Raw genomic sequence first — 72089 nt, forward strand, 5'->3', positions numbered from 1 at the left:
AGTGCAATGAGGTATCACATTGCAAATATACAAATTCTTTTTCTGCTTTACGTCCTTTTGAAATCTCTTACTCAATTGTTCCCTTCTCCTGGGAACTACAGGGTTTTGAAAATGTAGCCAGCATTCTCTGAGGCCATTGAAAAAAGATGAACAATTATTGATATTTCACTTCATTTTTTGTAAATGAAATGCTATGCTACAACTCACAACAGCATGCTGAGTACACACTGGAGAGCAAAGAGGAAATGTTACCCTGTTTATTCTTCATAAATGATTGAATATGATATTTCTTTTATGTTACCATACATTTTTCTCTTTGAAAGACATTCTAGCTAGCCACGCTATAGTGCACATTGAAATGGTCACTATTGCCTCATTTTTACTGTACAGACCTACTGGCACCACATCATTTGCAGCCTACTGGGCTTAAGCTTGGCAGCCTAAGACATACTTAACATTGCTTAGAAGAGGACACAAAATTATGGAAGAATGCATTTAATAAAGTACATTTCTCTGAAGACCTGAAGCTAAACAAAATTCCTAATGTTTCCTAGGGAGGGCTGTAAACGTGACAGCACTGCTACTCTATTGTTCATACAAATTATAATTTTATGTCAATAACTTGTATTTCATTAATAATATTAATACAAGCTGGACTAAAGTTTCATGATGTTAGTCACTATACTGACATACATATAATAAAACTAAGTCCCTACTTGAGAGACTGTTAAAGAACTACGTGTATTTACAGAATGTAGTAATACATGTTTCAGCTAATGCCTGGCTTAAATTTGCCATTAAGAAAAATTCTGACTTGAGTTGTACAGGATCACACAAAAAACTATGAATCCATCAGTCTTGTTAGCTAGATTAGCAATATAGAAACTGACTGCTGCATTTCATGAGTTCTCTTTTGTTACATTGGGTCGAATGCATATACTCTGTGTTTACTGAAAGCACTTTGGGCTGTTTCAGAATGAATTTAATATCTTGCTGGCTCTAATTCAGCAAATTACATAAAGTTGTACAAAATTTAAGTAGGTGAATAATCCCCCTCAGCTTCAGTAGGATTTCCCACATGCTGAAAATTAAGCACATACTTAAACCTTTATCTGTTTGGAAGTCAACTGATACAGAACTAGCTTGTTGATGTGCTTACTACAATGCACAGTGCAGTTTTAAAAAGAGCAATGTATTTGAAGTTGGATAATTTTATTAGTGAAATCAACCAACTAAGGTAAAATATAGAGAATGATTGAAAGTTATTTTGAAGAAGAAAGTTTACCATATTTTTCTCATGTAACTTCATATTATCTTAAACCTTCTTCCCCAATTACCATTGCTAACAGGGAAAAGCTGTGCCTATTGCATGACATTCTCCATTTTGCTGTGGATTTGGATACTTTAAAGTTTCTTTTTTTCCCCTTTGTATTTTTTTGTAAAGCAAATCATAGACATAACACAATTCCTAATTCCCTTCATCAGGGTTTACTGAATTTTATCTGGGCCAAACTGATTACCTGTGCACACTTGCAGCTACAACACTCTCCGCAGGCTCATGTGCTTCCTTGCCTTTCACTTGTTTATCCTGCTGTTCACAGCTTGGTGTTATGCTGAGAAAAGTGTGCTGCTTATTTTATCTATCAAAGATAGGAAGGCTGGGCAGGACAGGTATAGGGAAGACCACAAGTACGTTAATGAAATTAGTGAAACTTGAAATCTTCAGATATTTCTGCGCAAACTCACCAAAAATTTCAGGGCACATCAGTAAAGAAAAGAAAGATGGGACATGCTGCAGTTCTGCCACTTTCTAGTGGTTCCTCTCTGACATAGAATCCAATTAACAATCAACTACAAATTCTGCTAATTATAACTGTCTGGAGGTAAGTGGTGCCAAGGTCATGGTCCAGCTTTCGAAAACAAGAAGTTCGCTGTCACTGATGAATCTATGTGAAAGAATTCAATTTGATGTCTGCAATTTCAGAATGTGATACTATGTTCATATATATCCTATAACCAATAAAATCCATTAATGGGTTAAGTTTCAAAACTGATATTACCAACTACAGCACAGGAAACTGCAAAGGGAATTTGATTATCATTTGCAAATGTTCTGTGAAAAAAAATGGCAAATAAAGAAAATTCTACCATTATTTAGGATTGCCTAAAGGATTGTGACTAGGGAACAAGATCTTGGAAAATAAAATGAAAAATAAAGAAGGCTACTGGGAAAGCTCAGTGACTGCCCAATCCACTATTTTGTAATTATGTTGCTACAGGAAATGTTTTAGATATGAAAAAGAGGTCTACAAAAAAGAATTTGGATTCTAAGGTAAGATGTGACAGCATGCCAGCAGAAGGAGAGCCAGTACGATCAATAGCCTTCAGTTTCTGTGATTCAGAATGAGTTCGTTTGCATTTTCTTATGCACTCAAGCACTGTGAAACACAGGGAGAGATACCATGGGAAGATAGCACTCTTTAGTGCAAATTTGACAGGGTTCTGCATATATTAAAATATTCCACTAGTCACCTAGATAACTGCATAATAGACTGTACGTGTTATGCTGGACATAAAGTACTGACTCTTTTAAGACAAAGCCTGGATTTCTGAAGGGTTTTTTGTTTTTTTTTTTTTGCTACAAGAACTATTATATACATAACCATGCTTCTTTATCTTTTTTCTCTTTCAGGAATGCTGACCTGACCAAATGGCTTTAAAGCAGACCAAAATACACTGTAATAATTCTCCATGAAAAGTTTGACTTCCAATTATCCCAGATAGATTTCTTTACAAGGTTCAGTGTCTCTTGTCTGGCAGCAAGCCTACAGCCATACTAGTTCACCTGAGGCTGAGAGACTGTTAAGGTTCTCCTGCGTTAAAAGAGGTCAAGCCAGGTCACTACTTAAACAAGAGTACAAGACAGATTTGAGTCACTGTTCTACTAACAGTGTCATCATCCTTTGGATGATGCAAAAAAGAGTTTCTTTGCCACTGACAATCCCATAGCAGTTGAGAAATTATGGTCTAATAGCCTCTGTGTTCTGGCCAGATTCCAGTGAAGAAGATTACCTCTTTGTTGTGTAAAAATCCTGGGGATTTTGATTGATATGGTTTCACTCACTTTCAGTTCATTCCAGTGGTGGGTGAAAATCCTGCATACAGATGTTAGACACATCTGTGCAAGTGGGGTTTATTAGGTTATTCTATTTATTTATTGAGTGTATTATTACGTTACTTCATTTTAATTTCTCGTGAGGTTTCTTTTTCTATTGCACAGCAGAATCCAGTCAAAAAGCTGCTGAAGCAAACTGGGTCTGTGGCATTAACTCTGGGAGGAGGATAACAATTCTAAATAAGCTTCTACACCCAGCTATAGAATTAGAAAATGTTAGGATTACACCTTCACATATTTCAGTAAAATTTCTGTTCTGCTTTTTCATCCTCTAAAAAACACATGCCATACAAGTACCATTCAATAGCTTTACTCCAGCTTTTTTCTTTTTTTTCTCAGTTCCTTTCTTGCAGACATATTTTGAACGTGATTTTGATACCTTGATTATGCTGAATACTCTTTCATTTTCTTCTACATACATCTCTGAGAAAATAGGCACACAGGATGGAACTTTCCGTGCATAAAGACTTTGAAGTAGGGACACAGAATTCTCTCATTAACAAGTAGTATTTAAACACTTTTTGAGAGAGTATACCCAGGACAAAAAATAGAGAAAGGGGGCACACCCCTTCTCAGTCATATTGTTCTCAGTCACTCATTTCTTGCCCTTTAGGTTGTAGTGAGACACCAATATGAGGTTATTGCAAATTATATCAATGGCCAGGTATCAGATGTTTTAGGATCAATGAGGAATAAAGGTTAATTCAGGTTGCCCTCAAGGACAACAGAGACTGACTTGAGTGTTTCAGCAGGAAGCAAAATACAACTTTCTGCTGAGGGTCTGCACTGAAATTTCGTTGGGTTTTCTCTTCCACGAATGTTCTGTTGTTTCAGTACATCACCCTCCCACTTCACCTTTTCCCTGATAAAAAATTAGTGGAAGCAGTGTGTCTCTGCTGCCTTTCCTTTGATACTTGGCTCTTTTGTCTTGTCAGTTTAGAATGCAAAACTTATGTAACTAAAGTCAATATTTCTCAATCTCCCTTAGTCTGACCTTGCCCCATGTAGCACTTTAATAAAGAAACTGATATATGGGTAATTACTCTTTGATATTACCTTAAATTTTGGAAGCTCTTTACCTCAGCTATTTCCCTACTTGTGTTTTTAATTTATTATTAGTCATGATGTTTACCTCATTTCATACCACGCAACCAAATGTTTTACTATCCTGATTGATGCAAAACACACCTAATGAACAGAAATGTGACCTTCTAGAGACTTGTGATTCTGCTGAAGATTTTTCTGTAGCTTTATTTTTGTCAATGTTATTAGCTGAGACATTTTTAACCAGCACCAAAAAGGATTAATTGTACTCTGGTGTTCAGCATTCAGATCCAGCTTTTGGTTCCAGTATGACTGGAGGATGTTTTCATGGTCTTACCAAGCTTAACTTGTGCTCGTAAAGACTTAGCACAACTGTACAATTTGAAAAATCTGAAATAATTTAGTGCAATCTTGGAATTTCTTTAGATCCTTTGTATATTTTTATGCCCTATTAACTGTAAGTGATTTCAGAAGTGCCTGTTTAAGTACTTACCCAGGCAAGGAACATTCAAAACCATGTAATGAGTACTTTCTTTAAAGGGAATATATGTATTAGAAAGAACAATAGGCAGTGATTGTATTGGAATAGAACAATGCTTATACCTAAGAGCAAAATGTAATCAAAGGGAACATTTGCTCTTGAGAGATTTAGTACATCCTCTGCTAGTGTAAATTAGCATAACTTCATTAACACCTGCAGAGCTATGTTGATTTAAACTCACCAAGACTCTGAGTACTTCAGCTCTTTGGGTATGTGAGAAAGAAAAATAGGCCTTGAACTCTCATGTCATTGTCTTGCATCTTAGAATGTTAGTATTTAGGAAGCATGAATGTAGAAAAATTATCAAATGTTTTATATTGAATAACATGTCCTTTACAGGAATGTCAGAAAGAAAAGAAATGCACAATTTTTTTATGCTGGCATTGAAAAATTTAAAAAGAAAAAGAAAAAAAATTCAAGCTTATTTCTGCACTACCTTAAAGGCAGATTCTAACAACTCAGAGAGTTTTCTGGTATTGTATTCTAGTAGCTTTAGCTAAGAATATGAATTTTTGTGGCTTTGTAAATGTATGTGACTTTATTTGCAGCAAGCAGTTATGGTAAAGCAGATTAATATGGTTTCGAGATATACAGTATATAGACTGAAGACTCAGACTACTGGGTGATCTCTGGACAGTTCATACAGTTACAAATAAAATGAATTTGAATATCAGTTATCTGTATAATTCCTCAAAAAGAGACAGCGTCTAAGACCAGGCATGATGCTTGATGGATTTATCTGATCTGCACTCTCCTTCACAGCTTCACTTCTTTATATATCAAACCTAACACAGTCCCAAGGACTACATGAGGGATGGAAAAGATTGGATTTATCCTTCCAGCTGATGCTGAAGAAATTACCCATGCAAAACAGCCACATAAGAACTTTAAAAGTTCAAAAGACCATCACACCACTTTGCTGATACAGGTAAGGTTAAAGATATTGAGAGAGAGAGATGCAGAAGGAACTTATGTATAAGCTGGCAAATTCCACCAAAAGCAATACTAAAGTTGTGATTTAACCCTGTCTATAATCTGACTTTTTTGCTTCCTTGTGATGAAAGCAACTTTATCATTAGCTCTGGCTGAAGGCTGTGCCTGAAGTCAGTATCTTGTTTTCAATATTTTTTTCTTTCAGTAATTTAAAGTTTGTTGAACAGAGATTTCAGAGATTTTATTAACTGCTTAACCACCATGTGAAAGTGTGCAAACTCTGCTTACAGAGCTGGACACTAGTTAGTAAAGTGCAGCAAGGACTTTCATGGAACAGGGTGGAGTTGTACACAACAAAGCTCTGTGAGTCAGATCAATCATAAGGGATAAAGTAAAATGAGATGATTAAATTAACATATTTGTAATAATTTGAGTGCCCTCAAATACTTGAGCCTGATTTTTAGCTCTTGAGACGCAAGGGAATAAAAAACTATCAGACTTTTTCCACTAGAACAACTTGTGAATTTCCCTTGCCAATGGGTCAAAGCAAAAGAGAAAAAATACCTCCACTTCTTAGCTGGGAAGAGTTTGTTCCTCAGTTTAACAGGTTCTCTTCCATTCCTATTCACTGCTCAGGGGAACTCTAAATCCAGCAGGCTTTATATACATCTTTGCAGTAGGGCTGATAATATCATATAGGTCCAGATTCTGTCTCAAGCTCCAGATGTTGTCTCAATCCTAAAGATTCTTAATTTTCTAAATTCCTCCTTCCAGAATTCTCCTTATTGATGTGGGAAGCACTCTACTTGAACATTTTGTAAAGATAGTTCCTTTTTCCCTAGATCCACTATCTGATTTCTGAAAGTTTTGACACATTGGATCCCATTGAGTAGAAAAAGTTGAACAATCAGTTCAGATTCCTTTTAAATTCTGCAAGCCATTTGTCTAAAAAACTGTGACTTAACTCTAGTTTTCCTTTTACATATAGAATCAAACTGTCCGTCTAGACACTATGGGCCATCTGGGAGCTGTTCTCTTTGACCATTCACTGATACCTGTTTGTGCTGTCACATTAGATGACAAGTTCTTATTAAAGTGAAATAAGATCAACTCCTTTATTTTATCACAACAGAAGATTACCAAAGAGCCGCGTAGCATTTTTTCTCATGCTCTTTGAGCACTGGGAAGTTTTATGTTTATAGACATAATAATTTTTTCACCAGAAACATGTAAATGTTTTTTAGGCCTTTGCAGAAACATACCCAAGTCCACTGAGCACTTAAAGAACCCCATGAAAAAGGACACAGTGGCATAACCACTGAGACTTGCAATTGATATAATAGGATTGGATTTGAATGGACTTGACTGCAGAGGTTTGGGAAGGATGAGATTAGCACTGGTAAGAAAATTACAGAGACCTTTATTTCATTGCTGATACCACAGTATTATAGGAATGGGAGAACTTTGAGAACCATGCCTGCAGCAGGTAACTTCCATTTTTTCAAGGGTTTGCCATAATTTTTAATAATACATTCGATGATGCTGTCCTATAAGATGTCACTGCCTTTGTCTTATCCAAAAAGAATGTCTCAATGTGATTTCTGCAGAGTTATGGAGAGGAGGATCCCATGAAAAACAGCTTACTCTGTGCATCAGACAGCACCAAAAAGACCCCAGCTGTAATACTGTGGTTGAATTGGGATACTGTAATTTAGAGACATGGATCAAAAGGCAAGTTCAGAAGACAGTCATGAGAAGTCACCAGCAGCCTAGAAATTTTTACTTATGAAGACTAAAAGCCACAAGACTTCTTAATATTGACAGTTATTTAAAAAAAAAAGAGATGGAATATATATCAACTGCTGCCGCTAAGAAAAAGCGGAATAATCTCTTCATAATATGTCGGGCAAGAAATAAAAGCATAGACTGCATTTTAGGAATCTGCCTTCTCTTATAAGGATATCTGAGCAGCAGAAAGAGATAGAAACCTTAATCATAGCAAATTTCAAATTACAAGTTAAACCTGTCAGTATTGTCATTGCTTGAATTAATTTGGGGAGGATTACATCATTGATTTCCTGAGCCTCTCAACCTTATTTTTGATAATATTTGCAGTATGGTATTGCTAATCATTCCAGCTCAGATTAATGACTTCAAGGAAGAGGATGCCTTTATTTCCTTGTTTGTTCTGAGAGCAAGATGGAGAAGGTGGAGACTACAGTAATTTGTAATTCTGTAGCAAAGCAACAGAGTACTCTTGCACTACACCAAATAATTACGATATAGACCTGCAAGTTGTGTTGCTTCTTTGCCCTTATGTCCTTGTCATTTAGTGGAAAAGCAGAGTGAAAAAATGAACTGAACCAAAGAGAGAAACAGAAAGATAGACTTAACAACAAAATTATCTAACATTTTGCTTAGGGTTTATTGGTTTCTTAACCTAGTGGAAGCTTTAGCAGCAGCACCAGCAGTGTATTTCCTGCTGAGTGAAGACTTCATAAAATTTGGGATTATGAAATTTCCAAGAACAAATGTAACTTTTTTCATGAAAATTTCTTTTCAGAAGACAGAATTAGGGCATTTCTACTTGCAGTTTTGAATCTGCTCTTTTCAATGACTATATTAGATTATTTCCTTTATGTGAGTATCAGTTTCCAGTGTATGTGTATTTATGGAATGCCACAATAAAAACCTCAAAGACTACAGGATGTCATGCCGAAAGGCAAAAAAGACAAACCATTGATAATAGATAACTCCAATTATTATTATCATCCTTTAGTTCTCAGAGTTGTCCTCCTCCCAAACTAGAAACAAGGCGGTCATTTAATATGGGATTTTCAAGAATGTTCAGAAGGCTTTACTTTCCTCTGACTGAAAGCACCACCGAAAAATGGAAAATGGAAAGTCTTCTGATAATACTGTCTTTAAAAAGCAACCTAGTTTGCCCACACTGCTCTTTGGGGTTCTGCATTCTCCTGGCACAGCAAGAGTGGGGCTGCACCACGAGCAGGGGACAAGCCAGGAGCCAAGGCTGCTACCAGCACTGTCTCTGTTCTCACCTACAGGATACAGTCCTGCAGGGTGTGACCACAGTGAGCACAGGAGGGACAGGTAAGGGGCACGTTACATGGGCATTGCCACAGTGCTGCTCAGGCAGGGATGAACCACCCCGGGCTGGGCTGAAATGGGTCTGTTGAGCCCAAGGAGGGGCTGGTAAGTGCACTCATGGCATTAAGATATGAAGAATTTAGAAAACCTGTAATAGTGTGTTGCTGCATATAACCCAAGTTTGCTCACATATTTCAGCAGTGATCTCTTCCTTTTTAAGAGAATGCTGTGCTCTGGGAAACTGCAAGGTTTCTCAAGGGCATGAGAAAACAAGCTTAGCTGAATGAAGAAATTCAGAAGAACTGTAATCTGGACCATTAACTATTTTTAATACATCAGCAATGTTTCACTGATGCATTTGGGTTTTTCATTATAAGAGTATCCTCCTCTTATCCCCCCTCCAGGATGTGAATCCAGTTTTATTAGAGCACGAAAAATATGTCCTCTTCTGCAGTGATGTGGCTGAGAGGAATAAAAGATGGCTCTGATGATATATGCCCTCAATTGCACTAATAATGTCTCATTTTTTCCCACTTTATCCTGTTGCCACTGATAGAAGTGTTTCTGTTACTGCTGTGAGGCGTCACTGTGATTATTACTGTTCCTTTAGTGTCTTTTATGCTCTGGGATTCAATCCAGAAAAGCATTCTGTTTCAGGAGATTTACGTGGCCAGATTGCACAAAGAAAAATGGTAGCATGAACAGCAGCCCTATTTTTTACAAGGACATATTTACAAGTAAGTCTAAGACATCATGCCAGAGATAGCTTTTTTTGTAACACACGGTTCACTGTTTAAAACCCAGCCTTTGGGTTTTCTTAACTCTGAAATCAAGAACTTCCAATTTAGTAATGTTTTGAATAACCTATTAGCTACGAATAAGCTCAAGAAAACAAAGCTTTCCAATAAAAACTCATTTATAAACATTTTGACACATTTAACCTCTCTGCCTCAGCTAACATAAAAGTGACCTACTAGACAAAGATGACTTTGCTGGAGCAATGGGTTTTGTGGAGTTACTGGTTTAGTTATTATTCTGTGCATTGTGGCCAGTATTTTGGTAATAAACTAAGAATTTTTAGCATCTTTTTTAAAACTTTTAAGATTTTTGAGATATTTTTAAATGTTCCCTGTCAGCCCTTGTGAGTCCAAAGCTGACAGTCTTAAGTGTACATATGGCATTCACATATATCTGTCACTTCACACCTGGCTTCCATTTCTGATCTGCATTTTAACTACTGCAGTCTGTTTTGGTAAATAAACAAGAGAGATCTCATTCCTTATAAAATGGAAAATGTTTCTTCCTTACACATACACATCACTATTCTTTTTCTAGTCATTCACTATTTTTAAGAGCTCCTCCTTCCAACAGGTTGCTACAAGATGCCCGTTTGTCCTTTAGAAACAATAAAACTCAACAGTCTTTTTCATGTTTTATTCTGAGACTATAATACTATCTTGGCCAGATTTAGTCTATGATCTATATTACAACCATCAGCAAACCATACTCATCTGAATAAATACACCTGTAAACCATTTACTTCTTGCAAATAGTATACCAACAACTATAAAATGTATTTCAAATTCTCATCCTAACTAAATTGGTCTAAATTAGAATGAACTGAACTGACTGCACCATTCATCACCATTGCAGGATTAATGCCTTTCACAATTGTCAAACCAAAGCAATGGTAAGAGTCCTTTAGCATTTTATACTTTTGGATAATAGAATGGAAAACAAAGAGAGAGCACATCTAGTTTAAATTATGTATTTTATACAATATTGCTTAATCAATACACCAATCATACTTTAACATGTTGCTGTCCCAGGAGACTCTAAACTGATACTGGAAAAATCTGGCTACAAAACAGCAGCAACAGCAGTTGGGGTAAAAGAAGCAACAGCTTGCTCATCTAATGCAGTCCTAGCAAACGTGACTGAAGCTGAGGAGCTTAGGAGAGCAGACCTATATTAAAACACATAACCATTTGTAGGACTGTTTTCTTCTTTGTGTTCTGCCCTAGTGATACTTCAGTTGTGCATCTGTATCCTGGCCTCAAGGAAGGATTTAAAGTGTTCTGATAAACATTTGATGACATACCATTTATATCATAAATTTCCATTCAGGAGCCTGAAAATGCCCATGATCCTTAACTTCCTTTAAGATCAAATAATGTATTTTCCACAGGTGTTAAGGGACTATGTGCTAAAGGACAACATGCCTCCTTAATTTGGAAGTAGTTTGCAAATAGTACAGTGGATTTTGTTTTTAATTACCTCCTAAGCAGGCAACTGTTGTTTAATTGTGGAAATGGCTGTTGGATTTAATGAATGTGTTTTGTTGGAAAAGAATGTGCAGAGCCTGCCAAATTGTTTGGGTGTGTTCTCCTGTGAGCCAGAGGTTTGGCCCAAGCTCTGCTCTGGGGCAGGGAGGGTCCTTCCCACAGCGAGGACCACAGGAGCAGTTGGACTCACCAGCCTCTCCATGATACTGACCAGTGGAAGGAGGTTTCAGGGGATGACAGTGACAGAACTCATAGAAGCAGCACCTCATTCCCTGGCAACTAATCTGCTTGTGCACTCATATGTCTTTGAAAAAGGAACTGTGTAAAGAAATATACTTTGAGAATAACGATTGCTCTATGTGGTTTCCTTGCAAGTTTCACTCTCAGCAGTTAGCATGACTTTGAATAAAAACACATGAAGACTGTTGGAACATGCACCAAATTAGTTCTGATTTATAATAAATTATCTAGGAATATACAGCATTTAACATTCCTTTGCATTCCTGGGAGTTGTTATTGCTAATACTGACAGAGTTGGAGAATGTATATTTTTACTATTCCTAAATACTTGCATTTAATAACTCCTATAGTGTCACTATAGGTGTATGCAGAATTAAATATAAAAAAATATCCATAGAAATCTCTGACTTCATTCTTCAGGAAAAATAAACAAAAACCCAACCAACCAAATAAAAAAGGAGCCTACATTAACCAATAGTTATTTTCCCTTTCCTTTTCCAGAACTAGTTCAAATGAAAGCTAATGTGACTAATAAAGTAATTGTAATTGAATGATGCATTTGAGGTGTGTCAGAGTCTTCCCAGAAACTGAAAATGAGTTCTCATTTATGCCTTTACATTTTGAATTTCTTCTTTAATCGGATGTGCTACAGCAGAGCCGATTTGCAGCGAATCATTCAGAATGTAATGGGGATGCAGAAACATGTGTGATGGCTTTTAAGAGAGCCCTAGAGAAGTGTTCTACAAAAGGTAGATCAGTGAAGCAGTACAGTCACAAATTTATTGCTGTCATACCAGACTGCTCCTCAGTCTACAGCTCAAAGATGCAGAGGGAGCTGGTTTTGAAAAGATAGTTCCACATAAGTGTTTCATTAGCAGTACATAACTCCTCAGTAGGTTGGCTAAAGGACAAATTAAACAGCAACAGGAAAGTCAAAATTTATTTGTCTCCTAAAAGACCAGTATCTATATCCTAAATAAAACAAGGCATCTTACCAAAGGGTAACTGAAATTTAGAGGTTGGAAACCCCCTTCATGGATTTCTGTATCCTGGGATGTTTGTTTATTTTATCTAGTGACTATGTGTGTCCAAAACACAGGAAACTGCCCAGAGAGTAGGAAGCAGAACTGGGACTTTCTCTTGCTCAGTGATCACTAGGCAATAAATTGAAGGTCTCTCACAAGGCCTCCATGAACTTTTCCTGAGACACCAGAATGCCCAGTAGACACAGCTCCTTTCCCCAGAACCTGGAGTTAGCTGGAGGTTAAAAGTGTTGCTACAGTTGAAGAACTGACTGTGATTCAAAGACAAGTGGTTATTATATTCCACACATCCTGAGGAAGTGCTTAGCCAAAGAGTTATTGTACAAAAATACTGCAACAGAAATACTTCCTCTGGCTGCAATTCAGAAGGGAAAAAGCAGCAACTTCCCACTTCTCTAGTGCTCCTCCCAGCTTTGTTCCCCAAATAAAATCTAATCCCATTGTTCCAAGAGTCCTAAAATTCCTGGATTAAATTTTATTTGGCACCTCAAAGTTTTATACTAAACAATGCAGTGATTATGTCTCTTAGGTCTAATCCTTCACATATCAGCCTGTGAAAAAAAATAAAATTACTATACAATATGCTACTAAAGACAAATGAAAAATCTTTTGTAAACAAAGGTCTAACTGGGCTAAGCATAACTGCCAACCTAGTCCAGAAAGGAAGATGGAACAAGTAGTCTTAATTAGTGCTCAGAACTAATTACATTTTACTGTTTAATCACATGTTTGATTATGGACCAATGTATGATATGGAATGATAAACTTCACTGAAGACACGAAAGAAAGAAGGGCATGAGAAACATTACCCTTGGACTAGAACAAAAGACTGACAAATGAAAGTGGCTATTTCAGAGTGATCTACTTAATGGAGTAGAACTACAGGAAATGAAGATGAAGCCTAAGGGTAAAAATTGAGTGATGTAGGAGAATGGAGATCAAGTGTGAGTTTGGCATGCACAGGATTAGGCACTAAATATTAAGGGATTCTCTGCTAATCCCTAATTATTCCATTATGTACATTGCCTGTTATGTTGCTATCATCTTTTTCATCTCAGTGATTATTTGGACTATCAAGATAACTATTAGAAACTACAGCATCAAATGAAATTTAGAAGTGAAGGGCTAAATGAGCAGGCGCTTCAAGTCTTTCCCTCACAATAACATCTGTGTTCCTTAACAAGAGGTTTAAAGGAATAAAGATTTTATTTTATTCTTGCTATGGTTTGATTTTAAGCATTTAGAGCAATTTCTCTGATGCAAATCAAATGCAACAAGGCACTAACATAATTTCTTCCACAGAATATGTTTGTACCAACGATCTTGTAAAATAGCTCAGTCTAGAAGATATCATTCACCTTGAAAAGCAACAAGCATTTACTACACACCAAGTAGATTCAAGTCACCAGACTATCTTCATTTTAAAAACCTTTAAGTATCCACCATTTTCTAGCTAAGAAAGCAAAAAAAAGTTCCCTCCTTCTACCTGAAAGCCTATTATTCAAATTCCTGAGATTCTAAGTAGTAATTTAATTTCATATTACCTTATTGTAAAAGAAAATGTATATCATTAGAAAACCTCTAAAAGCAGGCACTCATTCCTAGCCATTTATATATAGGTTGAAGTTAAATACTTTTGTGTTTGAAAACTAATTTTGGTCACTTGTAGACATTTCCAAAATGCATTACTTAAAGTGGTTTTGCTATATAAGCTTATGTTTAGTTACCTACTAAGCAGGTACCTACTAGTTAGGTAATTAAAAAAAATTGTTCACACTTTTTTATTAATGTCTAGTGAACAGAAAGAATAAGATATGGCAATAGTTATTAAAACTGTTTTCTGTATGGCTTCAGGAAACTACAATAGTCTAATTAAAGAATAAGCCCATATATTTTAATATATATATATATATATATATATATCTGTTCTGGTTAGAATCATGCCACTGTTCCTTTTATCACATGTATATATTTACTCAAATGCACAAAAATATCTACATTTCTATACACTTTGTTTGAAGTACCTTAGATATTATCTTGAGGAAAATATATTGCTTTAATTACTGCACCTTGGAAGGTCTAAATCCATACAAGTATTCCAAGTTCTGAAGAAATATACATTGAAGTTTTTTACAGTACTAAAGTTTGATAAGGTAGAACAAAAGAAATTTTGTTTCATTTGTGTTGCTGATCATTAGTAGTTATGCAGGTTAGAATGAAAGATACTTCAAGAAAAAGAGGAATAATAAGAGAAAGAGTATGATTGTGTAGTCGTTTCTGTTGGATAGGACTCAAACCCTGGGAAAAAGTAATTTGTGGCTCTTGTTTTTGCTCCCTGTATCTCACATCAAATAGTTCCTGGGCTATATGCAAAAACATGGGCTTTGCTGCAGAGGAAAACACTTTTGCATGCATTGAGTTTCTTCTATTTAAAAACACGGTTGATTCCATCCCCAATATTATCTATGAATATTAATTTTCTGTGTACAGGGGAAGAGAGAAACCAAAATAACAGAGTGAGAGAGATCCCTACATTGCTTTCTAGCATAATATCTCATGAATATTTTTCTCTCATACTATGCACATAGCCCCAAGCACACAGAGCAAGGGGTAGCTTCTTAAGAGCTCTGCTTTGAGCAGAAAAAAATGGATCCAGAGGCTTTAACACTGTGGAAAAGCTTGCTTAAGAATGCTAAGCTGGGCTTGGTGCAACAATCTATTATTTGTTGTGATCCCATCAGGCAAATTGCATGCAGTATGATTCCCATGCAAGCTATGAGGGTCTCTTATAAAGGCAAAGAAGAAGAAAAGACTGACCCCTTTTGTGGAATCAAAAGAAAGAAAAGTCAATAGGAAACTCTTGTTTACTCTTGAAAGACGAGGCTTTCCATTTGAATGCTACAAATTACCTATCCTTTTGAAGCTACTTTAAAAAGAAACCAATATTTTCTTGAAAAAGAATCAAAAGTTCCTAAGTGTTTGAGAGGTAGAATTGTTGGGAAGCTCTTTCTTCCATGATGTCAGCAACAGAAACTTATGTTGGTCTAGGTCTCCAACTTAGAGCTACAAAAGGGTACGCTCTCAGTGATATTATTCTGCAGTCAGAAATACCCTGAAGCAACATTTCTTGCTTCTTTTACCTTTTGAAAGGCTGAAGGGAATAGTTGGAATTATTTATACACTATAAAGCACAGTTCTGCTAAAATTATCTGTGCTATGAGTGTTTTGCCTAATTCAGCAACAGTGTCTGTAAGATATTAATCTAGTGTGGTAGTTTGGGTTTTAGTTTTAACTAGGCCTCAATTTAGTAGGCTCAGATAATCCACGTAGATTAGGAGAGAAAGGTATCACCTGACTTAAGCAACCAGAGAATATTTCATACCAGATGACGCAAACCTGAGATGTGAATACAGGAGTAGGAGGTGTTCTTTCAGTTCTATCATGGCCGAAGTAGAGGCAAGACACGCAGCTGCTGTCTTGTTGTCTGGGCCCTGCTGCTGCTACTTGCATTTTGAGTTTCAGGGAAGTAGAAACATTTTGTTGTTACACTTTATGTTTCTTGCTGGGTGTCTTTTGGGGTGCTTATGGATCTAGAGTGATGGACTCTGTTTTCGATGTGAGGTAAAACGTTGTTATATCTAACATATATCTATATGTAAGTGTGTGTTATATTGTAGTTTACTTTTAATTTTCTCTTTTCTGTATAAATATATATATATTTATAGTTAGTTTAAGTTTAAATCTAGTTTGACGGGGTTTTTTCCCCCCTTTCTCCCTTTTCTCAGCTGGGAAGGGGAGGAAGACAGACGCTGTACTGGGAAGTTGGCATGTTACCAACTCAACTCTAGACATCTAGTCTTAGGTTAAGCCAATTCAAGGTAATTCTTTAATTTGGTTCAAGGCTTTCAAGCACAGTGCTGTGTTAATACCACAGAAACCTTTGTTTATATATTTAGTTGTTTGTTGTTGTTGTTTGGTTGTTTGGGGTTTTTTTAATACCCCTTTTCTCACTTCCCCTTTGCTTTACATCTCACAAAAAATCTTTTTTTAGTTCCTTGTTGGAAATATGCAACAACTATTTGGAGCAGAGATTCTTACAACTTGATTTGTGCACTCCCACAGCAATAGCAGTAGAACTGGTACAAAGTGAGACAATGTCTGACAATTTCAAAGAGATATCATTTAGTAATTCAAATGAACCTTTACATACAAGATCATTTATGGATAACTGCATGTTGTGTCAGAGGGATGATGTGGATACAACTGTACTAGGAAATGGCTAAACAACAGTGGATTTGTTTAGGAATAATTAATTAGATCAGAAAGGAAGGTACTAGAAAAGGAAAAATTTTAAGTGTCTAAACCACAAGATTTCTCACAGATCTATTTCAGTGTATTTATATGTGTTGCTTTTCTGAGATCCTTCAAGTTTCTTCAAACCCTATGATTGAGAACTGTACATTTATCTTGCTAGAAAAGATAAACAAACCTGTATTTTATCACAGAATCATAGAGTGATTTGGGTTGGAAGAAACCCAAAGACCATCTCATTCCCTTCCCCCTGCCATGAGGGCAAGGACACTTTCCACTAGACCAAGATGCTCAGAGCCCTGTCCAACCTGATCTTGAGCACTACTGGGGGAAGCCTATGAAATACATTTTCTCAACATAGCTCAAGCTTCAACAAGGATCAGAAGAGGTCTAAGACATGTTAGATTATATGACAGGAGTAATTGGTGATTATTTTCAAGAAATGATATTGTATTTTTTTCTTTAGATTAGATTTGAATTGGGCTATCTTCTCTTTTGAGTTTGTAGTACGCCTCACCTAATGACACCTTGGTTACCAAGCAGGAACTGCAGCCACTGTCATAATACAAATACTAGCAATACTACTAATAATGAAAAAGGTGTTACTTCTGTTAATACATTCATAAAAGACTTCAAAGCATAAGTTGAAAGGTTTAAAGATGAAGGAAGAAGAAAAATTTGGTGTAATAGTTTGGAATTAGAGCTTCTAAGATTCATGCACCTTTGCCCGCCCTCTATGCTTTCACAGATGTGTATACACACAAAAAGAAAAAAAAATCCTATCTTCAAAATGTGAACAGAACAGAGATAGGCATCATCTATATTTGTATTCAGTTGTGATTGGTAGCCTATCTGCTTATCTAATCCAGTCCTAGATTACCATTGTCAGCATCAGGACACAAAACTGAATGCTGCAAGTTGTGTGCATGGGTGTACATATGTCTGCACTCTGCATGTAAATAAATGAACAGTGACTTACTTGGTAGATGAGCTCCTTAACTCACCCTAGGAGCATGAATCAGGAGCAAGGGGGTTTGATTCATAGTAAAGCACTTTTACCCAGACCCTTTACTTATAAGACTTCCTATCATGTTGCTGTCAAAAAGAAAGGCAGAGGAAGATGTGGAAGTCCAGAACCAAAGGTGGGATGCTAAGCAGCTGTGTAATCCATCAATTTCAAAATCTCTTCTTGTTAGACTCAATTGTAGATGTGTTCCTTTTGATTTGTGACCTCCATGACAGCAGTCCTGCAAACCAGTTTGACTCAGTAGAGGGGAGTCATCCCTAATGGATTACATTCTAGTTTCTTATGAAATAATTCTGCTCTATTCTTATGGCCCAGTGCTGCCCAGTGGATGCAATTGTTGCATCCCTTTGCCTATAATTCCATAGTAACATGTTCTGCAACCTGGAACTTATTTCATTTATGTTCATTTATCTGTAGTTGCAAGATTCTGAACTCACTGAACCAAACGTTGCACTGTATCACCAGGCAGGCCTGACACAGACCTACATTCAAGAAATAGACTGTTGGTACCTTATTTGAAACTTATGATGCTCAAATTCCCTGGTGAGCAGGTACACTAATAAAGGTATCTGCATTTTTATCTCTGAGGAAATGACAGAGAACAGCTTATTTTTCATGCCATTATGACACCTCTGAGAAATGAAAGAAGGATTAAATAACTGTGACCATTCTTAAGCAATGGTGGGCCTTCCGGAGCCAGGCTCCCGTTTTAATTTTCAATTGGAATGTAACACAAAAACTTTAATTACTTAACAGTGGTCTGGAAGGAATGATGAATGTTTTAAAGGGCAGAATCCACATAATCTGAATACTACATAGTTATTTTAGACTCAAACTGTCCAACCCTGTATGAAAATATGAAAACTTATTGAGGTCATATTTTTCTTAGTTTACATGTTTCTTAATTATATACTTTGTCCTCAGGAGATCCGCATATGCAACTTGCAGTGTTTTCTGTGCTTTGCAGACAGAAACCTAAGTTATGAACTACCTTATTTATTGCAGTGGTTGGATTGGCTTTTTTTCTTTTTTGGTTGGCTGAGTTTGTCACTGGGTGTTTTTATTAGGCTGAGAAGCATAACATACAATGAATGTGTTATAGAAATGTCAGTGCTTCATGTTTGTTTACGTCAAAGGGGAAAAAAGGAAAATAGCTCTGTTTTGTGATCTAGATCATCTTTCTCAACTTTCTATTACTTTAAATGCTATACATATTTATTCAGAAAAGGCAGTTTAAAAAAGACAAACTGCACTTTATTTCTGAATATGAACAAAGGTACTCAAGAGAGCTTGCAGCTGAATTAGGTCAAGCTTGACAGCTCATTATTGCCTTGAAATTCTGATCCTAGGCTTTTAGCCCATGGAGTCATCAAGGCCTTTAGAAGAAACTGAGTCATAAAGAAATGTAAAGCACTTCCAGGTTTAAAAAAGTATTAAATCAGCAGCAGTTGAAAAGGCAAAACCCTTAACTTGTAAAATAAATATACAGCTTGGAAATCTTTTACAATCAATTCTGAAAATTACTAATTGTTATCCTGCTTTGTTTGGTAATGATGAACAAAACTAAATGGCTTTGCTCTTACAGGATTTGAAGCTTCGTTTCTGAACTGTAAACAAGAGAAAATAATCCAAATCTGCATAAAGCCCTGTGCATCATGCATTACAAATTCAAAGACAGAAGGTGTTTCTCTTAGTTATCAAGCAAATCTTCCTAAGAAAAGATGAATAGCTGAATAGAAAATTCAGAGCCATTCCATTCCCAAGGGTAGATAGTGGTGGTTGGGAATGCTTCCTTTGCGCCTCCCCAGATCAGAGCATCTCACTGGATACTGGTATGGATTTATAACCCAAACCTACCTAAAATAGCCAGGTGAAGCCCATGTAATCTTGCCACTCAAACTCACAAGGTAGGTTTCTGTAGGGAATATTCTCTCTATCCTGTAATTAGAGAACTGGAACAGAAGTTGTAATAATTTGCAGCAACTTTAAGTTAAGAACAATATGACTTCTCTTTCTTATGTCTACTGTGATTACTTCTTAGATTTCTACTGTTTATAGTATAAAATAAAGAAATATCAGTCTAGACAGTGCTTAGTGACAATATATATAATTGTCTTGAGATCTGAGGATTTTTAATCTAATCTTTCACTGTTAAAAAGCTTGTGTGGAATTTATACCATCTGTTGTCATTATTGTTATTCAAAATAACATGGACTCCACCACACAGTTAAATTATCTCAGTTCTGCGAATGATACAGACAAAGTGCAATGAAGAGTTCCTAATGAATGCATTCATAGTCAAACAGTAAAATTAAATTGCAGGTTACCAGGGGAATTAATCTTGATTTGCAGCTATTTATGATAAATAGGATTCAGGATGCTGGTGTCAATGAACTGCTCCTTACTGAAGGGAGAGATAAACATCAGCAGCAGGACTTTAGGAAAATTAGCTACCAGACTTGTAAAAATAAATGAACGATGGGATGCACCAATTAAAAATCATTTAGCAATTTGCTTATAGGTAACTCACTAGAAGATCACAGATACTTCAGTTTAATATTTGCATTTTATCTCTTTGCAGCATATAATAATTAAAATGGCCATTAGTGATAACACAAATTATTCATATAAATCCCCTCATTCATTTATTTGACATAATAGAACTCACAGTCTATTTATGTTGTTTTTCCCCTTATTATAATCAACTCTCTAAATCTACAAACTATGAAAACAAAATGCCTTAAGTTCTTGAAAAGTCAGAGAAAGCTGTTATTTATGTATCATGCCATGGGGATGTGGATAGACATCTCTGTGTGTGTAACTGTACATGGCTCTCAAAGAATAGAAAGAGCATATGGAAGTTATACCTAGAATAGGCCTGAAACAGCCTGGAAACAGGTACCAAATTCCCTAATATCTATCCCTATTATGTAAGATAATTGAATGGCTTAATTAAGAAAGTCTTAAAGGAGACCAATTTATTATAAACCACAGAGCTGATGACTATCAGGAAGGTAATATACTATTTTTGAAGATCCTCAAAAGGAGGAAAAATTACCTTATGAACCAAATAATACAGTACCAAATGTATAGGCCAATTTTAGATAAAAAAATATTAAAGAAAATAATGTCTTAAAGCATGGAAAAATAACAATTAAAGAGATAGAAGTATTTTTAAAAGGTATTGATATAGAACATAGGCTTGAACCTTGAGCTATCTATCAGTTTCAAAACATGACAACTTTCATGCTTGAGCGAACAATAATTTTGCCTTTGCTTTATGCATTTCCTAGAATGCTTCTGCTGCAACTTATTTGCTTATGACAGTATCTGCTTATGACTAAGGACAGTATTTTACCAGAACACTAAAGGTCAGAAATTTAACAGCCCCCAAAAAATTCACCAGACTTTCTTCCATTTGAACAGTAAGTTAGCAGATGTTGATGCACATATCAATACTAAACAAGAATTTTTAATTTTAAAGAACAATTTTAAAGCAACACTTAAGGGCTAGATTAGCACACTGGCAGGACCTGGTCAATGACAGTCACTTGCAGTTCTTCCAGGATGGAGTTCTGTTGGTCAAATACTTGATAAATCAAGTTTGAATGAGACACGACTAGAGCTAAGACTTTCCACAGAAATCTACAATGAGGGAAGATCTAATTAATTGAGTTAAATCAGGTGTGTATTTAGATGGGGCTTAAAATACCACACCAAAATTACTGTTCATGTATGCGTTTGTGTTGTATATATGTCCAGGAATATTCCTTTAAGTCTGTAGTTTAAAACAGCCCATTATTGAAGTATTTACATGAGTTCCTAATTCAAAGCTATGACTATTCCCCTTGAAGTTGCATTTTTATTATTGTATCTCCTCTCTAATTTGAGTTCTTCTCTCTTAAGTAGACTGTTCGCAGGTATGTTTAGAAGAAAGAGAATTGTCTGTGCAGAGACTTCCATGCCAGAGCTCAGCCTGTGAATGCTGTGGCCTTTTGAACACTCACTAATTGCATGACAAAACTTGAAATCTTTCTTCACAGGTGAGCGGTTGACAGTTGCTTAAAGGCTACTTGAAAATTCTGGTGGAATGCTTGCAACTGAGTTAGGAAAGTAACAGTCTTTAGTTCCTCTACGATCAATAAGAAAATTCTTAATTTGCAGACTTTTCAAAATAAGCTTTGAAACACAGGTGAAATAGAAGTTAAAAATATGCAAACGGTAACAAAAGCCAATCTGTGTTTGTTTAAAATATGGAAGACTGAAGGGAGAGGAAATATGGGGCTATAGTCAAACCTTCTCCTCATAATAGAATAATATTTAATTTAAATTAATATTTATAGCTTACGTTAAACTTCAGAGACATTTTCTTTGAGTCTAAGTGCTCTCTGTATTAAAGCCAAAGTAGAGCTTATGTAATGCAGGATTCAGAATAACTTTCCTGTGAGAGAAATTATTGTCCCAAATTCTGCATGTACCTGAAAGACAAACCAAAATTTTTCAACTTGAATATTTGAAATATTTTTTGTATAAAACTTGCCATTGCTAAGCTCGCCACATAAACATAATGTTACAAACAACAAAGCCCAGCCCAACAATTTGCAAAAAATACATGTCAGCCTTTTGCAGATTTCTTCTGCAGATTTCTCCTCCTTGTTCTGAGCTCACGTAGGGTCAGCACAAGCAAAATTCAAGAAAAATTTGTACCAGTTATTTGACTCAAGTAAGACAGAACAAGGTTAAAGAGAATGACAATATCACTTATTAGCAGAGCTTGTGTATGTGCAAAGGTATTTGAGCACAAAGACCAGGTAAAGCTTTTTTAAAGGAAATCAATAGAATTGATGGTGATGAATCTTCAACAAACACAACTAATTGTTTTATATAAATATATGTATATGAATACTCAAACACATCATATACCCTTATTACAGAGAGTTCTAAGTGAAAGGTCTTGGAATGCAGGTGGTGCTATCCAGGTCTGTACTGACAAAGCTGTGACTCAAAGGCAAGTCTCTGTCCTATCATTACATTTGGACTTTGCAGTGCATATATAAAATTAGTCAAATGCCCTATACTTTCTTGCCAAAAAAATTTAAAGAGTTTACAGTGTAAACCTGTTTCTCCAAGTAGAGAATATTTATGCCTGATTTCACAAGTTGTACCCTCTCAGCACAAATTTGATCTTCCTTGAAAGGCTTGTACCCCAAGAAAGATTATTCATAAGACCAATATGCATCTCACATTATCAACAATGAGAACAACATACTCTCTTTGTTCCTTTTCCAAAAATTCAGAAAGTTCATGGGACTGTGTTGATTACAGGTCCCTATTAGATTTGTTTATGCTGGATTCCTTTCTGCAGTACTTTGCATGTTTAACAAGGCTGAAAAATGCCTTATAAAAACTCTATGTGGTTTACTTGTTTTGAGACTTACAACTATTTAAAACTGTCAGACTGATCGTTAACATGCCTTTGTGAACTTCAACTTCACCAGTAAAACTAAAGTTACTTGCAAAACTGCCCTAATTTTTCATTTGCACTAGCAAGCTCTCTGTTCCAAAGAAATTTGATGCTGTTGGATACCAGTACACAAAGGAGGATTCCAAACTATGAATTACCCAAGTGACCAATCCTGGTAATAGGCAGCATATGCAACAGATGATATAAAAGAACACAATAATCCTAGAAATATTTTTTTTAAAAAATGTATTCTTCATATGCCATGAAAATACTGCAAATATCATCAACCTTTTGCATAGTTGCTGCAAGGCTTTTGTGGCTCCCGTGTGTTTGCACATAGTGTATTTTCATAACTCAGCTTACCAAATCTCTGCCAATCCTTAGAAATGTTTGGTCAAGGTATTAACTCACAAAAAATGTTTCTGGTGACCAGAAACTCACACTGGCACAGCAGTAAAAACATGAAGAAAAACCTGTATTCAAAAAATTCAATATGTAAATACGACCTCTAAGAATACCAGAGGTTGTCTTGGACTGCTTTGATATTTCCCCTCTTCTGCAAATTATATTATTTTTATTCATTCCATGTGTATGAGTTAAGTTTTGCATCACAGCTCTCCATAAATCTATACAGGTATGGCACATGCACAGTTTTGACGTACAAAATTTAAATATTGTATCCATGTTTCCGTGAGCAATTGGCAGAAATATCAACTGTGCCAAGATGCCACACTTGTTATGGGAGTTTCATTTATATATCCAATGCCATGAGGACACCTGCATGGAGAGAGTCAAACAAATAATTAGCATAGGTGTCGTGTTAAAATTGAAGAGGAATTTGCTAAAAATGGTTCGAAAATCAGTATATTAGCTAATATACAAGATTAAGCACTATTTTTCTTTTCCTTAGCCAAGGGCTGATTAAAAGGGATGTCTCATCACTATCACCCATTAAAGGTTCAATTTTAACAGCAAGCAGTATCTTTGGTCAGGAATAGTTTGTCATCTGTTTTGCAAGAACAGCTGGGTTTGAAGACCAGTGAACAAAGAACCCTTCCAGACAAATGTTCTGTTTTTTTCAAAAGCTTTTGCATGGAGTTCACCTGGCAACATTACAGAAAACGCTTACAAGTGCTCCAGATCTACATAAGTATGTTATTTCTGCACACTCACATAAACCAGTTACTGCAAAATTATTTGTATTTCTGTTAAGTATCAAATTGAAAAATAGATCAGATTTACTTCCAGGAATAAGCTGAAGTGAATGTTAACATAAATACATAATGCAGATAACCACAGAATAGAAAAGGCAAAGTAAAGAATACATAAATGTATTAATTATTTTCTTTGATGTTATTTTATTGACATAAAATTAGACAAGAGAAAACAATTTGATATATGGACAGAGATTTGCATTTGAATGACTTCATCAATACTGTTATTTCAAGTCCCTAATGGGTATATACTTTAAATATACTAATCATCAGTTCTTCATCTCCAAGCAAGAAGATATAATTCCTTTTAAAATGAGGACAATACAGAGTCTAAAGAAACAACATGAAGAAACATGGCCATATTCCATGCTAGTTTATAGTGTCAAAGACGTGATAATATTTTACTGATGTCAAGTGCCTATAGTCACATAATGGAATTTGAATCTTTGTCAGAAAGACTAACAAGAACTTTATAGATACAGTGTATACACACATGTCTGTATACACACCTCTATACATATGTACACACATGAATACATAAAACTTTTGGGGGTGGTAAAGTCCTGTAAGGGGAATTGAAAAAATTTTTGGTCATGAATTGAAGGGATCTCCTTCCAGAAGAAACAAGCATGGCTAGGCAAGTCAGGAAACATTAAATTGGATAGTTATCATCAGGTTTTAGCAACTTCAATAGAAGCATATGGAAAATTTTAAACAAACCTGGATATAAATAAGCCAAAATCAAAATAGAATGCTACTCAGTGTTCAACCTTTAAAATTACATTTTAGTGGTTTTTTCTCAGGTGCACTCAAGAATCAGTTGTAGCTAATGGTCAGGTAGCATTCATTTTAGCTGTCTATTGTTATCCTGAATTTTCTCATTGAAATTTTGAAGGAAAGGGAAGGAAACACAATGTAACTTTCAGCTTTGGATGTGTCTCTATGACAAGACACTCAGTTGAGGTCAATTCAAAATGAACATTAATTCAGGAAGGATGGAAACAAAGGGGCTGCTAGTCCTTGTCGGTTTACTACAACAGCAAGAGGACCATCTTGAAAGGGAATTATCCTGTTGTTTGGATTAACTCATAACATGTCTTGTCTACTTAAATGTGATTTCTTTAGAGGGAAATTAAAAAAGACTTTATTTTGCTATTAGTAGGGAGGTATCTGAGAGGAACTTGCACAAAAGCCAGGGAACTGAGTAGTTTTTTTCCCTGGACTGAATTGTAAAGATGGGCTCATGCTCACAGCTGGGATGAATTGTTCTTCCCTGGTCAGCCCATGGCGATGGCTCTTTGCTGCTAACTGTGCCTGTTTGTTAAGTGTCCATCTCTCTGAGGGCTCCCTTCATCACAGATTAGATACAGGAATTAGTCAGCCTCTTTCACAGCAACAATACTGTTGGTCCTGCTCATGTGTATCAGGACTCAAGATCTTTTCATTTCCAAAGAGGAAGGCTCAAAAAACCATAATCCCATCAGCATATGATATGTAATCGCTCAACAGGGCTCAGAGAGGATCACGAATTACTCTGTGTGGAGGTAGGCTCTTAAGATGACCAGAACTTACAGCTTTAGTAAATACATGTTTGAATATATGATGGGTGGTAGGCTCTATGGGGTTCATCCCACTTTTAATATGTAAACTCACCAGATTAAATGGCCTGGTGCAGGTCATGGCACTAAAAAAATAAAAAGAGAAACAAAACAAAAAAAAAAACTGTGGGCAGTAGTGTAAGTAAAAGTCCACATTCATATTCTTACAAAGATCCTCAGAGGCAACTTGCATCAGTAATGGCAAAGCAACAGGTACAGAGTGCTGAAGTGGCACAGACAGGGTATTCAAACACAGACACTGTGCTTATATTTAATAAGCACGGCAGGTGAACAATTGGATTTGAAAGGGAAATTAAATGAGCTGACCTAAGAGCAGAGGCATTTATTGTCTAGCTCTGTACTTTCTATTCCATGATTACTGCCAAGCTCTTTTGTAAACCAATATGAAGGAACACTTTACTGTGATTGTCCATCAGCTAAGCACAGTAGCCACAGCAGGAAGCACAAAAACATTTTTAAAAGTCAAATTCAATCAGGTTTTACCTCCAAGCTTTTATATTCCCTTTTCTTTTAATCTCTTCTGCATGATGCCTGCTTTAACCCTAACTTTGTTTGCATTAATGCTATTTCTGGATGCCTGATAACACAGAAAGGTAGAAAAATTAGCAGAGACTAAGAGGGAGGCAAACTCTCATTCTTCCCCTCTCTAAACTAAACCAGAAATAACCATTTATCTGGAACCATAGACAGCCAACTAGTCTCAAACTGCAACATTAACTGAAAAGGAAATGTGAGGAACAAAAATCTTCAAGAGTGTTACATTTTTTTTCCTGATTACAGATAAAAAGCAGCTTTATGAGGTGGGATCATCATCATAACTTGAATATCAATATGAGATGTTTCAAGGAAAACAATTATGAAGTCTTTCCTATCTGATGAACAAACCCAGAAATGAAGCAAATAAAAAACTTGGGAAAATATATCAAAGTTCTTCTGGAATTACTAGTGAATAGTTTCATCTTCTCTCCTGAATAAATGATTTGTAGCATTTAGTCACTGACCACACACTTTACTGTCCTTAATGCAATGGTACAGACCTTCTAGAGAAGCTCCCCAGATGTAAGTCCGTATTTGCAAATGGAATGCAAATCATTGAAACCACAAGTAAAATAAAACAGATAATCTAAGTGAGAAACAGAGGATTTGAAAGCAGGACAATGGGTGTCACAGGTAATTATAAAGATGCATCTGGTCCCTAGTTACTTTTGACAAAGCTGGTTTTGTGATTTATGGCAGGTGCTTGTTTATAAACCTATTTCAGCACAGACACACTGAAGCACATTCATCATTCTGCCTGGTCTTCATTATTGGATAAATGTCATTTAAACAGAACCTGTATCCAGACTTCTGCTACCTTGACATAAAAATCAGGATCTCCTATTTGCCTGCATTTATTTATTTATTTCCATTGACCTACAAAGGTGGGTTGTGTTTGACAAAGTTTCTACATATACCCCACAATGAAAGCAAATGAAAGTGTGCTGAAGTTCAGGGAAACATGCTGGCAATCAGTACTCCTTTTAATATCAGTATCTAATTTTTGTGTCCTGCAGTTGTGCTTCGTGGAAACAAAGGATAACCTATATGCAAGTTTGAATTACGATAGCTCTTTTTTTTTCTTTTTTTCTTTTTTTTTTAAGTGCACTTTTCAATCTGTGAAGTTTGACAAAGTCCAAAAGTTTTGTTACCCTCTACCAGGAAAATCTGGACTGTGGCACAGAGTACTGCACTCATCTCATGTGAACACCACAATTTTAATTTCTTCATTTTCATCTCACTGAATATTTCTTGCTGGAAATGAAGCTAAACAAAAACAGTCCAGCAAAACCCAGTGAAAACAAAAGCCTTTGAATATTGTTACAATAAATACCTAGAGCCCACATTGCTAGAACAGGTAAAGTTGCATAAAGGTATGACCTGTTTTTTTTTTAAGTTTGAATTGTCAATAAACAGATAATATAGGAAAAGGAAGTTGAACAATTTAGAAATTGTGCAAAGCACGAAGTATATATTGAGGTTTTGGGGGAAAGGTGTGGTAGTAGAGAACATTTTTAGGTCTAATTGTAGGTTAACTGCAGACACTTTGAGGCAGCATGTTTTCATGCAATGAGGAATGAAAATGTAAGGGAACAAAAGTTGAATGGCTAAAACTCAACTGCATCATATTCTTCCTTCTGCTTAGTACATTATGTTTGAAGTCCAAGTACTTTCCCAACTCTTAACAAAAAAGCCTTTTGGTTACCATTAATTTTTCAGATTTTTTTCTTTGTGAAATTCAAACTAATATTATGATATTCTTCAAATCAGAACACTGTTTCAATAAGCTGAATGGAGATATGTTTTCTTAATGGAAACAAAACTTACCCCAAATATTATGAGTTATGGTAAAATTCTTGTTCATTAAGTGTTTAAAAATCAAAACATCAAGAGAATTTTCAGAAATAGACTCTTTATAGACTCTTCTAGGTATAGAATGAACCATATGAATTATTGATTGGCTCTGGAGCTATTTTGCTGGATGCTAACAGATCACCAGCATGACTACTGGAAACTTGTAGAAAATATAAAGAAACTTACAGAAAATATAAAGTATAAATGAAAGACTATTTCATTTTAATTTCAAAATAACTCCATTTATTGGACTAATGAAGAAAAACAACTCACTCTATAAAACTTTACAGAAAACCTTATTGCCAACAATGATACTAGATATTGTAAGATTAATTTTTGATCTAAGTTATTTCTTCACTTCCTATTAAAGACTATCCATAGAGGTTCAACTGTTACCTCCTTCCTGTAATCTGGTTGCTGAATGCAAGTCAGCTGGAATACTGCTTACCTTTAAATAAAGATATGTTATAACTTGTTTAAAAAGCACAACAGAGGTACTTCGACCATTTATTCGTCATGAAATTGTGTACTCAGCACATGTATGCACATTTCGTAACACTGATCTAATGACAATCCATGCATTTATCAATAATTTCAAGTCCATTTAACAGAACATTATTTGCTAGCAAATATCAACAATTTATCCTTTCTCTGTGAGTTGTTATGGTTCAACTTACAGTATATGTTCAGTATCTGAAATGTATATTGAATTGATACACTTTTGAAGGAACACAAGGCCTACTTTAGCATAGCACCACTGAAAAGAGAGTCACAGAAAGATTATGAAAAAGTCTTGCTGGCCCTTTCCCTGCTTTAGCACAGGATTAACTAGATGTATATTTTTCCAGATAGGTATTTATTCTACCTGCCTGTGAAGGCCTCTAGTGTTGATGTGAAATGGCCCCAAGTCAAAATTAGAGTCTTCAGATCAGGGTATCTTGCTTTTCATTAAAAAGAAAGCCTGTCATCTGGAAAATTAATTCCAACTTCCACTCTAAGGAGTTTTTGTTGTTACTATTATTGCCTGGAACAACATAACCCTCAAGATGGAGAAAACCTAAAAGAAGAGGTTTGAAACAAATCTGTCCTACGTCCTTTGTGTCTTTACAGGGTAGGTCTCTCCCTTCAGGCTTGCTTTTAATCCAACAACCCAGTCCTTTCCTGAACTCTACGGTCAGAAATTAAACTGAGCAGTACACAACCACTCCATCCTTTTCCTCCTATTCAGAGGCAGACATTAGACATGTATTTTTCATTTTTCTAAACCCTTGCCAATCCTCCAGATATTCCCAACAATAACAACTGCAGATCTGAAGTATCCACAGATGAAGTTCATCATGCTCACCTGGTTTAAGAGCAGTTAAGTGCTCTGCTTTCTGCTCTTTCCTTAATCAAGATTCAAAGGTTTTCAGGTAGTTGTTTTTTCCCCACTACTTCCTTCTGTTCAGTTTTACTTTATTTTGTAAAGGATGATGCAAAAAACCGGCACTAAACACTTTCACTTTCTTAGTGTGATCTGTCAACAGCCTTCATTCACTCAGTGGCGAGTGCACAGATTGCAAGTTGAGTTGGCCACTACACATGCTGTGCAAGGGAAAGGAGGGGTTCTTCACTTCCTTACACTGCTCTACATCCTTGAAAGTGCCAGGTATTCCAGCCAAGTTTTACTGACAAATTGTACATACCAACTTTCCTTTGGCTTTACTGGAAGCAATGATTTTTACACTGCTAACTAAAATCCTATGCCCTCTGTAACATTTCTAAATAAAGAATGGTAGCAAGATGACCTATTTTCTAACATACAGAAAGCCCCAGAACTATTCAGTCAAAGCTCTTACCAAAAATCCAGGTACACAGGCTATTTAGTCATATGTTAAGCATTTATAAATCCTTTTCCTCACATTTTTCAGAGAGAGTCTTTTTCAGTTATGAAAAAACTCTCTTCCAGCAGAATGCCTCGCTTCAAAGGACCACATGAGTAAGTGCAATAGACCATAGTCACTATATGTGATTACCACTTCTTTTCTTTTTTTTTAGGATATTTTTTCTGCTTATTTCACTGAATTTTTAAAATTCTCTTTCTTTTCAGGTCTTGCTGTAGTGGGTACTTCTTTAGGGATTTCAGTTTCTAGGTTACAGAATGAGCACTCCCCTTTTCTTGAGGTCTCATGTCTATTTTTAAACCTAACCTCTTTCCAAATCACATTTTTCTCTGTCTGATGTGGAAAGAACCCTTTTTTCTTTCAGCTTTAGCAATGAAAAACAACTCAAAAGAAAATTCCCTCATCTTTTAGTCATATTTCAGTCATCAGCAATAGTTATGTGCCATCATTGCTACAGTGAGGGACAAGAAAGGAGCTAATACGGATTGTCCTGCTGTTGCTTATTTGAATTCTGATATAAGGTGTTCCAGCACAGATATAGCCTGGATATACCACCATAAAAAGAATACAAAAAATGCATTCTCCTGTCAATGGTTTATATGTAAGAATTCTCCTAAGGATGAGTTTGCACATTTTCTATACTTAGAAGACCAGGGAAGGAATTGGGGAACCCTGCAGGGATGGGGACCTTGTTGTGGGTGTTTAAGCCTGGAAGCTCATGGCCTTGTATTTCTGTGATTTCCCCTTGGAAGTGCAAGGTGCATCAGTATGCTTACCTCCCAAAGGGGAGGACAAAGAATACCACACTTACAGCAAGGGGGCGAGGAGTATTACACTAGGAGATCTTAAACCTTTCTGATAAATTGCAAGAACTGTGAAGCAGAATATCTATTTTAAAATATTCAGGAATTCTTTCAGAAATATTCCCACTGATGTAACCAACCAAGAGCAGAGAACTACAGGCAAATGTAAAAAAGGGGACAAAAAAAATCCAATACAACAGTTCATTTATTCTGCTTAAGGACCTGATCCTCACCAGGGTCTTCATGAACCAAAAGTTAAAATGAAAACTTTCCCCATTAAGCATTTCAGGCTTGAGAGGAAAAGGTACATTCAGGCAATCTGACAGAAAAATGAAGCAAAAGAAATGAAGAGAAGGCAGAGAACACAACCTGCTACAGCACATGGGCAAAAGTTATTGTCAGGTCAGTAATGAGTCTTTGTACCAACCTCTCCCTGAGGGATTGGAGCCTCAGAAATACTCATAGAATTCACACACTTGTTCGTGAAGTAAGACTGAATAAAAAACAAATCCCCTTTCTGAATAAACAACAAATCCCCTTTTTTTTCCTTGATGACTTAAAACATACTATATGGCTTTTTAGTTATTGGGTTTATATGGCAATATTATGGAAATATTTTCAGTTCAAAAAGTGTTCTGTTGATATTTAAACTATAATAAATACAGGTTCTTTTTCTTTTCTTGTGACCTTTACTTTGAGGTGCAAACTGTCCTTTGTGTCTCCTGATTTTAATGATCTGCTCTCTGATAACAGTCCAAGAGAACAGTTGACAAGGTGAAGGATCAATGCATCAACTACCTGGTGTAATACATGTTATCCTTTGTCCTGGCCTTTCCACTTAAGATCACAATGACCAAATAACAAGGTAAATCTATAATTTATTAGCTTTATAGATTCGACTTAGTCCTTTTAAGATTGCCAAAGGAAATAATAGAAAATACAACTACGTTGTGAAATATGTATTTGTAAAATTGCAAACTTAAGTATACAAATCAGAGTAAATGTGCACAAAATATGACATATGAGAATATGCTACCAAAGTTAACACTCACTTTTGTAGAAGCAACTAAAACCTCTTACAGTTTTGTAACATAGAAATCATCTTCATTACAAGACTCAAACCTCTTATAAATCTTCAGGGAGAATGGAAATATTAACTCTAAATCTCAGATATTACTTGGTACAGAAATCTGGTTTCTGATGTAACTTTCATCTCAGAAATGAACATAAACATGTATTAATGGACAGATTTACTCAATAAATTAAAAGAGTATTATTTCTTTCAAATCTGTTCAAACACAAAGATTTTTTTTTTCAGGAAATGGTATTCATGAAACATCTCTAGATATTTGTAGAAGTTTGCTTCTCCTTCCCTTCCTCACACAAAAAACTACAACCCAACCAACCCCCCAAAAAAACCCCACAAAGAGGGAACGTGGAAATTAAAATAAGAATCCTCAGCTGCTTTGTTCATACTCAAGTTTTCATGAGGAATAATTGCAAAACTACAATTATCTGCTAAAAAAGAATAGAGAAATTACACAATTCTAACTATAGGAATACTATAAACATTCTGTAAGAAAAGTACTTTGCAGTCAGAATATCTCAAATCTTTTATATTTTTGTTTAATGACCCAAAGATAGTGTAATGACCTGATGCCATCCAATTATCAGCCCTGCTCATACCAGTATTGCCCCCAAAACTTGCAGCCATTCTAGTAAGCAGGACACACATATATTGTTCACTTTGTGGGGCACAACTCTGGTTTTTCTGAAGGGACTTGTGTCACATCCTGCTCTAAGACTGTTCCACGACCCATAGTACAGAGAATGGTAAGATAAAAGCCACAGCTGGCAAGTGTTTCAGCACTGCCCTTCTGGTTCAAAGGGATGAGGGGAGTGGGGAGTGAACATGGAAAGCAGCAGCTAAACTATTAGAAATCTTTGCCCTGGAACAAGCTGTCACTATCTATTCTCTTGTTTGTAGAGATTTACTTTGGAGACATATCTTAAATATTAGTTTAAAATGTTAATGGAAGTGAAATTAGGAGATAATCTCTGTTGGCCACAACAATTCTTCTCAGCCCTATTGACAGGATCAACAACTGAGAATCAAACTGTCTTAGAGGAATAGACATTTGATAAAAAATTTAATTTATTTTCAAAATTAGGCTGAATGAACCTTGTAAACTTCAGAATACAGTTAAAATCCTGACTCCTTTAACACGCTATCCTGAATGCGCAACCTTGAATCTAAATAGATATGCCTATAAGGGATGTTCAAGAGGAGGAGCCAGCTGATGGAAATCTGAATAAAATGTAGTGCAACTGTTTCTCAACATGCAGTATTGCAAGGGTGGATACTCAAACACACATTACTGAGGAAAACCTTCCATATTTGTAAGCCATAGCTTGTAATCAGACATTTTAAAGCTGCATGCATTAGGTAGTCTGCTAGCAAGCCTGATAGGAATTAACAGACTGTGTAGAGCCACAATGGCTCATGTGCTTCCCTTATAGTAAATTGTTTAAAAATACAGCCATCTCTCTTCATGTAAGCTTAGCCTCAAAGGCTTTAATAAATGCAGCTCCATGGCACCTTAAATAGCCTATTAACAGGAGTAGAAGATCAGAGAAAGCCTTCATGCCAAACAGCCTGTGTGACAGGCAACAATACCATGCACATGTTCTGAATACTCATCTGGCATTATCATAAACAGCTTCAGAAGGAAAGGCAAGGAAGGTGGGAGTGTGAAATCTGCTTGTTCCAAGCACCCAGACTACTAAAGGCACAGAAAACCTGCCTCAAGTAATGCATTTCATGGAAAACATCAGCTGCAAGACAGGGCACAGGATGGAATTAGTAAGAAATTCGTTTCATGTGTGCATACTTGTATTTTACATGGTACTGACAATCAATGTAATGTAAGAAATAGCTCCAAACTGGCTGTCTATATTACTGTCCTAAAAGCAACCATAATAAAATAAGATAATCTTAACTATTCTTGGGCTGCCATAGAGCTCTCTAATTGCTCTATTTAAATTGTTCCATTTCAATTAAATTGAGGAGGGGGAAAAAAAAGTAATAGAATTAAGTGCTTCACTATTTACAGTCCTTGTGTGAATACAATTCACATAATCTGTGTAGGATCCCTATTAGCAGGGTTCACAGGAAGAAACTAAAGTGATTAAATCATTAAATCATACCTAGGAAGAGTGAACATTCCCACTGATATAGGAAGTCTTAATGAGATTTCTAACAATTAGAATTATTAAGTGCTTTTATGAATAGCAAATATTCTGAAGGCAGAAAAGGTTTCAAAAATTGGGGGGTTCATGCTATTTTAACCTAATATGTTTCACTTTCTCTTTGCTTCGTCAACGTTGATACAATTTGCATCCACTTTCAGTCATTAAATGGTAGTTCAGCTCTTCAGTATTTCAAGCCCTAGTCATTAATGGGAATTCATATTATCTATTTCCTCTGCCCCTCCTATCTTTTCCTCAAAAAGAGCACCCTTTTCAATAAATGACTTTCAAATTGGTGTTAGGATAGTAATTTCCAATTTCCATGGTTACACTTCCCAAAAGAGCTGCTGCTGATAAGAAAAACACATTGGAGAACTGGAATAGTATAGCTGTCTCTTAGCTTTCATTCGTGGGAGGAGGGGTGAGGGTACATGTTGGTTGGGATTTTTTTTCCTTTCTTTAATAGCCTGGTTGACCACACCCAAGGCCAGTAAATACATTCATAAAAATATGGATCTTGTCTCACAGATCCTGAAGACAGAGCCTTACTTATTTCTTTCAACAGATTTCAGGCTATTAAAATACATAGAAAAGCGGAAGATTATCAATAACACCAAATTGTCCAGTGCCTTGCCAATAGTAAAGTATTGCTGCAAGATCAGGTTGTGGTGCCACACTGTGAACTGTGATGCCAACGGCCCCAGCTACAAGATCAGCCATGCTCATCTCACAGAAATGAGATGATAAAGCAACCTACAGAGCTGTCACTTTTAGAGTTTGTATTTTATAACACATCAGTGGATTGGACAGGTGTCACACATTTTAATTCAGACTTCATACTACAACTTCTTTTCCAATCAAAATTAGAGGTGCACAATTACTCACATTAAAGATAAAAGTACAAAATAAATTTTGTGTAGAGATTTGGTTTTGCATTTTAACATCCTCATTTTCTTTCCAATCTTAGATCAATCCTGCAAAGTCTCTCTAATTGAACTTTCAGCTTCACTTTTGCACTTGAAGCTGGGCAGCTGAAGCTGTTGGTCAGCCAGAGTGGAAAATCAAATATTGCTTTAGATACCCTTGTAAACAGGATCAGACTGACTGGTTTTGCCACAGAAATTATGCACGTCAATGCAATGTGTCATATTAAAAACTGCAACATTATCTCAGGAGCACATGTTGACACGACAGACAAAAAGCTCCTTTGAAGCATTCATTGGTTTATTTGGAAATCCTTCCTACTTCATGGATCATTGACCTGAAAGATAGGTTTATCAGGGAATACTGAGATAATCTTTTCCCCAGTGGCATAAAAACTCTGCTATAGTTTTAGATGTTCTCCTTAGTCTTCTCAACAAATTCATGAGGCTTGAACTTGTACACATTAATAAATAACAATCTAAGAACAGTGGCACTTAGGAATCTTTTTCCTTAGCAGAGAAGAATGTTATTGCAATTATGTAAAATAAACCTATTTTAAACCTAATGCTTCATAGACATTATGAAAAAAATGCCTATAAGGAAATCTTTTATTGATGATGTAATTTTATTTTCAACATAACTGGAAATTTCATGCCTCTATCTTCATTAGAAATGATCTATCTATTAGCCTGAATTAAATCTGACCAGCATTTCCTTTTGCTTAGCAGGAGAGGATTAAGAGAACTGTGAAAAATTTTAATTGTGTCATTGCATTTTTAAAAATGGGCTGAGAAGTAGTTGGCAACACTATTATCACTAAAATAACCCCACTACCTACACCGTGAGATTGTGAACTTTTGAAAAGAGAAATCAAATAATCACCATACATGTCATTTTCCCTTTCTTCTACATCTTGTGCCAAAAGCGGATTTATAAATTATTTTCCAATCAGACCCCTCTGCTTCAATTCCTCCCGTCCTTGCTTTGTTTTTCCTCTGTGACAGTCACTGAGGTGGCCTGGTGCTTACACTGTTGATCCCTGACTTCAACACATTCCTCATTAAGTCATTCCAAACTGACTTCATTCCGAACTGCACCTTGACCAGCTACAGACTTTGGAAGTTTAACTACAGATAATTCTCTGAAGTCCAAGTGTCATGACTTCAGCACACATTATCTGTGTTTATTTGCTTTTCTGAACAAGCCTAGTGAGTTCATTAAGACCTGAAAAAAATAAAAAACCCCACCAACCTGTCTTGTAACATTGGCAAGTGTCAGCAAGATTAAGAGCTGAAAACATCTTGTCCCTTTGATTAACTCCAGCGCTAAACTTTCCTTGTAATAATGTGGCTCTTTTGAAAGAAAAAAAAAAAAGAACAAGGTTTACACTCCATTGTAAATATATCCTGTAGAGCATGAAACTACCCAGAATGTTCAAAACATTTGTCTTTCAGGAAGAGTTTCACAGGGACAGACTTAGATATAAAAACACATAAATGGCAATAGAATAACTGCAAATATTGGAAAAAGGGGTAGTATTTTTGCAACAGTTTTGTAAAATTGTTCTTAAATCTTTTTCTTTAGGAGAAACTCTGTTAACGAGGGCTAGAGCCTCAGGGAGAAAGTTTCAGTAGGACCTGATTAAAGCCTTAGTAGGTTCCAGGCTTTAGGTAAATAAATGAGATCTCTGAGCATTTCCAAAGCTTCTGAAATGAAATGAAAGCATGTGAAAATGTTCATAGTGACTCTTTATAGCAGCTCTGTACAGATTACATTACCACATTCAATAACTCAGGCTTGTACACTGACACATCCTTGCTCTAAACTTTAGAAACCCCTGTGAATTTAGCCAGAGCAGATCGCAATGTTTCTCCCAAGGAAAGGAACAATGGAATTCTAGATAAACCACCATACAGAAGCATATGATATTGTTTAAAAGGTACTCAACTCTCTGCACTAACACACATGTTACATAGGGTTTGTAGCACTCATTTTCAAATGTACTGATTATTTTACTATCAGTTGTATATGTAGATATTACAGTAGAAAATAGTTTCCACCCATTATTATCAAGTACCGCAGTTTCAAACTATTGCCTCTTAGAAGCAATTTAAGATAGAAAGTTGAGAACAAAAAAGTAAAACTGACTTAAGCATTTAATTATTCTGCCATAATCTCTTTGTCCTATGCATTTATGTCTTACAAAACGTTAATGGTTTGGTAAATATAGCTATTACTAACCTAATAAAAGTGCTGTGCCAAATGGAAAATAAAGGCTGCATAAAAATGTAGATGGGTACTCAGGAGATATGGATGCTCATCGATCTCCCAAAAATATGCTTGCCTGTATAAAACACAGCAGTTAACACTGCTTTATACGACTCATAAGAGACTATGTGGCCATGAAAATAATGCCTTCAAATGATGCTTTTAGGGAACAGTAAGTTGAAGGTATAATGGCTCCTGCTAGTTTAGAGGACAATAAAACAAATATTATCATATTCTTCACATTTGTCATAGGGACATCTTGAAAGTTAATCCAAATTAACAAGAGGTATCAATTTAAACTGCATTCATTAAACAGTATTAATCTTGATATTGACACTCTAAGGATTAGAAATATGGTCATGCTACTGCAGCTTAACAAGCTAAGCTCTAGTAACAAGCTTTGTATGCACTCATGCATTATAAAATATGAGGTAAGATGAATTCATGTAAACCTCTTAGGCGAATATATTTAATATCACATTTTCTGTGTACGAGCAGCAAATGCACAAGTGCACACTGCAGCTAAGCCCATGCCTAGGAACTAATTATTCAATTCCAATCTACGAATGTTTAGATCCACTCTGACCATTGCAATTATTTCTTTTCATACATAGTCTCTAGAATATATTTCAGGAGTGAGGACTCCAAGGACACAATCTCATAGTCCTTACCCCAGTTTCTTTCATCTCTAAAATTATTGTTTTTAAATTAAATGTTATGTAAGTGAAATGGCCAAAAACCTCAAGAACCTCCCCTTTCCATCACCCACATCTTGATGCACCTTGAGTCTACTGATCTCAGGACCAGTGTCTGTTGGCAGAAAGGGGTATGAAGTTACCCGATTCCTAATTCAATTGATTCTGGAATAGCTTTGAATAGTTCATCATTACCTAACATTGCTCCTTATAAAATAAGCTGCCTTGTAGTGTGATACTTAACTCTTTAAAAGAATGAAAACTGAAGTATAGTGTAATGATTAACAGTAGAACCTGCAATCAGTTCTGAGCAAATCCATTTAAAAAAATTATTTCATGTACAATATCTCACAAATGCAATGAAAAGGGAACAAACTGGCACTGTGAACCAAGAACTATGCTTCTCTTACTGCAAATCTCAGTCATTGGTGGGGAAAGAAATAATGTATTATGGTTGAACACACAGCTAAAGTAAAGCTAATCAATGCTTCATAGGCCTTTAAGATCCCGACTCCTTTCTTTAAAGGTAACAAGCTATTTTCATTAGCATACATACCTAGAGGAAAGGAAATACCTTTTTAAAAGGTCTCAGGTTTAATTGTAGGCATATAAAGTTCTAAACATGAAAGCAAAAAAAAATCAGTTTTAAGTGACTCATTTGGTTTGTACCAGTTTCTGCTGATAGCTCTAAGCTTTCCTAAGCCTTTTTGAGGAAAAGGGATTGAATTGGGCAGATCACAAAATTAAGCTTTCTACTGATAATCAGCTCAGACTGGTGCACCGTGCAACCTCTGAGTAGAAGCTCACCAGCTTCAGCTGGATCTAAGAATCACCCCCAAATTCAGGGACTCAATAAGTAATGATAAGTCAGGCCTTATGAGGCCTCTGAGCAGATTTCAATCCTCCAGACTGATGAGCCTTCTTTTACATCAAAGTTTTTAACCTTTTGTTCTTTTGAGGCTAATGACACTGCTGAGACATACACATGCACTTTGACCTTGTTGAGGACCAAGATGTTCAGTATCTTCTCAACCAGGCTATTATAGATAAAATTCTGCAGTGAGATTAATTTATTAATTACTTCTCTTTATGTAGTCACATGCTATCCATTGAGGGAAAAGAAGATACTTCTCTTTTTAATTGCATTTACCCTGGAGGATCTCACTTTCATAGGCACACTAAATCCAGTCATTTGCAATGCCATTATTTGGAGGGAGCAACATGTAATATTTGAATGTAAGATGTTTAATCTAAAGAATTATGTTTTATTTCAAAGGCCTTAGAATCCATGCTATTACTATATTAATTAAATCAAAACATATTGTATGTTGAATTCACATTATTTTTGTTTTAGTTTAATCCCATATCCTGATTAAAGAGAATGTCTATAACACACTAGATGGATTATGCAGCAGACTATGCTACAAATCATCTTGGTCATACAGATCCACCTAAGCCATTATTTAGGGACCTGAAATGCTTTTCAAGAAAAGTTTTTTGGAACCTTCCCACCCTTGGTTGTTCCTTGAAAGAAAAGAGGAAACTAAGAATTCACCAAGTGAAAAGCAAAAAAAAAAATTGTACATTCAGTATTTAGTAGTACATTTCCCTACACATTGTGTATTTTCAGTGGAAAATACAGATGGAAAGGCATTGGTAAATTTCTTTCCTGTTTCTGTTTTTTTTTAGTGAATCATAGTAAAAATTGCTTCAGTTTAATAATTGCTGTGGAATATTTAAGGATTTTTTAATTGTACTTCCATGATACTAGTACTTATTTATTCCCAAAGCAATATATTTGTTCCCTGTCTCTACAGACAAAAAAAACAATGTGGAAAGACCACTGATAATTGAATCACCCAAGTCAAAAAAGATCATCAGAGGAAGCTTAAGGTGAGGGAAAACATAAAAGCAAAAAAGTATTCCTGTCTTATCACTACAGGGTTTTCACTCCACATGTAAACCTGTGTTTTTCCTTGATCAAAAGTAAAGACCTGTGGAATACTATTTGCTGACTGCCAAAATAAATATTTCCCTTCCAATTTCCATATAGAGTGACTTTCCAGGTATACTTGTGGGTATATACTATCATAAACATATAAAGAGCTGTCCTTGTAAGTGCATTTTCTAATTCCAGACTTTAGTGAACTATTTATTTTTTAAAAGCATTTGACAGAATACCTGTTTAAGATATAATGGTTTATATTCTCTTGAACTCTTCAGTGTGTTGTGAGAACATCTATATCTGTGTAAACATAACCCAGTGACCCTTTCTCATTACCAGGTCTCTTCATGTATATTAAAAAAGACCATTCACCCTGATGTTGAGTTCTCTATTGGTAGTTATGCATTAATAAAATCTAAGCTTTATCAAATATCTTATTTTTAAAGTGTCACAATTTTTCCAATTATTAAATTATTTCATAACATTTACAGTGTAATTTTATTAACTTTTAAGGTTAGTCAGCTTCAAAAGACAACTCTTTTTGCACAGATTGTAATTCAAAATTTAAGAAAACCAAGGGATGAGATTGATTTGTGCTTTTTGATATCAGTGTACAAAAATAATTAAGCAAGAGAATCCTAAGAAAACTAGTATTCATCTTTCTCACACAGAAGATATATCTGATCATTAAACTGTTCTGTGCTGAAGAAAAAAAAAACTCCAAACAGTTTGAGGAGAAATGGGAGCACTGGAGAAATCACTGTTAAAGAATCATAGAACCAGTTTTAAAGTGCTTTTTCTGAACAGCCAGTAATTTTACTCCATACATAAATAAAGATAGGGTTTGTATACCCCACACTTGAGGGAATCTACTTTTCTAACTCAGTTTTATCAAATAATGAGGTTAGTTACAATAGATTCAATTGAAGCCTGAAAAAGCTTAGCAATTTGCTTGTCTGAACATTGAGATCATTTCTTCAAAAGGCTAAAAATTAAAACTGTGGGAAGTCAGAGCAAAAAGTAATTCTCAAAATGTGGTAGCTTAGCAGAAAATACTAAGAGAAATGAAATTTATAGTTTGACTCGTGCTTGGCCTGCAGATAAGAAGCCTGAATTCCAGTGGAAATAAGTGGTAAACTAGATATGGTCTAAGAAGAAATTAAAGTGAAATATCGCCAGAGTGAAAGGAAAAGTGCCCACAAGGACAGACACGATATAGAAGAGAAGAGAGGTCACACCACACTATAAGGGTAGAAATGAAAGATCAAGTGTTAAAACAGCACAGACAGCAAAACACATACTGTTCCTCTATGCAGGGCAGAGGCCTGGACAGAAGTGCTATTTTGTGAAATTTTAGCAGTAACAGGTTTAATTATGAAAGAAAAGTAATAAAGGAGGCAAATGGTTTCACTTGGAAATGTTAACTATGGAACCTTAACTATGGAGCAGACCATTGCAAAGCACGACATTCAACACAGCCAAGGATTGCTTTGTTCACCTGAGGTGGCAGTTCTTTACAGGTGCGCATGCCAATATCACTTTAATACTCCCAGTTAAAGGTCAAATCTCCATCACTAACAAACAACAGCTGTTGTGGAACAAGACTTATGGAAAGCAGGCTCATGTTTGCTGACCACTCCTCTCAAAGTGGCCAAATCAAACCCAGCATTTTGTAGCTCCTTTCTAGCCCAGACACTCCCTGTGCACACAGGAAATGACTGACCTTGAGCCTGACACTGTTCATCACCTCTTGATAAACCGGACCAGGACTGCAGTAATTGTAGACCTAAACCATGTACACCTAGTCAAACCACAAGCCTCTAGAAATAGCTGTCGCTCTGTAGTCACGAAGTAGCCTCACTACAAATAATCCTCCAAACACAAGCTTTTACAGATTAAGAATTAATAGCAAGTTAATAAATATTTTTAAGTTATTCAGAAAAAAGAACCTTGTCATTCCACCAAACAAATGGATTTCTTATAGCAAATATAACCAAACAGATCTTCACAGCTGGCATAAACCATTACATTTCCATTAACATTAATGGAGAAACTTCAACTTCCATTACTGGGATCAAATATAGTTAATATACTTGTCATGCATGATATGTCTCCTATATACCTTTCAGGCAAAAATATTCAGCCCAGACTTCATGTAAAAACATTTTAGAAATTCCAAGTATGCAAACGCAAAATCAGAAAGTAACATTGCAAAGAAGACCAAGAAAAAATAAATCACTTTAAAAAGCTGAAAAACTTTTAGAACGTAACATGTAATTAATAGATGTCACATTTACAATGTAAAAAGCAGCAAAAGAGTAGAAAACATATGGCAATTTCTTCTTTGATAGAGGAGAACAAAGAAGAGAGCTACATCTGAGCCTCTTTTTCCTATGCTCTCATCTTCTCTCATACCAGGTAAGAGTTGACTCACTTGCCTTTAATTAGCATGATGCCAGATGAAAAAAATCCTCAAGACAAGAACAGAGCAAAAGGCAAAGGCAGAAAAACTGTCAAAGTGGAAGCAGTGCCCCTAGAAAAAAGGAAAAACTCCAAAAAAGGCTGTGCAAGCCTTGACTCACCCTGTGGGAGATCAGCCTCCGCCTCAGGATGCTCAGGACAGCAATGAAGCACTGTGTCCCCACTGGCTGCAGGAAAGCACCCTGAGGAATAAACAAAACAAAACCAAAGAATAAGGTCATGCTAAATTAAACTTTCTTCTTGCATTAAAACAAACTGGTGCTGTAAATGTCTGCTGTTACTGATCAGAGTAGTGTAAAAATTTTCTGCACACAAAGTAGAGAAATTACCTTATTTTGTTTCTCACTTCCCTTTCAGCAGTTTTCATTTTGTTTTTTACTTTGACAACAAGAGTTGAGGAGAAGAATCATGGACATGTTGACCTAAAGCAGCACTGCCAGGATCCCAGCCCTGCATTTCAGGGGCTGTCAGGCACCCACAGCCCAGGGGCCCTGCCAGCAAGGTCCCATCACAAACCAACCCCTCATCTAAACCCCACAGAGGGTATGGGCTATGCCAGTAAAGAAGTTTCTTAAAACATTTTCTGAAAACACGTAATTCTAAGGCTGCAAGTGTATAGAAAGAACACAAGAGGAAAAAAACCACAATTTTTTAGAAACTGACAACCATTTTATAAGAGGAACAGATGTTTTATTATAATTAAGGCTCATCTTTTTTGTACAAGGTGACTCTTGAAGCCTGCAGACAAGTTTATTGCATTGCTTTCATATGATGTTGATGATCCACAGTTTTCCTGAAAACCTAGCTTATACTCAAAGAATTACTTTATATATAAAAAATCTATTTCAGCTCATATGACTTTTTCTTCTATTGCTTACACTCCCTGCTAAGCCCTAAATAATTACTTTTACTTAGTATGTCTTCAATATTTATGAAAACTTCCTCCCCATAATATAAAAATGAAGCATAGACATCTGAGATTAGTAACCAAATGAACCCAATGTTGAGTTGATTAAAGCCTGCTTAGCAGCAGTGTCCCACATTGTCACCCTTGTATAAGCAATTTTACATAGTTAGAATTATCCAATTACTTTTTCAAATATATTAGTGAAGTGCTGTAAACAGTGCAATGTGTTAGTTTAAACAACACACAGTAAAATATGTATACAGTTAAGTAAAACACTGTGCCAAGCCTGGCTCTTTTCTAGCAATTATCATGTCAAAGTCAGCTCGAGGTCAAGTTCCTGTGGCAACTGTAGGATGTTTCCAAGTGGGAGCCCACTGGGTCACATTGGTGAATACAGATACAGTTCAAGAAAAAAACAATGGATGTCACCTTGTAGGTCAAGTCCTCTGCTCCACCAGAGAATTTACCAAGTAAAGCATGCTGCATGTTTCCTAATGCTTATTTGTCTTGGGATTAATTTCTTTGAGGTTTCATGTTTTCTGCTATCTTTATAAAATTATATTTTTCAATGCTAACTTTAGATCAACATTACAAAAATCCCTGTGCTGACAAGACCAATAAAATTAAGGTAACCATGCCCTTAATACAGGTCAGGGACTACTGGCAAACTAGCAAGTCTTGTTAGGCAAGTGATAAACAGCCATATCTGTAGACTAAATGTATCTAACGCATACAGCAAGATAAAGATGCTACTAAGATAGAATTTGTGTGAGAGCTGGGAGAAAAAGGAGTGGGATAGGTTACTTATCACCAAAACTACTAAAGAATCCTACAAACCTACACATTTCTGGAGCTGTGGCATGCTGACATACTTTCCTCCAGTTTAGCATAGACCTCATTATAGACAATTTTCTGTAAACATCAATCTGTTGATTAAACCTACATGTCAGAGAAAGTACAAACTTGATTCTACATGTGTGAATGATTCATTATCTAGATGAAAGGAGAGCTGCGCTTGAATGCATACAAACATCACCAACTTGTTTTCTTCCAGTTTTATAACTATCTGCCATGTTATTTTAGCAAGAATAGCATAACAAAAAGCTGTGGCATTCTTGCTTTCTTTCTCCCCTTTCACTTTTAGATGGAGGATGTTCTACATGGCTGACAGTTTTCAAATGAAGCATTTGCCACATTTAAGTCAGAGTAACATCAAAGTCAGAACCCAACTTGCTCTTGTGGTAACAGAAAACTCTCCACCACTTTTTTGGTGGAGGGAATAGGAACACTACTCATTTTATTTGGTGCTTTATCTGGAAGAAAAATGCAACAGACAATTACTGTCCTAAAGTCTGCACCTTAAAACCTTCCTTCTGTTTCTGTATTAGTTCTCAGTCTGAACTTTATACATCTAAAATTATTTAGATGCTAGAAGACCATAAATACATGCTAAATCATAAGTATTGAAGTCAATGCTCTGTTGCGTGCCTCAGCCTTCTTCTATATCATGGACATGGGCTTGATGTGGCAGCCTTCAAGACAGGAAGGATTTTGTTTTGGCTTCAGTGAATGCTGAGAATGCTCAGACCAATGCTTCTGCAACTAAAGTGATTTCAAGTGGTTTTACTAATGAATTCTTAATTTAGTTTGGTGGAAATGTGCATTAAAAAACAACTAAGTTCTGGAATTAACATTTCAGAGAGCAATAAATGAAATGTTTGAGTTCAGAGCAGTGTAACAAAGGTGACCAACATTTTCACTTATAATGAAATATTAAAAGAACCAGTGAGCAGAGCTGTACTGACCAATGATTTACAGGTTACAATGGTAGTGTAACTTTTCAATAGCAATCCTTGGAGAGTATAAGATAGAAACGAGGTCAATGAAGTATTTAAATCAGCTGAATCTAGTAGTAATGAGAAAAATTCAAGTAAAAGAAATGCAGGGAGAATGCTGTGAAAAAAATGCCAGTGCAGTCTCACTCATGCAATAATCCAGTGGAAGGAAAGAAAGAAAGAAAGGTAGAAACCTCACAGCAATGAAGCTTTTAAAAGTAGATCTTAAAAAAAAGTATAATGAACAATTCCTTCTAAGTGACATTATTAAATCACATCTGTCCTATGTTCCGCTGCTGAATACTTCACTCTTGTTATTTTAATACCATTACTCAATGGTATATCATAATGCTCTATGTTATGGTGACGTTTTTGAAAACATAATTTTTAAAAATATTTCTGGGAACAATAACACCAATATGTTTGTAATTTGCAATCTAACATAAATAGGCACAGTTTTAAAATAAACTCTCTATTCAAAAATACTCTATAGCTTTTGCAAAGGTTATTTTTCAGTTTAAACTCCAGACTAGCTCTCTTACCCTCTCAAAATATTCAATTCTTCAGTTGCAAGGGAAGGAGGGGAAAACTTGTGTGAAAAGGAGAGTAATTCACTCCATTTTTTAATTAAACAGAAATTTTAATCACTTCCATGTTGGCCATTTTTTTAATCAGTAACTGTGTAAGCAAATCTTATTTATAGTTATTCAGTTCAACACCATCTAGGCAATCACTTTGAGTTCAGTGAGCTGTTCTGGAAGCTATAATCTCTTTAAATCTAATGCATTCTAATTCTGCATTTACACAAGTAGAATAATGGATGCTGTAGACTGATATATGATAGCAACTGTAGGCAAAAATTTTACAACCAAGATGCACTATACAGAAGGAGGCCTCAGCTGGAAGTGTTTTACAGGTAACTGCTTGTTATGAGTCCTCATTAATGTTAAACTGGAATGGAATCCATATGGAAACTTGTAAAAATACTAAAATGATTGAATTCAAAGTTATAGGGCTCTTAAAATGTTCTCTAGAAACCAGTGAACAAGATCACAAGGAAGGATAAAGACGAAAAAAGTAGCTTTGTGCTACCTTAAGAAGTCATCACCTCTGAAGTGGCTAGATCCACTTAAGAATCCTTTTAGCTTGATAACTGTAAATTGCCAATAATTGCACTAATGCCACCATTTACCATAAGGAATTCAGTTACAAATGGATGACTCAATGCTTAACACAAAACATCTTTCAAACTGTCCTTCACATATTTGTGTTAGAATAAAGAAATGAAAAAGTACTTTTGATATTATTAAAAGTTAAAAGTTAACAGCTGTGGTAGATATATGTTCTTTTGACTTTACTCTCCCATAAATGGTGTTATGATGATTCATGCGATTAGAAGGCTTTGAGCAATCAACTTGAAAATTTATTAAAAAATGAACTTTTTTAAGCTTCTGATTCTCTTGCCTTAATTATAGACAAAATAGATAGTATCTGTTAATACCTTCTGCTTATAGGGGAAGACCTTAAACACAGTGGAGTAATAATTCTGATCAAATTTCTCTCTTCATGGGAACAGGGATCAAAAATATTCTGTGTCTGATGAGGACCTGAAAGTAGAAAGATGCCAAACTTAATTCTGTCTTACAAGTGTCTGTAGAAGTCAGATCTTCCAGCCAGAAAAGATTTTTAGTGTTCATGTCTATAAATTTTGATTTGGAAAAGAGCCTTACATTGTTACAAAATACCACATTTTTCTATGTGGTTGGATGTAAAGCTGCATCATAAACAGAACATTCTGGAATAATATCACTACTTAGCTTGTCTGTGTTGTGATTGGAGATGGTCAATAGACAAGGTGAGTGCTCAGAAATAGGTAGGTTCATACTGAAATGCACACTGAATAGCAAGCCCCTTTTTTATTGTTATTTTAGCATGTTGAGTGGGTATCAGAGATCAGCTCGTGCTCTGCAATTTTGTGTTTGTCTGTATAATAACGGCCTCTGTGGTCAGCAGCTTCTCTGCTAGATCATAATAATGGACGATGTCTAATAATCATCTCTTACCCGCTACCTGAATGGCAATCACAGCCATTTCCTCACTGGAAACTGCAATCTCGTCTTTATTTGGCACTAAAATTATTAGCTCTTTTAAAGAGTTGTAACATGGATTAATCAATACAAAAGCTGTTTATATAGTCCTGATAATGATCCATTATCTCTTAATCTGATTCTTGAACTTCCTCAGGGTATGAAGGCATGTTTTTTTCTTTTTTAAATGAATATCATATCTTTAGTAATGGCACATGGAAAACCTAAGTAGACTCTCTCCCCAAGCTATCTTACCCAAACCATTTTGTCTTTCAAGACAAGATTCATTTATGGAAAATAATTATATTCAGGAAAGGGAAGTAATAATGTAATAATGTATCTACCTAATACAAACAAGTTTAGAGTGAAGCCTGACCTAAGTGTTTGCTGAAATGCTGAGGGAAAAAAAAAAGAAAAAGGTCTATTGGGGCATCACAAATCATATCATCTACTAACTTGCCTAAAATAACCTGGGAAGAGTTAGAATCTATTCCTAGACATGACTGTGTAGTGTATGGATTGCAATCAGTCCTACAGATGTATTCTATGCTAACTTGAAAATTATGGTTTGCCTCTTTGAGAGTTAAAATCAATGCTTGGCACAGTTTGGCTTTTGAGTTCAACTTGATGTTTGTTTTATCTTTGCAATTCTGTGATTAATAATGTCTTATGAAGTAATAAAAGAAAAACAAACCAAAGAACCCCACCCAACCACTCAACACAGTATTGGAGAAAGAAAACTGTGATTAATGAAGTAACTACGTGAGAGGAATCACACAGCAATGACCTGAGCAGTGAGCTCTTGAAGAGGTGCACTGAACATCTGCAGTTTGGATATATAGGGATAGCTGTGGAAAGCAAAAATCAATCAATTAAATAAATAAATAATAATTTTTAAAAATTGTTGTTTGCATGTTGTCATTTCTTTCAGATCCTTCTCATTCCCCTGACAGTCTTCTGCTAACTGGGACAACTATTTAGAGTTTTACAGGTCTGCTTTTGAGCAAAGAAGAAATGGACTTACACAAACATGACTCTTATGATGATTAAACCTTAATCTAGAGAAGACAAAAAACAGCACATCAATTATCAATCCTTTCGTTATCAATCTGACTGTTCAAATCATAAAGAACAGTTTCTTCCTTAAGAATTAATTTATACAGGAAATGAAAGTACCAAACCAAACTTTCTTTGTGCTCAGATTTCCATACTTCAGGGTTCAGTGCCTCTACATAAAAGCATAAATATCTTTATCTCAGACTGAACACTGCATTGATAAATAGCATTGAAGGTTATGCATCCAAGTGTAACACATGACAGAGCTTTGATTTCTCTGGAAAACTCTTTTAAAACTTTTTTGTTTATTTGGTTTTGGGTTTTTTTGTTTTGTTTGGGGTTTTTTTTTTTGGTTTTTTTTGGTGTTTTTTCTTCATGCCTTCTGTATTTAGCAAAAAGAGGCAAGGGGAGTGAAGGGGGAAAGAAACAAATACAATCTAGTACAAAACAAAAAAGCACCAGAAACCTCATCCACATAATTTTCAAAGCAATTTGTTGGATTAAGTATCTGGAACATATACAGGCTTAATGTTGTTGAGGTGTGTTAATCAGAGCTTCCTAAAAGAGTCATCTGCTCATTGAAATAAGCTGCTGTGGGTTCTTTTATGAAGGTGAGTATGTATTGGTTCTTGCAGCAGAATTCTTTGAGACAAGTAGGATAAGTCTTACCGGCAAGAGACCCTTTCTGAATTATTGCTAAATTGGTCACACATGTAACATTAAGAGTATTTTAAATAAAATTTCACAAAATCATAGAATGGTTGAGGTTAGAAGGGACCTCTGGAGGTCACCTTATCCAGTCCCCCTGCTATAAGGGGGCCTCCTAAAGCTGGTTTCTCAGGACAATGTCTAGACAGCTTTTGAGTATCTCCAAGGACAGAGACTTCAGGAACTCTGAGAACAACTTTCAGTGCTTGATTAAAATTTGGATTGTAGGTTTATTTCCCCCTAGATCTTTCCTTATTTTATTGACATTGCTTAATTAGAAAAGTGTTCTTTTAAAGGCAGGGAATATTAGGTTATTAGAATTCCTTTTATTTGTTGATACAGAAAGTAAAATTAAATTGTTATAACATTAAACATGTAAACATCTATAACACAGTCTGCTAAATACCCTCTCTTGTGGTGAGAGATGGTGTCTTGCAAAATGAGACTCAATGCCTTGTTTTAGGTGACAGCACCAGCACAAACTGGGCAATATTCCAGAAGCATATTTCTCTACACTTACACAAGCAAAGTCTAAGTAACTTGCCCAGATTTATGCTTTCGCGTTCCAAATAGCTGAAATTAGGTCAGCTGAGTACAGTGCAACAGCCAGTGGAGACTGAAATACACCTATGGCCTTGCCAAACAACTCCAATATTCACTACAAACCTATTACAGAGACTATACAAATATATTTAGAGGGCTTTATCCAACAGAAATTGAGATACAAAATTAACATGTTTTTATGACTAGAATTAATAAAAAAATCTTGTGAGGTTATTACCCTCTGCACTTTAATACCTCCCTTGTCCAATGGCTGTTGTTACAGGCTGCTGTCATTTTAGAGAAAATCAAGAACAATATTTCTCCATTAAGGCAAAAAACAAGTGCCTTTAGATTACAAAAAATATAGCAGCATCATGATTATTATTTTGTTGGCGTGGGGAGGGGGTGGGGGTGTTGTTGTTGTTGCAAGCCCAAAACTCTAACGTTGACCACTTTCCCTAAAACATCTTTCAATGACATAATATATAGTTTATGTCCCTTATACCACCTTTCCTTCTTTCTAACTTCATTTGACATTCACTGTCTAATAAAAATTTACCAAGGCACTGTTCAGGGATTTATATACTCAATGAGTTAACAATGTATAGATATTTTGAGTGATAATAATCAGTTGTGATTGCTGACCAAATCTAGCCATGACTACGTCAATATCAAACATGGCAAGACACAATTAAGGCCAGAATAGTTTACTTTACAGCATACAAATAGTAAGGGCTGAGTTAGTTTCTCAAATCCATTTCTTCTAATAGTCACTTCAAGAAAATAATCAAAACTTCTTTACTCCTATTTAGGATTCTTTTATATTAATTTATAACAAATACTACTGTTTCATAAGCAACACTTGATGTCACCTTTAAAGGAATAACTTCCCTTTTTCATTTATTCCATCACTGTCCATAAAACTTCAGCCACAAACAAACTTCAAACAATATTCTGAGTTAATTAGTCATGAACGAGCTAAAAGGATAGTTCACTTAAGTTACTTTGTAGGACTAAGAAAACAGCAGTTGAAAATATAAATTCAAGGAAATCCAGGGAGAACAAACCCTATTGCTCCCAAGAGAGTCAATTCCCAGGCATTTAAGTTCTGTCTTTCTAATGAAAACAAACAAAACAACACCCAACACATGTTTTATGTATAATGTATATATTTATGTATGTAAACATGTTTATATAAGCATTAGTAAAATATTCCCTCATTTCTTCTTTCTCTGAACTACTGATATACAGCCTTTAAATACACAAAGCACAGATGGGTTTTAGTCTTGTCTTTTACTCTCTTTTCATCATACTCTGGTGTAGTCTTTGCTTAGTGAGGCACAACTATTTATGGTGGATTGCTTTTTTTCATTACAGAAATTTTTTTTTTGTTCTAATTTCCAACAACAAGCACAAAGAAGAGACAATACGCATGTCAATCAATAGAAAGTTTCTCAGTCACTCCTTGCATGTGAAATGCAGTGGTTTTTTTTCAAATGTCAAGAACTCAGTTGTCCTTCTCTCATTCACCACGGCAGCATGAACTGAAAATGCATATTGGACACCCCGAGGCTGCTGTTGCACAGGGGAGGGAGATGCAGCAAACGTGAGCATGAGCAAGTGGAAAACAGCATTTGACTTCAGTGTCTAAGTGCTGTGCTGCATCAATGCTGCTCAGTGCAAACAGACCAGAGCCTGTGTACCTATAGCAGGAGCATCCATTTAGTCCTAAGAGACAAATGATCATTTGCAACTCTGCCTACTTCACCAACATTAATGAATCATTAAGTATTGTTTCTGGACCTCTCTGACCTTTCAATGATTAAATAGCTGATCCCTATTGCACCACAGGGTATTTAAATTACTTGGAATAAGCATTCTCAGAAATGGTAAAAACAGCGCCTTGCATGTTTCATATACATTGTACATAGATTATATATGGATTCCCAATAAATGTGGGATGATACAACTGTTAAATTCCTACTTTAAAAGTCTAAAACAACATTTCTTACCCAAGCTTCCAAACCAGCAGCATTTGTCAAGTGCCATGACAGGGTGTCATGAATGCAGTGTGGAAGCACTAATTACAATAACTCTAAGCTGGCGATTTTGCAGTTAAGATCTTTACAGGATCTTTTTACTATATAAACAAAAATAGTTTCCCTCACACTTTTACAAAACTGAATTATCTGGAAATAAATAAAACAGTCCTTCCAAACTATTTTTCCCATCACTGTGGAGATCATTGCTGTTCAGAATCAGAAACATTCTTATCTATATTGCATCTAATAAAGACAAGAAAAGATATTTTTACCCTCAGGTAAGTGAAATAATAGTTCACCTATCCTAAGTTCTTGATTTAATTGTTTGGTGATTTCTGGGGGAAGATAAAATTGATGGAAGTAAAAATCAAGCTTTCCGGTCAATCCTTTCCACATTAAAACAAAAAACCCCATAAAACTGAACATTCCAAATTCAGTGTATGAAGATAATCCTCAGGCACCTTATCATTTAGCAGATAGTACAGTCTGGGTGAAGTCTGCAGTGCTCTCAATACGAATTTAAAAATCACTGAAGTATTTTATTAGGAAATGATCAGCAAAGACTCTGTGACACACCAAATGGAATCAGAGAGGACAAAAGGGAAGGAGGAATGAAAGGTTAAAAGAACAACCTAATTGATAAGGTCTGGGAAAAAAACCACCCAGAAGTGGAATGTAATTTTAGAGACACATAAGTGGTGGAGATAATGTCAAAGCTAGTTATTGCTTTTTGCACAGCACAGGCGATAGCACAGGAGGCACACACAGAAAACGGAACCTGAAGGAAGTCAAAGTCCAGGGAGAGGAGGCTTTTTATCACCCCACATTAATCCATTTCAGGAAGGTGGAGGTCACTCTGCTCATTGATTTCTGTTTGTCTCAACAATTAGATGCTCTTTGACAAAAGCAGGTTGTAAACACTGGCTGAAGCAGTCAAGAAATCACAGTATTAACTCACAGAATTACATTTGTCTTTAAGCAGCACATGTTAGGGTGACTTGGGTCTAGAATTAGAGTTCATTTGGAAAACTACTCCCTAAAAGACTTGCCACATAATTACAGTTGGATTTAGGTCATGAGATACTGGGTTAGGCTTTTTTACTTTATGTATATTTATTAGTTTAGAACACAGAGTGTGCTAAATATTATTTGGATATATCACAAAACAGGATTGCTGTTTATAAAAGTTCTCAGCCTGATGGGAATAAAGAAGACTATTTATCTTTTTAAATTCCTTTAGCTACCCACCCTGTTCAGCATCACATAGCCAACAATAATCTATGTTTTGTTTGGAAGTGGACACCACAGAAAACCCCCTGTTTGGAAAACGCAGCTATGGCCTTACTGAGTCAGCTTCTGGCAAAAAAGGAAAAATTTTTTTTCCCAGAAATTGCTCTTTTTGCCTTTTTTCTCAGAACATCCAACAGTCATAACTCATACGCTAGAGCAAGGAAAATTATTTTCTATGAAAAGTCATGTTTAGTTTTTTAATATTTACCGTTATAACTGTGGGGTTTCTTAACTCTAGCTTGTAGGCTGCTAGTCCTGGACCAGTGTAAACCCATCTCTGGGCCTTCTGCTTCTCCTTTCTCCTGATGCCTTTCTATACAAGCTCCTTTTATAGCCTCAATATGTAATATTGTGCCACAAATCACACCTGCTGTAGCCAATGATACCATCAGGATGTCTTTGCTTGACAGCAAGCATTTGTCATAAAACCTAAGAGATTCCGAAGTGTTTGGATTTTGCAGGCTGGTTTTGTACAAGGTACTGCACTAATTCATCCTGGAAAATATACAGGAAAGAAGGTAAATTATCCAAAGGAAAGGACACCCTACTCTTTTGATGTACTTGCAAATCTTGGCTACGTTTCTCTTGTACTTGGAATAATATTTAGCTGTTATTTGCAATAACTTTGTGAGGAATTTGCAAAGATGAGCTTCATATTTTGTGCTTTCAATCTGTTAAGAGTGTTCCTAGAAGAAAAGTTGCCAAAGAAAAGGCCAAGATAAATCTTTATTTAGCACTGAGATTTTCTGAATTAAATTAGAAAACAATCTACAATTTTTATTCAGCCTTCACTAACAAGCAAGTAATTTTGGGTAGTGTTAAGCAACATTCTGTGTCTTAAGGTTTACACATTGGAAAGTAGAACACTGGACAATGCTGTGGTGTAAAGATCAAAAGACTTGAATAGCGATTTTTTTTTCAACTAACTATGCAATTCAGGATTTTTCCATTTGTTTTTAAACAACTTTAGGAAATTATGACTACTATTTTCATCAGCATTTTAGCACACAGACGTACATCTTTTTTTCTAGTGATGTTGCTGAAAATATTCCTACCTGATCAACCTCAGAAGATTATCATTAGCTCCTTGATTATATTGATGTAATAATTAAAATTTCATATATTTGTCTTGCTCTTGAAAAATCTGTTGTTCTAAAGCCTGATATACATAAATAAAAATTTTATTTTATTCATAATCTTAGGAAGAAAAATTCTGCAAAATGGAGACTTAAGGGGAACAATTGCAGATTTATTACTCTCGTCTTCCAACATCTTCATTGTGTAGCCAAGCCCACTGAGATATTTATGAAATATCCTAAATACTACTATACCAAGTAGAACCAAACAGAAGAGAATTTAATCCCTCAGGCTTTGGCTAAGCTTACAGAATCAAGCAAGACATTCTGCAGAACAAAGACAGTTCTCACTTTTTAATAAACAATTTTGTGTTATTTTAGATTTTATAGATTCTTGCAAATTACTTTGATTTCTAAAAAATATTGTATAAAAAGGTAATTGAGAGGTTTGTTTTCCAATACTTGCTTGGATTACCTCATCACATTCAACTGTATTCTTGCATAAATTAAATAATTCTAAAAGGACAATGGAAATATAAATCTAATATTATGCCATGTACTATGTTTATAGAGAAAAAGATCAAACTGCTGCTCTATGATAACCTATTTGGATAGATTTGAGAGATAGGCTGATTCCAATGGGATGAAGTTCAATAAGGCCAAGTGCCGGGTCCTGCACTTTGGCCACACCAACCCCCTGCAGCGCTACAGGCTGGGCCCAGAGTGGCTGGAGAGCGGCCAGGCAGAAAGGGACCTTGGAGTACTAATTGACAGGAAGCTCAACATGAGCCAACAGTGTGCCCAGGTGGCCAAGAAGGCCAATGGCATCCTGGCCTGTATCAAAAATAGCGTGGCCAGCAGAACAAGGGAAGTGATCCTTCCCCTGTACTCTGTGTTGCTGAGGCCACATCTTGAGTACTGTGTTCAGTCCTGCACCCCTCAGGTCAGGAAAGATATTGAGGTGCTGGAGCGGGTCCAGAGAAGAGCAACAAGGCTGGTGAAGGGACTGGAGCATAAGTCCTATGGGGAGAGGCTGAGGGAGCTGGGGGTGTTTAGCCTGGAGAAGAGGAGGCTCAGAGGTGACCTGATCACTGTCTAGAACTACCTGAAGGGAAGTTCTGGCCAGGTGGGGGTTGGTCTCTTCTCCCAGGCACTCAGCGATAGGACAAGGGGGCACAATGGGCTCAAGCTCTGCCAGGGCAAATTTAAGTTGGAGATCAGAAAAAAATTTCCAGAGAGAGTGTTCAGGCATTGGAATGGGCTGCCCAGAGAGGTGGTGGATTCCCCATCCCTGGAGGTTTTTAAAGTGAGATTGGCCACGGTACTGAGTGCAATGATCTGGTAAATGGACTGGAGTTGGACCAAGGGTTGGACTTGATGATCTCAGAGGTCTTTTCCAACGCAATCCATTCTATGACTCTATGATTCTTATTTAAAAGTATCACATTTGTAAAACCACTAAGGTAAACCTACAGGTCCTCCTACACATCAGACATAATCTAAGGTTATCGCTAACTTTTAAGAAAGGTTTTTGTAAATTATCCAAGTCATCTCCTCTATTTCTTGAAAGTAAGCAGTAGACTACACAACTTATGCACTGAAACCAGCATTGAGATTTTCTGGATTTTTCTGCAATTTTAATTATGGCATTATCTCAGACACAGACTATGTCCAAGATAGTTTGACTGCTCCTGTAACAGAAGACAAAACTGAAACAGCCATTCAAGTTACAGAATTTTGCTCACGGAGGAAAAGATTTACAGCTGTCAAAAAGCTGTATCTAGTCAAAAGTTCTGTCCCACATTAAGTTAAAAGAATCCCTAAGACTAATGCAAACCTGAATGATTACACACAAAGCAAAACACTATTACAGTCTGCCGAACTTAGTTTTCAGTTTACAGACATTAGTTTAGGGTGATAATGGATGAGTTCTCACTGGGCCTCAGCTGATCAAATTACATTGTAATAATTTACTTGGATAGGTTGGGTCTTTGAACAATATAACCAAGCTGTGTTAAGCATAGAAGAGCATTATCTGTTCTAAGAATCTGAGCAGAAGTGTCACAGCTGCTGCTGCTGCTTGTGGTACATGCTTTCCTCTGAAAAGGGGTTGCATCAATGATGCAAAAAGAGTATAAACAGCAACAGAAGAATTTTTATGTGTAAGATTTCCACAGAGGTCTCAAGAATGAGGTAAAAAGCTGTATCTATATATTTCTATATAACGAGAAATATAAGAGAGAGCTTTCTGTCTAAAAGTTTCCACAAATAGGATAGAATGCAGTTCAGAGATCTCAAAATTCAGTGTTTAATTAGACAGCAAAACTTCTAAATTTATCCTGACATGCACAGTTTTGATGCTACTTAGAGGTCTAATTCTGAGTACTACCGAGCTTTTATCCTCAGTCTAACAGTGTCCTCACTGACAAAACTGGAGAGCCTCAGATCAGTAAATCTTACAACAAGTATATTTAATGCAACCTTAAAGAAATAAGCAACCACTTTTTATATCCTCCTGAAAGGGAAAATGGCCTAGTATTGACCAGTCGCTGAGGCTGTGCTAAATGCCTGCACTATAACTTAACATACAAAGAATTGCATGGTAGTGTACTTAGGCAGTTGTATTAATTACACATACAGAGAAGGTATGAACTGGAATTTCACTGTAGATTTGCAGCATGAAAGGTATAAAAAGTTAGTGATGTGTTGGAAATGTGATGATCAGAGGGACTTGCAAACACCCATAACTGTGTGTTTGGCTGGTGTTTGGTCTGTCTCAAAGATCAAGTGCTTCACTTTTGCATGATTAAACGTGAATCATAATTATAATGTCAGATATTTCCTTTCTGGGCATTAAGATGCTCATTGGCAAGACTTTTACTTTTGTACTCTATAAAATGACCTCTTATTCTACTTTTGAATATTCCCAAATTGTTCCTCTTTCAAAAAACCAAAGCGGCCTGTTTTTTCTTATTTTGTGTTTGTTTCGTTGGAGGGTTTTTTTGTTTGATTTAGGATTTTTTGTTCTATTAGTCTTTCGTTTAATTTTAAGATAAGTTGAAGAGGGAAAAGTTTTAATGTGTTCAGGGGCAGGGCTCTGTTTATATTTGAAACAATTCTTTCCAAGCTCTGGAACACAAAACACATTACCAAATCACTTTGCAGCTTTCAGAGATAACTGAAGGGCAGTCCAACAGGGAGTACCTCAAGGAAATAATTCACATAAGGGTTGTCATTTATCCTAATAGTGCTTAATCAGGAAAGCCAGGGCAAGGTAAGATTATTCTGCTTTACAATGTCTTTTGTTCTTAATCTGGTTCACCAAGAAAGAATAATTTAATTTTAAAGGATCAAAAGTTCAGTCAGTGAAGTACTCTCCTAAGTGTTTAAAAGAAGTTAAAAAAAGTAAGTGAAATGAAATTTACTTCTAGTTTATTCAAAGTCTCTGTAGAAAGTCAACAGAGAGATGTCTATGTTGGACTTCAAGTTGTTCTGAAACGAGAGAGGCTACCAAAAATGATTGGAAAATGTCCTTGCTCATGGTTGAGGGCCAGACAGTGCTATTGTGGGTGGTGTTGATGCCAGGAGCTGTCCACAGTGGCCAGAACAGCACAGTTCTGGTGTGAGTACAGAGCAAGGCTGGGTTTTGAGTACTCAAACCCTTCTTGATGAAGGCCCTTGTTACAATATAGAGCCACAAGTTGGTTTAAAAATGCTGTCACATTCCTGAAACAGTCTGAGGGGATTCTGATTGTTGCCTGTACATGCAGGCTTTTTGGGAACGTTGGAAAGGAGCAACTCAGGGCTTGCTAATGCAATCTGTGACCAGATATTTGTTCCACAGAGCATTGCTATGTGTAGTAAAGCAGCAACAAACACATAAAAGACTTCAGGATCTGAAACCAAGTCCCTGTTGGTGCGAGCAGCAAAGTAACTTATACCTGGACCTTAATTTAAATTGGAAGCACTAAAAAGTCTTGAACACAGAGTCCAGTTCTATTTAAACATAAGGGAAAAGCTTTCCTACTCTGGCAGTGGCCAAGCACAGAGATATTTTGGAGTTGAGTTCCATTCCTGGGATATTCAGATCCCAGGTGGATGGAGTGCTGAACCCCCTGTTATAGGTAATTCTGCTCCCAGGGAGGGTCTAGATGGGGTGGTGTTGGTCCCTGTACACCTCACAGATTCTGTTTCTTTGTGAGAGTCTCAAGTGATAATATAATTTTGTATGCTGAATTAAAAGCTGCTGTTTCCTTTGACATAAGAGTATGAATCTGAAGTTCTGTTTTGGACCCTTCACAGATATTCTTGTCCATGACAACCTTAGCTCATACAACAGGGCAGACTATTTTCAAGAAGACAAGTCAACTTGATACAAATCAGACCATTTCCTCCAGATGGATCTACATTAAGAAGACAGTGATGCCATTTCTGTTCTCCTAAAATCTTCTTCTATCTCTTTTTTGTTTCCATCTAAGCCATAGCCAAACTCCCTTTTTGCCAGTATTAGTTGCTCAGTTTGCTCCGAGCCATGGGAAACAAACGTCTTGCTTTGCCACTGTATTCAGAGAATAATTTGTATTAAAACACAGTTTCTGAATGCTAAAACTGTTGGACTCCTGTCATAAATCTGGTAGTTTCATGTATATAACAGTGGGTTAGAGAAGCAATTGCCTATGAAAAAAGCTAAGTACCAAATGACACAAGAACAAAGCAGAGTAAGATGAAATCAGTACTTCAAAGAATTTTGAAAAAGATAAGAAGCATTGTCTTTCTCACAGGCTTCTCACTCAGATCCTCAGCTATGTCACTTAAATTCTCAAATACATAAATGCAATGTCTGTACCTATTCCCTGTCTCATTTGAGAAGGAGAAAAGGGCTCTGATTCAAGTACCATTGACTCAGAAACAAGGAAATTAGAACAGTCCTACCTGTAAAGAATTTATTCTTTCTGTAAAAGAGTTTCTTAACACAAATTCAGTCAAATACATAATTTTCAAGGGTCTGGCAAGCCATGTCTAATATACACAAATCACAGAATCATGGAATGGTTTGGGTTGGATGGGATCTTAAAGACCATTTGGTTCCAACTTCCCTGCCATGGGCAGGAACACCTTCCACTAGACCAGGTTGCTCAGGGCAACCTTGAACATTTCCAGGACCTTGAACATTTCCAGGAATGGGAAGTCCACATCTCTGGGCAACATATTCCAGTGACTAACCACTGTCACAGTAAATGGTTTTTTTCCTAATATCTTATCCAAACCTGCCCTCTCCAAGCAGGCCATTCTCCCTTGGCCTGTCACTACATGCTCTTGTAAATAATCTCTCTCCATTTTTCTTGGACCTCCCTTCACATACCAAAAGGACACATTTAGGTCACCCCAAAGTCTTTTCTTTTCCAGGCTGAACAATACCAATTCTCTTAACCTTTCCTCACAGGAGAGGTACTCCATCCCACTGGTCAACCTGGTGGACCTCCTCATCTATAAAACATACATAGAGTAAACATGAACAAAAGGTCTAGTTCATGTCTAGAACTTTAGAACTCTAGTTCATGTCTACAATAAGTCTGTGTTTGTTACTGAAGACCTACAGTCGGTAAGATTTTAAGAAGTAAGCAAAATTATTTCATGAGACCAGGAAGCAGAGAGGTCTTAGACTGCCGTCCTGGCCTGCAGGACTTACATATCCAAAGCACCCAGGACATGTGAGGACATGACAGGAGAAATCCTCAAAACTGCCTTAACTGTGAGCACAGTCCTCTATCTTTCCACAAAGCATGTGAAGTCTAAAGTCCTTCAGTGAGATTTGTAGTGCAGTCAGCAAGTTACAGCACCTCCCTGCTTGTCCTTCCCAAAGCTTGGGCAGCTGATGAACAACTCCTCTTACACAGAGCCCCTGTAATGCCAGTCCCTTCTGCCAGAAAAGTACATCCAAGCAGTCAGAAAATCACAAGTTGACTAAGTGTGGTTGTGATTGAAAACTGGGCTTGAAAGTATTTTATGTGAAGAAAAAAAACCATCAAGAGATATGTAACAATGTAATTTCAGATATATTCAATCTTTGGATGAGATGGTCTATACATACTCTATGAACATAGAATCTACTTTAGTATGAACTGCTTACACAGCACAACAGTTTTCCACAACAACAGAAAAAAATTTAAGAAGCCTCTATTATTTTTGTTTCCTTACCCACTTGTCCCTTTGTTTCTGTGCTGATATTTAGAGTCAAGCAGTCACATTATTTCTCTTTCCACACCACAGAAATCCAGAGTTCTGCTTCCTTGCAAACTCAAGAGCTCTATCTTTTCCCCTCCAAGTCTGTCCTTACATGTATCCAGAGAGTGCAGACCAAAAGTCATGAACAAAGTTCTACATTCAGATTTTCTGAGCTTGAGATAATACATTTTTCCTGCATCTAGCTGCAAAATAATTGTACTTTCCAATGCATACAACTGTCTCAAAAGGACAAATTTAAAATATACATGTGTGAGGCTGGGGATACTTTCTTTCTGAAAATTCTCAGCCCCAATGAAAAAAAAAAGTTAGACTTTCACCTGAAGTTATATGTGGAGCTGCAAAAAGCTAGTAAACATTAGATTACTACTTCCTAGCAATAACCAACAACAAATATAAGTAATGAATATATTTTATGACATTGCTGCTGTTGCATTCATCTTGGGAGCGTTAGAATGCCTATATGAATTTTGCAGTCACGTCTTCATGTGAAGAAGTAATTTATGGCCTAGAGAAGAACATGAAACAGTTTAATAAGATCTGGAACCAGTGTAAACTTTACCATAAAAAACTGCAAATATTTAGTAAGACCTAATCTATCACTTTGTGCATACACATATGCATTGGTCATTATATTTGATTAGAATGGAATTTTACTTTTATTTCATTCATACATACATGTTTTTTACTCTGTGTAGGAGAGAAAACTGAATTTTGTTGATGAAGCAGTAACTTTTAAATATATGATTTAAGAATCAACGTGTGAACACATCTGATTTAGTATTAGGGAAATTAATTCAAATGTGGTGTTTTCTAGTCTTCTTGTTAGTGAGTCGTACATTCTCTGACAACTACATGCAAAGAAAATGCCTTTAGAGGCTATTCTGTGCTCTCATTTTCTCACTCCTACCACTTTGGACAAATGGTGCAAAAGGGATTTAGCTCAGCTTGAGCCATAAACTCTAACAACAACTATTTTTGTTGTCTAAAGATAATAAAAACCTTCCACAGTGACTATTACTGCTTTGTTCTATTTCCTCTGTTTTACTTCCTGCATAATTCACTCACATAATTCCTATTTAAAACAGCTTTTGCATGGTGGAATCCCATTTCCCTGCTGCACATAATCCCTACATACCAGAGTTTTCTGGAAATGGAAAGCAAAATATGAAAACTCACTCACAAATAGAACACCACAGTCAATAAACTGTTTGTTTCCCCGTTTTTTTTTTTAAATCTAAATAAACACCCCCTTAAACAAACACTTGAAAAATAAAAATATTTTCCCTATGCAAGCCATACTCTCCCTGAGCAGGGCTGTACCCCAGCTCTTGCTGATAACAAGCATGAATATCCAGCTGCTGCTACACAGTTGATGGGCCTGCTGCCATACAGCCAATACACCAGTTATCCCTAAGAAACCCATCAAAGCTGGGTTACTACAGCATTGCCGAGGCTACTGAGCCTTCCCCCTCCATCACACACAAACACACCATTGCACAGCACAAAGTCAGAGCACACCCCTCTGCAGTCACTCCAGCTCTCTGAGGGAGACCAGTGAGAAAGGGAAAGCACCATCAACACTAAACTGATATTGAGCTGTAAATAGTGGAAAATTTTCCTGCAAGATCCAGTACTGAGAGATGAGTAAAGTCATGAGCAAATTTATCAGGGATTAATATCTGCCCCAAGGAAAACCCTAAACATAACCCCTCCATAAATCATTACAAACTCATGTTGTCTGCTCTACTGCATAAACTGTATTATTCTTTCATGGCAGACAACACTTCACAGGTTTTTTCTTTCATGTGTGGTGAAAAACACATGTCTGTAACTTTGCACACATCAGTTTGGCTTCCAAGAAAGGCAAATGGTGGTGAAAGACTGTTCTCATCTCACCCTACCAGCATGAAGAACCCCATGTCCTCACTGAAATCCCTGCAGCGCAAGGCTCCTCTGAATCCCTAAGAAGGTGGAGTTGGTTTCAGGTCACAGGTGTCCAGCATGAATAGCAGCCACCAAAGCACAGCAGGAATAAAAACACAGAAGGAACCCAACAGCAATGAATTAACTAGAGAGGGCATGAAATGGTTGTGCTGCTGTTTTGACTTGAAACATGCCATTCTACTAAGTGCTACTGTTTTTCCTAGAGCCAGCATGGGTTTTTCCACTGCCATGTAGACACAGGAGCTATCTCAGAGAAAATGTGAATGTCTCTGACTGATGTCCTGAGTGATTTCAAATTGAACAGTGGTGTAGCCACAACAGAGTGCTGTCCTTGAAGCCAGGGAGCTATTCTCTGCTCAGGGAAAGAGCAATTTGTGGAGAGAAGTGCTTTTCAAAAGCCTCACTTACCTCTCTCCTCCTAACCCCAAAGAACCTCCAGAGGAGATTTTAGCATGTAGCAACAGTGGTCTTCTAATAACCCATTTTCTTCAGTTTCATTTCTCTAGCTAGTTGATATCAAACCACTCAACTCGTGTTTCTGTAACTCTGGAATACAACTGTGACTTTTCGGGCTGTCTTCCAAGATTTTTGTTGTATAATAAATGGTGAAGGTAGTAGGCCAATAAAGTCAGATGTTAAATAAGGCTTAAGGGTTTTCTTGTCATCACGGTGAGTTATTACTTTTAAACATGTTTCATTATCACCATTGCTTCCTGGGGGGTATGCTGGGAAAGAAAAAGAGTGTCTGTAATAGTGACCTGCCACTGCTTTTGTTTTCTTTACCACCTGTTGCATGTGCACATAATTCTTGACCATGACATTTCTTGAAGAGATCCCATTCATTTATGAACATCCCTGGTAATGGACCCAAAGGATCAAAAAGATTTCTTCTTCCGCTCAGCAGCAACAGCAAGAAGTAACAGGGGAAATCTACAGCTAATGACATTTGCAGGAAATTAAATTTTAGAGACCTACAAGATTATTTTTCTCTCTCTAGTTGTAGAAAATGTGGCATTTTAGCAACAAAAGAAACAGAGGCTTCACAACAACAGATAATTTTAGGGATATCAACAGAAATTTGGACTCTATGTTCAGTCCTGTTTTCTCATAGCTGCACTCAAAGCAGAGGATGGAGATTTAATTTCTCCATTATTGCTATTGTGGAAGATTTCGTCCTACCACCAATTCATGGTGAAATGCCTTCAAATGCAGACTGAACCATCACCACTTGCACTGGGGGTTCATGTTTAGTTCAAGATTGCCACAAGGCAGATGGCTCCTATGCTCTCCACATTTCATTACCTGCATTAATATAACACTAACATTTTATTAACATTTGTAAGTTAAAGAAATTTTATAATAGCACATTTTTGGTAACAATGAAGTAGTCTAAGAAGTCTTAATGATGATTCCCTTTTTGAGCCAGAGGAATTTGAGTCCCAATTACTTTAGCTACTTTACAAACTCCCAGTGCCAAACACAACAGCTTAGATTGCTCTTAAAGAGGCAAACTAGGGCATTAAACACACGTAAGTGTACCACTTTCACATAGTTAAGAAAGACTTTGAAAATATACTTCAGATGCCCCTACATGTTTATTTTAAATTGAAAGTTCATTGATTAAAGTTATGAAAAGGAAAAAAAAATGAGTTATGCCATTGTTTTACAATCCCTAGTCAAGGATTTAACACATAACAGTTCATGGCAGGAAATTTATCCCTCACATTATTTAGAAAGGAATAAGAATTGTGGGAGCAATAAGTGTAATACAGAACAGTTTGGGCGTTCAGGATTTGTGAGTCCTGTCATGTAACAGAAAATGGGAAGGAGAAATGAAGTCACAGGAAAATCACTGTTCAAAGAACAGAGACTTAAATACACATTATAAGAGCACAGATCACATGATGGGGAACATGTCTAAATATATCACATACTCATATATAAAACATTTTAGTGTTTTGTATTTGCTTCTGACACTTCAGTGAATTTCTGTTAATTCTCACCTAATTGGCTGACAGCCCTGTGCTTTACATTTTGTGCCTACTATTAAAGTAGCTATGAATTAAAACAATGAACCATAGGCCCTGTCATATCATAGCACTTTGGTCTGACACCTAAATCATAAATCAGATTTTTTTTTGTCCATTGTTGCATCCAGAGCTTATATATTTTGTGTTTGTACTTGGCCCTTCACAGCTGGTGAGCAAGTTCAGTGTCAATTGATTCTTATCCTAAGGTTAATTCCTCCAGTGAAAGGCTCATTTATTTACTTGGCTGCAATGGAGCATTTTCTGGTGATGTTCTAGCTCTCTCCTCGATGAACAGTAAAATATGTAAACAAATAAAAGTGATACAGAGGTTAAAATCTAGATCCTAAGTTTTCGTTGGATACATACAAAGTTTTCTTCTACTGTGGCCTCACTTCTAACACACAATGGTTTTTAATGGCAGTAGCAACCACAAGCTGCAATTTTTTAATTGCACCTTTCAAATAAGTAAACTCCTATACCAGCAGGTACCTACAGAAAAAATAAATCCACAGGGTTTGGGGATTAATCTATTTTGTCCACAGAGATTTGGAATCCTTCATTGAGGTGCATTCTTTCAGAATGATACCACTGCTGTCCATGTCAAAGAAACTCCTGATACAACTTGGATACATCTACATGAACACAGGCTGCTCTCCTGATGGCAGACACACACTTAGAAGCTTTACCTCCAGAAAATCACTTTACAGATTTCTTTTAAATATCCATAAACAAAATCCAAAACAAGACAGAATGGACACCACCAGTCCCAGACAACTGGCAAGAAGTGAGTTTTCACTAAGTAGATTATTTATAGTAAGCAGTTGTCTCTCCCACAGAGACAGTAGAGTTACCTGCTAATGCAATGCCAAGGACACCAGTGACTGTGGACTTACAGACAGAACAGAACTAGCACCTGCCCTCATAATCAGGATGTTGGCAGAAGCTGGGCACAGGAGATAGGGAGAAAATATACAACAAAAACTAAAGACTGCTCTAGTAATCAGACTTAATGTGTCACCTATATGTGGCCTATGACTGCAGAGCATCTTCAGTCAAGCCTTTTCCAGCACCACTCCATATCCATTAGTTTCAATATGGGCTGAAAAGAGGAATATGGGATTAAAAGTAGTCAAATATGGGGGATAAAAGAGATAATAAGGAAGAAGGTAAAATATGAAAATGAAAACAAAAACACTCTGTTAGCAAGAATAGAATCTGTTTCCAGGTAGCTTATTTCATAATTATTTCTTCCCACCTGGATTCATATCTGTAGTATATAGATAAAGCTTATCTTGCTTCCAGTGTCTCTGGAAAACAAAGAGCTAGTTAGGGAAGAGAAGGTACAACAACTCATTTGAAATCCTGTCCTCAAATTTATGTCACAAGAAAGCGTGTTTATTTTCTGCCCACCATTCTCAGTTCTGAGAACATAATTCAGCCAAGTCTACAAGTAACTCGGCAAGCTCTGCAGTAACTTTCATGAGGTGCTGCTGGATTTCTGTCAATAAATGATAAAAAGCAATCCCTACATCAACTGAATGAAGTTTGCATCCAGACTCTCATTTTCAAACAGCTTTTTGAAAGAACAGAGAACCACATAAATCCACTAGAATACAGAGACTTTGTCAAACTGGACCTGCCATTACTACTTTCTAAAATACCTTTCCTTTTAGCATAGCTTCACTTAAAAATGCTGTGAAGAATACTCTCTCCCTGTGCCCCACTCAAAAGAAAAGATCTCAAGAGACATACTTTGCTCCATACCTGCAGGCTGACTGCTGAGGAAGGACCCAAGGTGCAGTCACAGCCTAGCTGCGAAATGCACTGTTGCCTGGGTGTCTCCACACAGCTGGTTGCAGCACTGTGACAGAAGTATTAAAATATCTGAAAGCAGCCTGTGACAAAGAGCTAACATCTTCTTTTATCCTCCTTGGCAGCCACACAAATCTTTTGGCACACATCAGTTAGAATTTACCTTCATTATTCTGCACTAACAGTATTCAGCCCTCCTGGGACAACAGGCTTGAGAAATTAGCAAAGGAAAATCCATTTAATGTAGTGAAGGGTCCCATGGATCCAAACAGTCAAGACCCTGTGCACTGAAATTAGGAAGCATTGCCTTTAAAATGGGAGTGCCTTGAGTCTGATATCAAGAAAGAAAGAGTAAAAGAGAAGTTTGCCCAGCACAATCTTGTGACAATGAATAAACATATATTACAGTTGGGAAAGTGAACAAAAAAGGGGAAAACATGTTTGTGTGCAGTCTGAGGGACAAATGGTTTTAGAACAAATAATGAAAATTTCTATACAGAAAAACTTGCTACTCTTTGGCAATCATTAAAGAATATAAAGGACTGGTTTAGTGGATCTTTTCAGCAAGCCTTTGTTGCAGAGTGGCCAAGAAAGTTACTGTGTCACCAGAACTGACACCTTGAGTGCTGAGCACATCACTTGCAGGGCCTGGAATACATCAGTAGGAGAATTTGACTTGCTGTTGGACTTTATACATTTTTCCTTACAAGAGAAGATGCTTCTTCCTTGCCCGTGAACATTTCTTTAATCTACATGATATTTATCATCATTATCCTCCACATGATGCTTCATGACACTTCATATGCAGTAAGAGAATACATGGAATTTGGTTACAGTCATAATCTAACTTTCAGAATCTTGTTTGTCACAGAGGAACAAACTGTGTTTGTCATCATTGTATGGGAACAACTGGCCTAGGCTGACTCTCTAATGTCTTTTTTTCCCCTACTTGTTGTTCTAAATGTGTGTAAAAAGCAAAAATACAAAGGCAACACTGTTCCTGGGTTAAACAGAAGAGAGATGCTTTCCCCTGCTGTTTGCAAGGTAGTATTTAAATTGCAAAGAATCATAGATTTTGAAGAGAATATACAGAGAAAAACAAAGGCTTCCTTGTCTGTGCACCCATTTCTTCCACACCATAATAAAAAAAGTCAAACCCTATTGCCCTGAAACCAAGAGGTAAAATGCATGCAACTGCAGCCTGCAAGTGGCTTAATCATACGCTAACAACTGCTCTACATTTGAGTTCAGAAATCATTGTCTTTTCACCTCATCAAACCCACAATTTCTTATGCATTTATAGTGCTCTTGAGCAAGTATTTAATCATGTACCTTTCCTTTGGAAAAGGCTGCCCAAAACTCTATATTTAGCCATCACAAACATGCTAGCCTTAATCTTCTTGGCATAAATGTAGAAGGCTGTCATCTCCTGAGAATCAGCTGGGATTCTGTCTCAATGTTTTTCCAAGTGATAAAGCAAAACTGTGGTGTCTTATCTAGCATTGAACTAACAGAGTGTTAGCCACATGGGGAAAAGACTTTAAACATTCATTAATGTTTTAAAAAAGGGTCATGAAATGCAGTCAAATAACTGTGCCTGAGGTTAATTTATGTTTTCACAACTATATGCAGCAGGGTGACTTGATAGTTTGTCTTCATGTTCTGGCTGTGAGAACAAATCTGGTGTTTCAGTTTGAAAACAGTGTAAGAGAGCAACTAAAACATTCAGGCAAAATGCAGTATTGAGTACTTTAAATGCGTAACTAGTAAAACTGTCCCTAAAATAAGAAAAAAGTTGATATAGTGTTCACATTTTCTATGTTTACTGTCCTATTGCAATGTTGTAAGAAAAGAACATAAAAAAATGGATTCTCAGTGGGTGTAAACTGGCATAGACCCCTTTAGATAAAAATTCCACTGAGTTCAATTGTGTAACACTGAAATGACAGGCAATGTGCTCACAGATCCATGTCTAAACTCTTTTCCAGGTCATATAGTGCATTATGGCCACCTCAGCACCTGGCTGTCTTTCTCCAGATACCACAAAATGCCCATTTTGCTGAGACATGCCCATGTTGCCTGAGCACACCTCAAACCATCAGCTGCTACAAAGCATAGCCAGCCCTGGCACTTCCCTGAGTTACAAGAATGTAAAATCCATGAGAGAAAATTGTTCTTGTTAAGTAGCACATTTCAATTCACACAAAACTTTCTGATGATATGTACTTTTCAGAGAAAGAATAGCTTCTTGAGTTTATCTTAAACTTGATCCTAAACAGCTTAAGATAAGACATGCCTAAAATCATGCCCAAGTTCAAACTGGCCCAGAAGACAACACCAAACTCTGCCACCACTGTGGCAGATGATCAGAAAGGCAATGCACTTCTAGTAGTTAATTGCAATCTGGGGGCAAAGCCTTGTGTAGCTGTTCAGCATGGCATAGGTGATGATGTCAATGGCCATGACTATCCAAGTGTGTGAACGTGCTCTTTCAGGTATAAACTCCAGGGCCACAAAAACTGAAAACAACAATTTCCAATGAGTAAAGCCAATAATGAAATGGCAGCTAAAATGGCAATGTTTGAACATCCTTTTACATGACATATTATTTCCCTTTTCCTCATAGATATTTTCAATTTCATTGACATATTTTTTTTAAGAAATCTCAGATTCAGAAAAATATAATCCTTTTAAGTACATCACCACAGAACTATGACATGATAATTTTTATGGAACATTAAGTAATAAAAAAGTTATAATGGGAACCTCTCTCTACTTATTTTGTCATCTGTTCTGTGGAGCTGGAAGATAGTAATTTTAAAAACCTGTGAAGGTAAATATGTCTCCACTCAAAGCATAATAAGCCTATGAGATCTTATGGAATGAGTATCACTGAGACAAAAAATAAGCACAATTCTTTAAAAGGGAACAGATGTTTATTTCAATAAAAAGAACTTCTAGAAGAGCTATAAAAAGATGGTTAAAATAAAGTTTTGGAAAGGATTTAATGCATTGTATAGAAAGATATGGTAGCTACAAATATAAGAAAAGTGGCAGAAAGAAATATTTCCTGTGAAAGCAATTATCACAGTGTTTCTCGTATCTTCTCTTGAAGTACCCAGTACTGGCCACTGGCAGAAAAAAGATATTAAATTAGATTGATTTCTCTTCTGCTTTCGTACAGAAAATTCTTCATTTCATCTCCTTCACCCCTTTCAGTACTGAGGATTTAACTCAAACCCCATCTTGCCGGCAATGGCTAAACAGTAAGTCCCTGTTAATCCTAGTTAAAGGATGTTGCTGTTTTGTTAAGGGAGAGCACTAATGATCTTTGAGTTTCAAAGAAAAACACTTTAGAAATAATAAATGTGATATCAAAAATGACAAGTAATAGGGTAGTTGATTGTATTTTTCCTTTTCTGATTTGTCATATGATTAATGGCTCATGTGGATTCTGAATTTGTCTGTGTTATTTTCTGGGAACTCAAAGTTTATCCTACATAACCCAGCATTTCTGACAAAACTGTTTGTACAGCAGCATGATAAATTGGACTGGGGCACAGAGTTTACTGTTGTTGATTATTTTTCATGCTGATCATCTTGCTCACCTGGGCCACGTGAATACACAGACCGCAGGGGGACATGGCACAAGTGTAGCAGTGCTCTGCTAGGGATGGGCAATGATAGGACTGTGCCTTTCTGTGGCAGCTTTTTGCCATGCTGGAACATCAGATTTTACCTGTGTCTCTTGGTCACGTAAATTAAAGTGTCTGTGCCAATGGGCTTGAAAGACTGTGAGAATAGGGAAGACAACCAACAAAAATTTATCCAAGTAACAAAAGTTTCCATCTTTCTTTCCTTTCTCCACACCAGATACCAGAAAACAACTGCATATCTTTGAATTCCTTGCATCTAAACTCCAGCTGTGCAACAGCAGCAGTGGGAGCTGCACAGAGGCTGCTGCCCCATGGATGTGTGTGTGACACCACATCCCATGAGCAAGTTACACAGCAGGGAAAACTTGTTTCCTTTCACATCATACTGATCCTGCAGAAAAGAAATCTTCAAGTCTTGGGTAAAAACATTATTCTTCCACAGTTTAGATTACTGGATTACATTTCCCAGGACAGGGCTTCAAAAACAATGATTTTTCTTATTTTGCACAAAAGTGCAATAAAATTATGCCACTTGAACCTGGACAAAATAAACAACTCTCTTACTTGTGCACCCTCACATACCATTACAACTCAGGGTTATAACAATCAGACCTCAAACTATTAGAAATTTCTTCAGCCCTGTATCCCCTTGGGGCTTCTTTTATATGAAGCCTTTGTGTGGTTGAGTACAGTAGCTGAAACAGCTGAAATCACTCAGACCACAGAGAATAATATTTTTATTTTAATCTTTCAAAAGGTCAGTAAAGCTGAACAGGAGTAAATTACATTGCTAAAAAAGCATTGTCTGTCAACACAGCACACCTTCACAGCTGCCTTCCTCAGTCTTTGCTGTCTGTGTTATTCAGTCTAAGAATTTTGCTGGGTGGGACATATTAGGTTTATTTTTATTTGGACCATGTTTCAGAATTTGTGGGAAGCAATGCTACCTATTTTGAAAGGAAGATTTCTCACTGCCTTCAATAATACACAAATATTTTTATTTATAGTAATTCTAGTAAAATACTTGATTTCCATCCTGCCTTACCACCAAAAGACGAATCACAGTGCTAAGCAGAGGGCTATGCCATCATGCGTGTGTGCAACCAAAACAGAATGCCAACTGTCTCGTAGTCCAGTCTGCTTTTAAATGCCTGAGCAGCAGCACAGAGGTTGGACTTCTAAATACTTATTTTGCAGAGAGGCATTTTCACCCCAGCTCACAGCACCACCTCCACATCACAGCAGAGGGTTTGGCAAAACTGTCTGCCAAAGCCTGCAGGGCAAGTAATCAACCAAAAAAGCATCTCATCAACCAAGAGGGCACCTCTGCCTTGCTCCCCTTTACCCTCTCATTGGGCCTCAGGATTAAGTAAACTTAGCTTAGCTGGCTGATCCGGCAGGAAAACATCCCTGCCAAAATCTGTAATAGCTTTCCTCTAGAACAGGGACCTGCAATGACTTATCCCCTAACTGCAGGACAAAGAGGGGCAGCAGCAGCCAGATGACCCCTGTCAAGTCAGGTCCTGTTAGACACAGACACCCACCCAAAGAAAACCAAAGACACCTGCTTTGTGTCCAAACACCCACCACAGTGCAGCCCAGACTTAAGTGATTTTGAGTAATCCTGCAACATTATTTACTGGAGGTAGCACAATATAACTACACTGCCTTGTAGAATACCTCAGTGCCATCCCTATCCACAGTTTCAATGAAAGAAACTTTAAAATAGAATTAATTTTTTTTTTATTTGATATAAGAATCTGTAATGCAAACAGTACTTTGTCAGTTTATGCTGAGTCTGACAGCAACAAGAGCTTCTGCTGTCCTGGATATTCAGCATAAAGCTCTTAAATGTCATCAGTAATGAAAGTCAGAGAACTTTTGTTTACCAGTGGAGATCAACACTTGTTAAAGGGGATATTTCTGTTTGAAAGTACCTGGAAAGTTATTTTTTTAAAGAAGGTTTTGTTTGAAAGATCTCTATCTGACAATATGTTGTTATATATGAGAATTTCTAGGCTGTCATATACAAAAATACATTGCCAAGGTATGTAGTAACTGAATTAAACTTTTAAAGAAAACTAAGAAATTACCTATATTGAAACCTAGATGTAATGTTTATATTTTTGTAAAGTTGTACAAAACAGTGCACAAAAAGGTTTGCAAAAGGCCGTCAAAAGACCAAATCTGGCATGTGATTTTTGTCCTCAGATT

At 36.4% G+C, this 72089-nt stretch overlaps 1 long non-coding RNA gene across 4 annotated transcripts; it reads left to right on the forward strand.

The window, feature by feature from the left end:
- The first annotated feature begins 15819 nt into the window (after window positions 1–15819).
- LOC139675102 (uncharacterized) lies at window positions 15820–44083 on the forward strand. Of its 4 annotated transcripts, XR_011698428.1 has the most exons (5): window positions 15820–15990; window positions 21617–21750; window positions 31363–31483; window positions 31835–31946; window positions 35298–40720. It is a non-coding gene; the product is annotated as an uncharacterized lncRNA (long non-coding RNA). The 4 variants fall into 4 exon arrangements; XR_011698427.1 differs by lacking the exons at window positions 31363–31483; window positions 35298–40720 and adding an exon at window positions 42581–44083; XR_011698429.1 differs by lacking the exon at window positions 31363–31483 and having other exon boundaries at window positions 21614–21750.
- The last annotated feature ends 28006 nt before the right edge of the window (window positions 44084–72089 follow it).

The sequence above is a fragment of the Pithys albifrons genome, chromosome 8, assembly GCF_047495875.1.
Source record: "Pithys albifrons albifrons isolate INPA30051 chromosome 8, PitAlb_v1, whole genome shotgun sequence".
NCBI classification, from domain to species: domain Eukaryota; kingdom Metazoa; phylum Chordata; class Aves; order Passeriformes; family Thamnophilidae; genus Pithys; species Pithys albifrons.